This window comes from Urocitellus parryii, chromosome 8 (assembly GCF_045843805.1).
Source record: "Urocitellus parryii isolate mUroPar1 chromosome 8, mUroPar1.hap1, whole genome shotgun sequence".
Lineage (NCBI taxonomy): Eukaryota > Metazoa > Chordata > Mammalia > Rodentia > Sciuridae > Urocitellus > Urocitellus parryii.
Window position 1 is genome coordinate 31,276,364 of NC_135538.1, and position 72,089 is coordinate 31,348,452.

A 72,089-nucleotide genomic window follows, 5' to 3' on the forward strand; every position below is an offset into this window, starting at 1 on the left:
ACTGATTCTGAGTTATCATCTTTAACAGCCTTTGTCCCTGTACCTGCTTACGTGGTTTGATCTAGTTCAATAGATATTTAGGTTTTCTACTTTTTTTGTTGACTATAATTATTTTTTACTATTATTACCTATTATAAAGCTTCCTGGAGCAGAAGCATTCTGGTATGTGCCTCTTTCTGCATCTTAAGAAGTCAGTTGACTTTTGGGATGCCAACTTGAGCTCAGGCCCTGTGCCAAATGGTGATGGTAGACAAAAGTTCAGTTTCTTAAGGTCTCAGCCTAGAAGAGGAAACAGAGCATCTCTACCATCACATCATTAATAAACCTTTAAGAACATACCTCCCTCTGCACTAAGCATTTTGAAACATCTCAGTTAATGCATAAAATAAAAGTTTTAGAATGTGATAGTGCTGTGATCAGTACAAGAACCAGGAGTGGAGCAATTCCATTTTGGTAGACAGGAAACATATTGTAGACAGCCAGATAATTGAATCAGGAGATTTTTGGTGGACATGGAAGAGGAGCATGCTTCAAGCAGAGTCCAATATATTGAGGAGGGGGAGGATGCAAGAAGGCAGCCTAAGGAGGGACCAGAAACCAGAGAAACTAGAGAGATAGGCAGGGACCAGATCACTGAAGTACAGGTTAACTCTGGACTTTCTCCTGGAGCTAAGAGAAAGACCTGTTGAAGAGTTTTAGAATCAAGTAGACATGAAGGACTCAATAGTTAAGAATGCATAAGCTTGATGGTATTTTGAAGGATGGAGTGGAAGAGGAAATTTTAAAGGAAAATGGCCCAGGACTAAACAATTGTAATGGTCCCTGCAGGTAGTGGAAATAGAAGAGCACCTGGGAACGTACTTGAGGAACAACAAATAGGTCAACACAACTGGAGCAAAATGTACATGGGAAAAGCAGTAAGACCTGTTGGAAGTTATGGAATCAGTAGGCTCTATAAGCAATTGGCTTATTGATTTGAGTGGAATAAGAAGCCTCTGAAACATTTTGAGCATAGCAGTGACCAATGGGTCTTAGGTTTTAATGGGCTCAGTCACTGATGTTGTGTAAAAGTAAAAGTAAAAGTAAAAGTAAAATACAAAAACCAGGTGGGAGGGTAGTGGAGTAATCCAGGCCAGAGATCATGGTGACTTGCACCAGAGACACAGGAGGGACAGAACACCTGATTTAACATGTGTAGAGTGAGAGATAATGAGAGAGGCAAGGCTAACTCCAAGGACTTGGGTGCAAGCAACTCTGATATTACAGAAATCATTAAGTAAGATAGGGAAGGCTGCAGGTCCAAGGGCACCAGGAGGAGAATGTCAGGATTTCTGCTTTGTTCATGTTGTTTGATATGACTTTCTACTCCCAGCAGACTATTGTTGGACACAGGAGCCTAGAGCTCAGGGAGAACTCTGAACTGGAGATATAAATCTGTGAGTCACTAATGTAGAAACAAACAATATATAAAGTCATAGATAAAATCACCTAGGGGATAAGTGTAAATAGGAGCAAGATTTCCATAATTGGGCCCCACAGCACATACACTGATATGTGTAAAAAGTTAGGGTTGGTGATAAGAAATCAGAACCCCCTCCCCCCCAAAAATAGTAAAAAGCAGAACAAAATTCAAAACGAGGAAAGAGGAAAGTCAAGAGATTTTGGGGAAAAAAACTGCATCAAGAATGGGTTAGTAGCAGTTTGTCAAAAGCTGCCAGGATATCATGTAAGATGGGACTGGGAATCAATTACTGGATATAGTAATGTGGCAATCAGTGGTGACCTTAGCAAGGCAGTGAAGTTGTGGGGTAAATCCTGTTGAGAGGAAAGGAAGTGACACAGGGATCATATCAACTTCTGTAAAGGAGTTTTACTGTGAATTCAAAGTGAGAATTAGGACAGGAACTGGAAGATGATGTCAGATTCAGAGAGTTCTTTGTATTTTGTATATTTGTATTTTGTATTTATTTCAATACAGAAAGAAAAATTAATTATAAGCAAGCCTTAAGAACAGACTTCTAGAGCAATGTCTTTGGAATCCAGTGCACAAAAAAAGGAGATAGACTTATGTAGCACATGGGTAGTCATTTGTAATGTGACAATGAGAGGCAGGATTCAAACACGACAGGTGCTGGCAGCTGTGTTGAAGCTTGTGGGAGCTTATAGAAGGTCTCTATCCAGGTCTTTAGCTTAAGCTAAAGTCAGATAGTAGTTACATGTTTGTAGATATGAGGAAGAAAAGGATCTGCCAAGTGGGAAAGAAAATAGAGTAGGAATTTAAAGACAACAAAACAGCTGCAGACCATAAGTCCATTAAGAGCTCAGAGAAAGGAACAGAAGTGGCAAGGCCCTTGAGCCAGAGGGACAGGATTTGGTAAGGAATCATTCCATATCAGAGCAGTACATATCAGAGCAGAGAAAGAAGCATCATCAATGGCGCTAGAATCAGTCATTTTGTTAGTCAACTGTTACTGTACCAAAATATCTGAGATAATTAACTCAAAAGGAGAAAAAGGTGAATTTTGACTCACAGTTTTTAAGATTTTAGTCCATGGTCAGTTGCCCCATTCATTGCTTTGGAGCCTGTAGGGATGGGGCATATCATGGTGAGAGTACAAGGTGGTGCAAGCTGCTCACCACATAGCAGATGGGAAGCCAGAGAGGAATAGTAGGGGCACTGGTAGCTGTGTTGAAACTGCCATGATCCCATGATCTCCTAAGGGGACATGCTCCAAATGGCTGAAGGCCACCAACTGGGCTCCATCTTTAAGAGATTTCACACCTCCCAGCATCTCCACTGTGGGGACCAAGCCTTGTAACATGGGCCTTGGGGAAACATCCAAGATTCATATCACAAGTCTGCTCATGTTAAAATACAGTAAGAAAAGTGGTTTTAGTTAAAAATAGGGAACATAAAACACAGTAAAAGAAGGTTTTAATTGTCAGCCTTGGCTCTGCATGCACAGTGGAAGTATCTTAATTAATGGAAGCAAAGACTAAGGCAACTTAAATGGTTTACAGTCTCGATTGAATGCTATTGAATGCTAGGACGAGAGAACTGGGTTCCAGAAACTGTAGGAGCAATTCTTGCTCACAGAGTCAAGATCCTGATAATGGGAATGGAGAGGAGGTTTTACAATAAATAATAGAAACAAAGATGAGGGGGACTATTAGAGATTTTATTCCAAGATTTCTTATCTCCTTTAAAAATTTCCTCTACATATTTAAAAGAAAAAAAAAGTTATATCAGTTTTAATACAAAACATCAGACTCTCAACCTTCTAATCCTGCAATGATTCCAAACTGTCATTTAGATTACATACAAATACCTTGTTTCAAATAATTTTATCTGCAATTCTGCTTCCTGATAGGTATATGAAGCAAAGGTACTAACCACACCTGATAACAAAATGTTTAATTTCTATTGGTTTCAACATAATGAAAGGTTGATAGATACCTTTCCTGGAATTAGGGACTGGGAAAATGAAGGGGAATTCCCAAATGCTTCCTTTTGATTCTATTCCGAAAGTTAGGTGAACCAATAAAAATTAGAGTGACAAAGAGAAATAAGTTTCCTTATTCTCTTTGTAAAAGAAGACTGTTTTATCCAGTCTTCTTATTGTCTTCAGATAACTTTTTTTTCCTGAAATAAATTCATATCTGAAAGATGTCCTTTCAGTCCATAAGAATGTGAAAACACATACATACCAGAGGCCCTGGGAGAAGGCATATTCAGACAGTAGAAATGTTTATTGGAACCAAGGGACTTTGAATTGTAGAAGCAATCCAAACAACAAAATGACCCAAATCTCCATAATCTGTCCCTAGATCAGACAAAGATTTGGAAGTATTCCAAGAGAAAGAAGTATCATCAATGGCGCTAGAATCAGTCATTCATTCAACTCATGAATATGAGTTGAAAGTTAAATTTCTCTCAAGGTTTAGAATCAATTAACAAATGTCCTTCAGGCTCATTCATATTGGTATAAATGACAAGATTTTGTTACTTTTATGGGTGAATAATTTTCCATGTTGTATATTTATAACATTTTCTCTATCCATTAATTTATTGATAGTCACCTAGATTGATTCCACATCTTACCAGTTGTGACTAGTGGATGTAATAAACATGGAATGGAATGAAGAAGACTTTTTTTTTTTTACATACTTTTGGATATATACCAATAGTGGAGTTTCTGGATTATATGGTGGTTCTACTTTTGAGAGAAACACCATGTTGTGTTTCTATAATAGCTCTACTATTACATTCCCACCAAGAGCATATAAGAGTTACTCTTTCTCCACATTCTTGCCAACATTTTTATTATTATTTTCCTTGTCCTTTTGATAATAGACATTCTAACTTGGGTGAAATGATATTTCAGTATGGTTCTGATTTGCATTTCTCTGATAAAACATTCTTTCATTTATTGGTCATTTGTATATCTTCTTTTGAGAAGTGACTATTCAGTTCATCTGCCCATTTTAAAAATCTGATTGTTTTCTTTTTTATTGTTAAAGCTTTTGAGATCCTTATATATTTTGAATGTTATGTTCATGTCAGATGAATAGTTTACAAATATTTTTTTCCATTCTATAGGTCATCTCTTCAATCTGTTGTTATCTTTACTATGCAGAAGTTTCTTAGTTTAATATAATACCATTTACCTATTTTTGTTGTTGCCTGAGCTTTTGAGGTTCTTACTCCATACCACCAAATCTTTTCCCATACCAATGTTTTAGAGTATTTCTCACAGTTTTTTTTTAAGTTTCATGTCTTACACTTAGGTCTTTGATCTATTTTGAATTGGTATAGTGGTTGTCATTTATGATGAAAAATGGAGGTCTACTTTCATTCCTCTGTATGTGGATATTCAGATTTCCTAGCACCTTAATCTCTTTAAGAAGACAAGACATAAATATACAAAATTATGTATTAGTTTAAGATATAAATTAAAGATCAAAAAATAGCAAGCAGTGAGAGACATTAAATAGCACTGAAAAAAATGCTATAAAAATTCAGAAATATTGGGGCTGAGGTTGTGGCTCAGTGGTTGAGGGCTTGCCTACCACATGTGAGGCACTGGGTTTGATCCTCAGCACCACATAAAAAAATAAACAAATAAAATAAAGGTTAAAAAATAAGTAATTCAGAAATATCACCTGGTCTAGAGTGCGTTTGTGAGAATTACAGGAGGAGCTGAAACTTAGATAAAGAGCAATGACTTTCCAGAGAGAAATGGGCCTATAATTGTCTAAGCAGATGAGTGCATAGAATACTGATTGAACAGGGAAAGATTTTCCATCACTGAACAGAGTGTATATAGAAAAATTGAAGAAGTAAATCCAGAGCATTTCCCAAATTTCAGCCAATCATGTCAGGTCATTTTCATGATTTTTGCATTAACTATGCACCAGTTTTTATTTACTTGATTTTTTTCCTCCTCTTTTCTTTCTTTTTCTTCCTACAGTGCAGGGGATTGAACTCAGGGCCCTTCACATATTTGGCTAGTGCTTTAACCCTGAGTCATGCCCCTAGCTCTACTTATTTTTAAGTTTTTAAAAGATGTTTGATAAACATCTTTTATATTTCTTCATCCCAAACTCTACTATCTGCGAGTTTGATGAAAGATTTATACATTTTTCCCCAATAAAAATATTCAGCCTCTGACATTTTGTTATAGTAGCCAAAACAGAGAATATATCTGGGAAATCAGCATTTTTAACTAATAGAGAATCATTGATTGTTTTGGAATATAAAGGATGTAATATGAATTGTAATTCAGAAGGAAATTTTCTGGTAGTTATGTGTGAAATGGGCACCTTCATTGTGGAGACAAGAAAATAAGTAAAAAAAAAAAATCTAACAGCTAGCTTAGTATAATAAATTAAACTAGACAAGTTTAAAGGAAACATTATGAGGAATTGGATGTGGGAGTAGAGGGAAAGGAAGATATTAGAGACTCTGGTTAAATAACCAGACAACATTAAAGTAGGACCGATCTACATCTACTGTCTTAAAATTGTTTGGCTTACTCAAAGACACAGAAATAACCTCCTGAAAATGGACTTTTGAGTTATATAATAGTGCACATATTTAGGGAAGAGGGCTTTATTAAAAAATATAAACATATTTTATAAATAAAAAGATAATGTATACCGCTGAAATCTTGTCTCCTCAGTTTTCTACACATAAATTTCAGATCTCTCCAGGTTCAGGAGAGACCCAGAGACTCAGCCTTATTCATGTCACAAACCATCCAGGTTTTCACAAAGTACTCAGCTTAAGTTTTTCATATTTCAGACTATTAGGCAGTCTTCTTGAGCAACTATTGATTTTTAAGATGTGCTAATAGCACAAAAACTATGCCCAACCTTGATTTTCTGCAATTTCCTTAACAATTGGTGTAGACACATTTTTAATATAACAAACATGGTTAATTGTGTTTTAGCAAGCAAGAAAGTTGCACTATCTAGGACTTATGTTGTCAGATATAAATGAGTTGATCATCTGTGAACAACTTTGCCCTTCATAGGAATGGTAAAAAGGAGAATGGGTTTATATTTCCAAAGGGTGCTGCTGTCACTGTGATTTACAGCATAACTAACAAGGTGAATGGAAATTGCATGAGACTTGAAGCAGGAAGCACTCTTTCTCTTTTTTTTTAGTGTGGGGCGGGGGCTACCAGGGATTGAACTCAGGGCACTTGACCACTGAGTCACATCCCCAGCTTTATTTTGTATTTTATTTAAAGACAGGGTTTCACTGAGTTGCTTCATGCATTGCTTTTGCTGAGGTTGGCTTTGAACTTGGGCTCCTCCTGCCTCAGCTTCCTGAGCCACTGGGATTATAGGTGTGTGCCATGGCACCCCACAGGAAGCACTGTTTCTGATTCCACATTTTACTGCCTCCTATGCTGAGTGATGTGAGGTGTATAACCTAAATGCTTGGCATTTCTGTTCTTTTCTTTATTTGTAAAAAGTACACACAAAAAATTGTAAAAACCACACAAAAAATTGGGTAATAAAATTTTTTCTCTACTTCTTTTACAGAATAGACAAGAGTTTCAAATGAAGTGACACACAGGGGACCTGTGCACTACAGTGCTCTCTTCAATGTCAGCTATACCATAGCGTTTTTTTTTTCCTAAACAAAAGGAACTGAATGCAAACTTTTGTAGTTTGTCCTGATTAATAGTTGTGGTTTAGGCGTAATTTTCTTAAAAGAAAATGTGTACATTGAATAAGAAATATTTATGGAAAAGTATATATTAGGTGTAGTTGTTTACTTCTAAAATAGTTCCTATGTAATTTCTTTGAATGGTAAAATTTCAAAAGTAATTTCATTTGATAATTGTAAATTTACATGCACTGTTCACATATATGCATAAAAAGAGGAATTTAATAATTTTGACCACATGGAATCAATGGGAGGGCAAATCCCTCCCATTGCTATGATGCCCAATCTCCCATGTGGGTCAAGCCTCAGGATTTCCACCACTGAGAAGATATTCTGTAAACATTACATAGTTTGTGTTTATAAAAACTATGTAACTATGATTCACATCTACTTGCCTATGAGACTTTCAAAGCAGAAAGCAGTTGCTATTTGTCATAATTCAAAAGGCTTCTATTTGACTAGTCTAGACTGGTAAAACTAACTATCCTAAGAGAAAGATGGCCATTAGACTGGGAGTGTTAGACGATTATTTTAACTTGAGAAGGTAAATGACCAATGACACTTTAGCAAGTCCAGTGGACAAGCTCATAGTCTGTGTTTTAAATAAGGAGAAACCCAGTGTTTAATATAATGATAACACTGGAAAAGAAAGGCACAGTTTTTTCCCTGGTAATGTTTATCCCTGATAAAGGGCAACGTGATCATGCTTATTAATTTAAATACTACTACTTAAAATGGTGCATGTCCAACGTTTTCTTGGGTATTTTTGCCAACAAAAGAAAAATTAAACAAAGTATGGACTTATTAAAGATTTTAATGAACATAAATATTTATAATATTTCCTGATTTTTCCCAAAAGAAGAAAAGATCTAAATCAATAAGTGATTAATCTGTCCCTTTCAGAGGGGCTGAGAAATCCTGGAGAGATTGTGCACAGCCTCAGAAGGCATAAAGCCATCACTTTGCTAGATCTCCTTCTTATAATTAGTTTATTACTGTAATTTATGTAGTGAGCACTTCCAGATGCTGTCTCTGTTGTACTGTGCATCTTCAATTTATCACTAGTGATATGAGGTATCACTCTGCATTTTAAAGAAAAAAAAGAGCCTTTAGGCCTTGTATATGATAATTATATCAGTGGGAATTCAAATATCCACTTGGATTAAGCCATACTGGGTGCCTGATTGCACCTTGTTATGCTGAAATTTTGAGTGACTAGTGGAATCCATTGTTCACCCACAGTGGTCTGGTTTCCAAACATTTATTATCTTATTTTCTACTGAAATCTATCCCCCTTATAACTTCCTTTGATCTTTGTATATTGTATATTACATTCATATACATGACCCATATCCCTGAATGAGAGCCCTTTAAATATTTAAAGCTAGGTGTCACCTCACCACATTCCCTTCTTATTTCTAGGATAAATATCTCCAAATATGGATGAATTTAGCATTACTCTGAAAAGCCATTTCATGGTCTATATTTTTCTCATGAGTGCTAAGATAGGTCTCGTTTGTCATATTTGACAAATGAGAAAACTGAGCCAGCACTGTGAAGTGTTGTTTGTTTACATTTCCCCCACATAATGCTGCATTGGTTCTCTATAGAAGATGGCCCGCACAGGACCAACTATTTCCTGTCATCTGGTACTTGTGTCTCTTGCCCCACTTCCTATCAGCAAATGAGTAGGGTTAGGGTTTATACATGAAGTCATTCACACAGAAGAATCTGCTAAATTTCTTTTTTTTTCTTCTTTAATTTTATTTTTTTATTGGTGTTCACAACATTACAAAGCTCTTGACATATCATATTTCATACATTAGATTGAAGTGGGTTATGAACTCCCAATTTTACCCCAAATGCAGATTGCAGGATCACGTCGGTTACACATCCACAATATTACATAATGCCCAATTAGTAATTGTTGTATTCTGCTACCTTTCCTATCCCCTACTATCCCCCCTCCCCTCCCATCTTCTCTCTCTACCCCATCTACTGTAATTCATTTCTCTCCTTGTTTATTTTCCCATTCCCCTCACAACCTCTTATATGTAATTTTGTATAGCAATGAGGGTCTCCCTTCATTTCCATAAAATTTCCCTTTTCTCTCCCTTTCCCTCCCATCTCATGTCTCTGTTTAATGTTAATCTTTTCTTCCTGCTCTTCCTCCCTGCTCTGTTCATAGTTGCTCTCATTATATCAAAGAAGACATTTGGTATTTGTATTTTAGGGATTGACTAGCTTCACTAAGCATAATCTGCTCTAGTGCCATCCATTTCCCTGCAAATTCTATGATTTTGTCATTTTTATTGCTGCATAGTACTCCATTGTGTATAGATGCCACATTTTTTTTATCCATTCATCTATTGAAGGGCATCTGGGTTGGTTCCACAGTCTAGCTATTGTGAATTGTGCTGCTATGAACATCGATGTGGCAGCATCCCTGTAGCATGCTCTTTTAAGGTCTTCAGGGAATAGTCCGAGAAGGGCAATAGCAGGGTCAAATGGTGGTTTCATTCCCAGCTTTCCCAGGAATCTCCAAACTGCTTTCCAAATTGGCCGCACCAATTTGCAGTCCCACCAGCAATGTACAAGAGTACTCTTTTCTCCACATCCTCGCCAGCACTTGTTGTTGTTTGACTTCATAGTGGCTGCCAATCTTACTGGAGTGAGATGGTATCTTAGGGTGGTTTTGATTTGCATTTCTCTGACTGCTAGAGATGGTGAGCATTTTTTCATGTACTTATTGATTGATTGTATATCCTCCTCTGAGAAGTGTCTGTTCAGGTCCTTGGCCCATTTGTTGATTGGGTTATTTGTTATCTTATTGTCTAATTTTTTGAGTTCTTTGTATACTCTGGATATTAGGGCTCTATCTGAAGTGTGAGGAGTAAAAATTTGTTCCCAGGATGTAGGCTCCCTATTTACCTCTCTTACTGTTTCTCTTGCTGAGAAAAAAACTTTTTAGTTTAAGTAAGTCCCATTTGTTGATTCTTGTTATTAACTCTTGTGCTATGGGTGTCCTATTAAGGAATTTGGAGCCTGACCCCACAATATGAAGATCGGAGCCAACTTTTTCTTCTATCAGACGCAGAGTCTCTGATTTGATATCAAGCTCCTTGATCCATTTTGAGTTAACTTTTGTGCATGGCGAGAGAAAGGGATTCAGTTTCATTTTGTTGCATATGGATTTCCAGTTTTCCCAACACCATTTGTTGAAGATGCTATCCTTCCTCCATTGCATGCTTTTAGCCCCTTTATCAAATATAAGATAGTTGTAACTTTGTGGATTAGTCTCTGTGTCCTCTATTCTATACCATTGGTCCACCTGCCTGTTTTGGTACCAGTACCATGCTGTTTTTGTCACTATTGCTCTGTAATATAGTTTGAAATCTGGTATCGCTATACTGCCTGATTCACACTTCCTGCTTAGAATTGCTTTTGCTATTCTGGGTCTTTTATTTTTCCACATGAATTTCATGATTGCTTTATCTATTTCTACAAGAAATGCTGTTGGGATTTTGATTGGCATTGCATTAAACCTATAGAGAACTTTTGGTAATATCGCCATTTTGATAATGTTAGTTCTGCCTATCCATGAACAGGGTATATTTTTCCATCTTCTAAGATCTTCTTCTACTTCTCTCTTTAGGTTTCTGTAGTTTTCATTGTATAAATCTTTCACCTCTTTTGTTAGGTTGATTCCCAAGTATTTTATTTTTGGAGGATATTGTGAATGGAGTGTTTTTCCTCATTTCCGTTTCAGAAGTTTTGTCGCTGATATACAGAAATGCCTTTGATTTATGTGTGTTGATTTTATATCCTGCCACTTTGCTGAATTCATTTATTAGTTCTAGTAGTTTCTTTGTAGACCCTTTTGGGTCTTCTAGGTATAGAATCATGTCATCTGCAAATAGTGATAATTTAAGTTCTTCTTTTCCTATTTTTATGCCTTTAATTTCTTTCATCTGTCTAATTGCTCTGGCCAGTGTTTCCAGAACTATATTGAATAGAAGTGGTGATAGAGGGCATCCCTGTCTTGTTCCAGATTTTAGAGGGAATGCCTTCAACTTTTGTCCATTCAGAATGATGCTAGCCTGAGGCTTAGCATAGATAGCTTTTACAATGTCAAGGTAAGTTCCTGTTATCCCTAGTTTTTCAAGTGTTTTGAACATAAAGGGATGCTGTACTTTGTCGAATGCTTTCTCTGCGTCTATCAAGATGATCATATGGTTCTTATCTTTAAGTCTATTGATGTGGTGAATAACATTTATTGATTTCCGTATATTGAACCAGCCTTGCATCCCAGGGATGAATCCTACTTGATCATGGTGCACAATTTTTTTGATGTGCTTTTGTATTCGATTCGCCAGAATTTTATTGAGGATTTTTGCATCTATGTTCATTAGAGATATTGGTCTGTAGTTTTCTTTCTTTGAGGTGTCTTTGTCTGGTTTCGGAAGCAGGGTGATGTTGGCCTCATAGAATGAATTTGGAAGAGCTCCCTCTTTTTCTATTTCTTGAAATAACTTGAAAAGTATTGGTATTAATTCTTCTTTAAAGGTTTTGTAAAACTCCGCTGTATACCCATACAGTCCTGGGCTTTTCTTGGTTGGTAGTCTTTTGATGGCTTCTTCAATTTCATCCATTGATATTGGTCTGTTCAAATTTTGTGTATCCTCCTGACTCAGTCTGGGCAAATCATATGACTTAAGAAATTTATTGATGTCTTCACTATCTTCTATTTTATTGGAATATAAGTTTTCAAAATAATTTCTAATTGTCTTCTGTATTTCTGTAGCATCTGTTGTGATATTGCCTTTTTCATCCCGTATGTTAGTAATTTGAGTTCTCTCTCCTCTTCATTAGCATGGCTAAAGGTCTGTCGATCTTATTTATTTTTTCGAAGAACCAACTTTTAGTTTTGTTAATTTTTTCAATAGTATCTTTTGTTTCAATTTCATTGATTTCTGCTCTGATTTTAATTATTTCTTGCCTTCTGCTACATTTGCTGTTGTTTTGCTCTTCCTTTTCTAGGGCTTTGAGATGAAGTGTGAGCTCATTTATTTGTTGGTTTTTTCTTTTTTTGAGGAATGACCTCCAGGCAATGAATTTCTCTCTTAAAACTGCTTTCATTGTGTCCCATAGATTCCGATATGTTGTGTCTGTATTTTCATTTATCTCTAAGAATTTTTTGATTTCCTCCTTTATGTCTTCTGTAACCCATTGATCATTCAGTAACATATTGTTCATTTTCCATGTGATGTAGGATTTTTCTTCCTTCTTTTATCATTGATTTCCAGTTTCATTCCATTATGATCAGTTAAAATGCATGGTATTATCTCCACCCCTTTATATTTACTGAGGGTTGCCCTATGGCATAATATATGGTCTATTTTTGAGAAAGATCCATGTGCTGCTGAGAAAAAATTATATCCATTTGATGATGGTTGATATATTGTATATATGTCAGTTAAGTCTAGGTTATTGATTGTGGTATTGAGTTCTATAGTTTCTTTATTCAACTTTTGTTTGGAGGATCTGTCCAATGGTGAGAGAGGTATGTTGAAGTCACCCATAATTATTGTGTTGTGGTCTATTTGATTCTTGAACTTGAGGAGAATTTGTTTTATGATTGTCGCAGCACCATTATTTGGTGCATAAATATTGATAATTGTTATGTCTTGTTGGTGAATGGTTCCTTTTAACAGTATATAATGTCCTTCTTTATCCCTTTTGATTAACTTAGTCTTGAAGTCGATTTTATTCGATATGAGGATGGCCACCCCTGCTTGCTTACGAGGACCATGTGCGTGGTATATTTTTCCCATCCTTTCACCTTCAGCCTGTGTATGTCTTTTCCAATCAGATGTGTCTCCTGGAGGCAGCATATTGTTGGATTTGTTTTTTTAATCCATGATACCAGCTTATGTCTCTTTATTGGAGAGTTTAAGCCATTAACATTCAGAGTTACTATTGATATATGGTTTGTACTTCCATCCATGTTTGATTATTTATCCTTTTTTTAAAAAAAATTAGTTTGTTTCTCCATGATTATCTTTCCCCTCGCCCTCTGTCTTTACCGAGGCACTTCCCTCTGATGGTTTTGGTTATTGTTTTTCATCTCTTCCTCGTGTAGTGTTTTGCTCAAAATGCTTTGCAATGCTGGTTTTCTGGCTGCAAATTCTTTTAACTTTTGTTTATTATGAAAGATTTTTATTTTGTTGTCATACCTGAAGCTTAACTTTGCTGGATACAGAATTCTTGGTTGGCATCCATTGTCTTTCAGTGTTTGAAATACGTTGTTCCAGGATCTTCTTGCTTTCAGTGCGTGTGATGAAAAATCCGTTGTTAACCTTATTGGTTTACCCCTGAATGTAATCTGTCTCCTTTCTCTTGTAGCTTTTAATATTTCCTCTTTGTTCTGTATATTGGATATCTTCATAACAATGTGTCTTGGCGTTGGTCTACTGTGATTTTGTGTGCTCGGTGTCCTGTATGCATCTTCAATTTGTATATCTGTTTCCTTTTTTATTTCTGGAAATTGTTCTGTAATTATTTCATTCAGCAGGTTACTCATTCCCTTGGTTTGAATCTCTGTACCTTCTTCTATCCCGATCACTCGTAAGTTTGGTTTTTTTATGTTATCCCATAACTCTTGGATGTTTTTCTCGTGATTTTTTACCAGCCTTTCTGAGTTGGCTACACTTTTCAAGATGATATATTTTGTCTTCATTATCTGACGTTCTGGCTTCTACTTGCTCTACTCTGTTAGCGATACTCTCAATTGAGTTTTTAATTTGGTTTATCATTTCCTTCATTTCTAGAATTATTGTTTGATTATTTTTTATAATCTCTATCTCCTGATAAAGATGCTTAACTTCTTCTTTTATCTGTTTATGTAATTTATTCTCAATGTGTTCTTTCACTGCTTGAATTTGCTGTCTCGTATCCTCTTTAAGGTTCCATTCCATCTGTCTAAGGTGTTCCTTGAGTTCTTTATATGACAATTTTTCTGATGACTCTAGGTCCTCCTGACTATTTAGGCTGTCCTGCATTGTTTGTACTCCTTTTCTTCCTTGCTTTTTGAAGCTGCTCATGTTACTTCTTGCTCTGTTTGACTGCTGAGTTACTGTTTACTCTTATAAATTTATTTGATGCTTGGGAGGAAAGGTATTAGAAGGGAAGGGAAGAAGTCACTAAAGAGAATGAGAGTAAGCAGGTAGAATTCAAGGAAGGGGGGATAAGATAATTGAAAAGAAATGAAAAGATAAAAGAAGAAAAAAATAGGAAAAAAATAAAAAAGAACAAAAAAATTTTTTTATAAAAAATAATAAAAAAATTAAAATTAAAATTGGAAGAAAAAAATTTAAAAAAAAATTGTAAAAAAATTAAAAAACAAGAAAGAAAAATGAAAATGAAAGAAAAACCCAAATCAAAAAAAAGAGAAAAGAAAAAAAAGTTAATCAAACTCTAAGACTGCATTTATTGGTGTTTTTTTTTTCTTTTCTCTCTTTTTTTTTTTTTTTTTTGATTTGGGTTTTTCTTTCAGAATCTGCTAAATTTCAAACCCTTCCCTTGCCTTCCTGGGTGCACTTGTAAGAGACAGTGGTGTTTCTCCTCCTCCAGTGCCTCCTCCATCTCTTCTGTGCTTCAGTTTTTCACTGAAACCTGGAGTCCGGCACATTCAAAAAGTTAACTTTCATGAAGATGAGCACTATATTGCCTGTGAATTTTAAAATCTTTTCTGTTGATTCTTGACCTACAGCTCAAAAGAAAAGCAGGAAAATAAAGTATCATTTGGTATTCTGGAAATCACTAAAATATAGTCATAGGCAATGTTTTTTGAATTATTCCACACACCAATGCAAGAGAGACTCAGTTACCTCGCAAGGACAGCTCAATCTATGTTGTGGCAAATATTGGGGACAAGAAACCTTGCAATGCCAGTGACACTCAGTGTCCCCCTGATGGCAGTTACCAATACAATACTGATGTGATGTTTGATTCTGAGGGTAGTCTGGTAGCCCACTACCATTAAGTGAGAATTACTTTTGCCTTAGATAAACCTGACTGACTTTCTTTCTTGTCAGTCAAGATATGCATGCATGTTTGTTTGTTGAATGTTGGCAAGATAATGGTTATGGATGCATCTTATAATCATTACTCACTTTAGCTGGAAAGGGGATTTAATTTATTTCAATCCAAAAGAAGGATTCCACGTTTGATTTAGCCATAAAATAGAATATGACAGAATACGAAAGCACATGTGATAATAGCCTCATAAATATTTTAATATTCTCTGAGAAAGGAGAAATAGCCTTTTCATCCATGATTTAGTGTCAGAGTTAGTATTTTTTGGGCACATTTTGTTCATATTTTATACTAAGCTCCCATCTATTTCGTTAGGATTTATTTGATTGCAAAGAAATTGGCTTTTAAAAAAGAGGAGAATTTCTCTGCTTAGGTACCTGTGCTAACTAATTTTGTCACTGTGACAAAATACCTGAGAAAATCAACTTAAGGGATAAAAGATGTATTTTGGCTCATAGTTTCTGAGGTTTCAGTTTGTGGTCACTTGGCTCCCTTTCTTTGTGCCTTTGGAGAGGCAAAATATCTTGAAGAAGAGCTCATGGTGAAGCAGAGCTGCTCACCTCATGAGGGCAAGTAAACAAAGAGAAAGAGAGAGACCAGTGGGGATGTTGCTCAGTGGTGGAGTGCTTACCCAGCATGTGCAAAGTCCTAGGTTCAACCCCCAGGACTACAGCAAAGAGAGAGAGAGAGGGAGCAAGGAAGGGGCTAGAGACATGAGATACTCTTTCAGAGAATATCTTGATAACCTACTTCTTCCAACTAGTCCTCACCTCCCACATTTTCCACCCCCTACCAATGGTCCATTCAGCTATGAACCCACTGATTCAGTCAGAGCCCTCATGATAAAATCACTTTCCCAAATCCCCACATCTGAACATTGCTGCTTTGGAAACCAAGCCTTCAACACATGAACCTTTGGAGAACATTCCAGGTCCAAACCAAAACAGTACCTGAACAAATAGTGTCATGATAAGGGTAGATCTTTCAGGTGCAGTTTGCCACTCAATGAGTCAAACCATATCATCTGTCCCTCTAGCCCTTTTTGCTATTGTTAACAGCTGTTGTCAGGGTGACTTTCCTTTTAGAAGCCACAGAGTACAGCAACACCAAGTTCTTACCTATTATTATTATTATTAATTAAGGCAAATACACATAACACAAAATGTATCAGCTATTTTAAGTGGTATCAGTATTCATATTGTTGCACAACAATTACTATCATCATCTTTGTCGAGAATTCTTTTCATCTTGCGCATCTGAAACTTTATGCCCATTAAGCAATAACTCCTATTGCCCCACCACCCAGCCCCTGGCAACCACCATTCCACTTTTTGTCTCTATTTCAAATTCACTGAAGCAAGAAGGCTTGAAGACTGGCTGGCATGGGCCCACTAGGGATTATGCTCAATTCCTTGAACTTTTATTTCTAGAAAACCCCATTTATTGTCTCCAGATTGAAAACTCCTATTGCTCTTCCCCCACTTAAGCCTGCGACTTTTTTGGAGCACAGAGTTCACATCCTTGTGAATAAAATCCAAGGGGAGAATATCCATAGTCTCGTCATTCCTTGATTCCAATTAGGTCCCATCCTTTCCTGAGCTGTTCACCTAAGGAGGAAGAATGCACTACCACCTGGGGGTGAATGAAGGAACTAGATATGTCCAGTAGGAGTGGAGAAATAGCTCATGACAGAGCTCACCTATGCATACATCAGGCAAATAAAATCCCAAACCAAGCATATGCTGAACTCCTGAGCAGAGGTTAAGTGGACTTTTGGACCAATAATCAGGTGGAAAAATAATTACTAATGGCTTACTAATTAACAAGATTTAGTTATTGCATTGTCTAAATTAATTTTAAATCTATCTCACTTGTTAGCAGTATCACCGGGAGACATGACAAAGTTTATTTTATTAACATGCATTAGACTTCACATATAAAGTGATGTTGATATATAAAGAATACAGAAAACAACCTGAAAATGATAAGATTCAAGATTTCATCCTGTGATTTTTAAGACAGAAATATTCACATCTTAAATATCATTTGTAGATATAATTTCATTCATTGGTCAGAGAAAAGTGAAGTTTTTTGATTAATGTCACAGTGAAAAATCCTCATTGGTATAATGGTGGGCATGAGTCATGCAAATCCATGTGTAACAGTTTTAAATGAGCAATTCAACATACATAGGAGGAAAGATTTTTTTAAAATGGGTGTTGACCACATCTGTTGTCAGTTTGCTTTATACTTATTTCCCCTTCTCTGCTTTTTGATAACAGTACAATCTTCTTGCCCCCGAAATTCAATTTGACTTCCCTAAGGATGCAGAATTTGTGACTTTTGAAACTCCCTTTGGGAAGTTTGGCATCTTCACTTGTTTTGACATTTTTTTTTCTTACAACCAGGCTATGGTGGTGGTGAAGGAGTTTCAAGTCGACAGTGTTCTGTATCCCAGGACCTGGTACAACACACTGCCCCTCCTCTCTGCTGTCCTGTTCCATCCTGCAAGGGCTAGAGCCATGGGAGTCAATGTGCTTGCTGCGAATACCCACACACCAGCAGGCACATGACAGGTCACTCATGCCAGTCATGCACATAGTGGCAGTGACAGTCTTGGCAACTCTTTACTGATTTTCAAGCCCCACACTTTCCCCTCCCTTCCCCTTCCCTTACCTTCTCTTCCCTTCCCCTCCCTTCTATCTCCTCCCCTGTCCTCCCCTCTCTTCCCCTCTCCTCCCCTTCCCTTCCCTTTCCTAACAGTATTTATCATCCCCCAGTCGAACCCTGATCCAACCACTTTCCCCAGACTGTATGGAGAGAGTTAGGAAAAGGAAGATACAGGGCAGAGGAGTCATGAGAGACAGGAGCACCTACTGGTAGGGGAAGTAGTGCCTTCACTTGGCGAAGAGGATGAGAAAGAGCACCATCAGGCAAAAGAGCCCATGGCCTCCTAGGGTCAAACTCCAGAGTAGTGTAGAAGAGCTGTTTGTTCAGAGGAGGATCCTAGCATAACTAGTGGTGAGGCTCCCAAGCACAATCCTAATCCCAGCCCCAGAGCAGCCACCCCAAAGGCGGCAGCCCCAGCCCCAATGAGCTTGGCTGTTACATTGACATCCCTTGAAATGGCAATGATTTGGAAGCTAGTGACAACTGAGATCAGGGGACTCTGGACTGCCAAGCTGCTGAGGCTCTCATCTGGCACTGGTCCCCATCAAAGAGTGAGAGGAGATGGACTTGGAGCAGGCATACATTTTCAGGGGAAAGGAATGGCAACAGGAGAGCTACCCACTACACAGAGAAGACAGAGAGGCAAAGGGCAGGGACTGTAAGAAAGAAGCCACAACTTTCTTCAGTGATCAATGCATGTATTAATTCTGTCATCACAAAATTAATAACAATACTGGCTTCTACTTAAGAACATCATTCTTGTAAAGGAAAGAAGCAAACATTATCTCAATCTTATATGAGGGGAAGAGAGAAGTCAAAATAAGTAAAAAGTCAGAGCCAGTCTAAGAAATATCCCAGCCGCGGCTGGGGTTGTGGCTCTGAGGTAGAGCACTCGCTTAGTACGTGTGAGGCCCTGGGTTCGATCCTCAGCACCACGTAAAAATAATTAAATAAAATAAAGGTATTGTGTCCATCTACAGCTAAAAAATAAATATATTTTTTAAAAAGAAATATCCCAGCCAACATCTATTGTTATCATGAAATAAATCTTATTCAGATGATAAAATCATTTTCAACTTCTCAGGTTTTTAGAGTTTATCCTTTAAAGTATCCAACTTCAAGGTAATGCATGCTCCCCTCTTATCCTCCTGACTACTTGTTTGTTGATGAAAATAAGGAATCACAGACAAAAATAAATTGACTAGATCAGTGGAGAGCTGAAATTATCTTTCATATTTGGGAGAATGTTCTAGTTTTTTTGTTGGATTTGCTTAGAAAAGAGAAGAATAAGAAAAACAAATGAGAATCTCACAGCTCAATATAACACCCATCTCCCTAACTGTCTTGAAAATGCTTATGACTTAATAATTTTAATTTCACAAGGGATTAGTCTAGTAGCATGTCACCCTAAAAAATTTGAGGTGGTAGAGCATTTGGCTGACCCGTACAAGGCCCTGCCTGGGTTCCATCTCCAGCAACACACACACAGACACACACACACACACACACACAAAATAAATAAAATTGAAATTAATATTTGCATTTGTTGTTGTTGTTGTTGGCCATAGGGAGTAGGATCTATGCCCCAGAAGCACTCAGTGTGTATCATTATGACATGGAAGCAGAGAGTGGCCAATTGATGCTATCAGAACAGAAGTCTTGGCCTCTCAGCAATCCCACCTACCCTGCAGCCCTTGACTGGAGTGCTTATGCCAAAAGTGTCAAGTTCTTCCCTTCTGAGCAGCAGGATTTTCTGGGGATGGTTTATTTTGATGAGTTCACCTTCACTGAACTTAAGGAAATTACACAGTTTGCCAGAAGGATCTGTTTGTCATTTATCTTACAAGATGTCTGAGAAGCAAGTAGATGAGGTCTATGCTCTGGGAGCTTTTGATGGACTGCACACAGTAGAAGGCCAATATTCTTATAGGTATTATAATATTATAGGTAAACATGCATAAGTGTGTTTGTTGCATTACTAATAATTATTAGTTTTTCTTCCAGGTCATCATTACCTTTCTTTAAAAATTATGCTAGAGTCAGTCAAAATTGGTAAAATATTACATTAATCTTTTTTTTTTCACCAAGAACACTCAATTTGTTTCATCATAGCAAGAATGAGTTAATTTTCTTGGCAAGGTAAAAAAATAAAGTAGATTGATTAGTTCTTAGCAGGTCAAGTTTAAGTTTAAAAAGATGAAACTTCTGTGCATTCTTTTTCCACCAGATCAAATAGTGTTTTTCAGATCATCTTCAACTGAGGTCTCCTGTTTTCAATTGTGACCCAGTTTAGCCACATGGCCATATCTCTAAAAGAGATATTTAATTAAACAGTTTATGAAATAATCAAATTAGAATTTGAAATAGCTATGATTATGTGAAATACACTCTGATTTAAAAAATTTGTTTCTATTCCATTTGTATTCTCTAAAAACATAAAATCTGGATTCACTAAATTGGCATTAGAATTCACAAATAAGTTCTGATTGAAATTAAATAACGTTGCTTAAAAGGCAACTAAAACATTCCTCTACTCTGAAATAGAATAATTCAGCTGAGAGAATATTTTCAAATTTTTATGACTACTTTTATTTTCTGTATAGATATGCACATTACTGAAGTGCCAAACCACAGCCCTGAGAACTTGCCGGGAGCCCATGGGTTCAGCTTTTACCAAGTTTGAGGAGTTCTCTCTCAGCATCACATTTGCAACAAGCTCTGTTTTCCCACAGATTGTCCTAAGTAGGAGTCAGCTTGTCCCTGAAAGACATTACAAGGTAGGAGGTTTTCAAGATGATGACTTTCTTTGGGCAGATGTGGTAGAACAGCATAATGATAATCTTTAAAGTAAAGGGACAATATGGAAGCATTATCATTCACATTCTATGAGACACACCTTAAAGACATATGGAAGCCATGAGAGGAATGAAAGCTGTAGTTTTAGATTATCTTTGTGCTGTAATAGAGGAGTTGGGATTCTTTTTTTTTTTTCCAGAAGTGTGATGTTGAAATGCAAGGCAACAGTGAAGTCACAGAGAAATCAAAATTGATGCATTGATTGCTGATAATGGCAACTAATGTCCTGAACCTTTGCATGGTATAGAATGTTCAAGTTAAAAATGGTACATCTATGATTTATATCTTGAGTGTTTTAGTTTGAGAATTTGTTGTAATGATAGTAAGAGTTAATACTTTGTATAGTGTTTCATGAGCTTAGAGAGCACTTTTTAAAAAAATGCATTATTTTATTTGATCACCTGTGAAACGGATTTATTTGCCACACTTTCACCCAAAGTTCCTCTAGTATTGGATCCAAAACAGGAGGCTGAATCTTTGGGTACCAAATCCTGCCTGCTTTTTATAACCTTAAGTTGCATTAGGAGGAATGTTGTGAAACAAAGCCCCTGGGCTGGAAACCAAGCACTGCATTGGAATTAATCCTTTGCTTTCTTTGATTAGGTTTCAAGAGATGGACATCTAAGGAGCCAAACTGGAGTCTCTTTGTCTGTCTTAGTTATGGCTCTCTATGGAGGAGTGTTTGAAAAGACCCTTCTTAGCGCTCATGACAGGGACCTGGGAATTTGTAATGATCCCCTTCACCAGGATCTTGCAGGATTAGTCTGACAAAGAGACAGGAGAGAGAGAAGAGAGAGAGAGAGAGAGAGAGAGAGAGAGAGAGAGAGAGAGAGAGAGAGAGAGAGAGAGAGAGAGCCCTTGGTGTCCAGTCAGGATACATGCCATAAACTTATTGGAACAGCAAATAAACTAAAGAAGATTTAAAAAAGCAATGGGTATGCTATGATTTGATATGGCTTGCCCCTCCAAAACTCATGTTGAAATTTAATTGCCACTGTGAAGTACCTAGAAGGTGGAAAATCAGGCCTTTGAGAGGTAATAAGAATTAGATAAGATCATGAGAGCACAGCCTCCATGATAAACTCCTGGTGGCTTAATGAGAAGAGGAGACCAGAACACATAGGTACACATGTTCTCTGTCTCAAACCATGTGATGCCCTGCACCTCCTCAGTAAGAAGTCCATCACCAGATGTAGGTCCTTGGCTTTGCACCATGAGCCCAAATAAACTTCTCTTCTTTAAGATTTATCCAGGCTTTGGTGATGTAATTATTAGCAATAGAAAAAGACCATGACAGTGTGTGTGTGCTATTTGATGCAGCAAAAACTCATTTCATGTATGTGTTCCTGTAAGTCTGTGTATGAGTTGAACATATATTCAAGTGGGAGGAGGGCCTAGAAAAATTATTTTGTAGCAACCACTCTATGTGGGCAAATATTGCTTCCATCCAATAATGGTTAATTTTATGTATTAACTTTACTGGACATAGCTGGCTAGACATTATTTCTCTTGTATATGCCAGGGTGTCTTGAAAATAGATTAGCATTAGAATTGGTGGACTGAGTTAATCAGATGACCCTACCCAATGTGAGTGGGCATCAATGAATCCCTTGAAGGCCTGAGTAGAACAGAAAGGCAGATGAAGGTTTTGTTGATTTTCTGCCCGAATGCTTCAGTTAGAATGTAGATCTTCTGGCTTCTGGTGCTCAGGCCTTCAAATTGCATTGGAATGGCATCATCTATTCTCCATCTCTCAGGCCTTCAAACTATTGCCCCAGCCTTCTTGGGTCCCCAGCTTGCAGATAGATGTCAGCTCATGAGATGTCTCAGTCTCTATAATTGTGAAAAACAGTATCATATATGTCCTAATTATCCTAATTATCATAATCAATATAATAAATAATATAAGACATAGAATATCGGTCCTATCACTTATTGACATATATAAAATATAGGCTATCATTTTATCCTATCATTATATATCTCTTATCATCTTCATTGCTCCTAAGAATCCCAATTAACACATGTCACTATCATTACACCGGGTGAACTTTGAATATCAAATAAAAAATCAGGGCATCTCATCAAGTAATTATGAACAATTTTGTAGCTAATTAGAATTGTTCCACTATCTTTTTTATCATAGTTTACTTGATTCTTATGGTCTATTTTCAAGAAAATTAGACACTTGGAATTCAAATAAAAAATAAATTATCTCCTTCAGACTACATCTTGACTTTTTTCTACCTAGGATCTACCCAATTCTGATTAAGCCCTCTTGAAGTACTCAGAGATTTGTTGCAGCATGTTCGAGGCCAGGATTCTTGTCATCTCTTCCTCTAATAACTTTTGGCGCATTTCCCCGAGTTCTTTGAGTCCTTTACCTGGCTGGTCATTGATTACCTCTGGGAAGAGACTCACATGAGAGCACATGGATACTCTGGAATCCTTAGGGGTGGTTGAGAATCACTGAGTTAAGAGATACCTTTTACCCCTACAAAATGTATGATAATTGCATTTCTAGACTTCTTCTAGGTATTTATTCCCACCCAATATAATTTAATCCTGTACCAGGAAACCAGAGATGCTCTAAGCGGCAGAAAATGTTTTTGGTATTCCAATTTCCATCTTTCTTAGATTCTTGTTATAGGAACCATGACCCTTAGATCCTAGATGACACCGCATTGTGGCTGGATTTCTTCTGTCCATGTGGGATATGGGTACCTTTCCTCTTTATGGCCTTATACTGCTTCCTTCTTAGTATGTTTCTCATAAACCACCATTGGAAGGTGGTTATGCATAATGGCCCCAACTTCTTCACCACCCTTTATTTCATGCAGTCTTATCTAAGCAGACTTCTGCACTCTTTTTATCAAAGAAAGTTTCAAAAATCAGATCTCATGGTCATTTCTCAGCCCTTACTTTCCATGAGAGAACAACTGAACTACTCCTCCTAAAGATTGTTTACCCGATATCTTTTAATACCCACTCATGCTTTTTATTTTCTTTCACCTCTGGCTTTCCTCCCTTCCTCTCCTCACTTCCCATTTAATTTACCATGACTTATAAGTCATACTAAACTCAACATTCACAGACATGACTCCCTTCCTTTTCTCTCTTTCTTTGGAGAGTAAAGCCACTCATGGCTTCATCTAGTATTTCTGATACCGAAGAATATAACTCCTTGGTTAGCAAAACAAACAAGCAAACAAACAAATTCCTGAGAGCCAATTTAGGGTGTTAAATAGAAATTACAAGAAACCATTGTTTTGGACTAAATTCCTGCCCTGGACCCCAATAGAACAGGCAAAAAAAAAAAAAAATCAAAATGGAATCACTTATTACTAAAGTTCATTGTCACCAAATGGAATTATACTGTTTACCTGACCCTCTGAAAAATCAGAATCAGAGCAATAACAACCAAATTTCCCAATCAGACCAGTTTCAGTTGGTAGTATAATAAAGATCTCTCTGCTTTAATCTTTACACAAAAGAAGTGACCTGAAATAACTGGATCTTAACCAGTTAGTTATTTTTCCATTGTTCTGTCTCACTTTACAAGGAAAGTAAAGTGAAATGATAGGCGGATTTTTTGTCCTTTTGTTTCTTTCTTCAGCCTTCTGTGTCTATAAAACCAGCTTATTTTGCTCAGGTCACAGGAACACTTATTCAATTTTATGGAATAAAGTTTTGCCCAAATATGGAATTTAAATAAAATCCAATCAAGATCTTTAAGCTAAATTGTTGTAATTTTTTCCTGTGACAAGGCCACCGATAATGTTAAGGAGCTTCATTCAAAAATGCAAAAATAGTTTTATTAAGTCCTATGTCAAGAATATATATTCTGACCACATAAACAACTTATCAGGCAAATTAAGGTCAATCCGGAAATTGACGTGGAGTTCCAATGACTAATTATCTACAAATAAATACATAATTATATATTTTATAAATTGTTTGTATAATATATACTTATATATTTTATATATATTTTAGCAGCAACACAGAGGCAGACTTCTAATCTTTTACCACATATACAGGTGGACCAGTGTGTACATGGCTTTTCAGATGTCACCAGGCAAAGTGCAAGAGGCAGTGTTAATCCCCCTCAGTCTTTGTTCTCAGCTCCTTCTCTTGGTTCTGGTTCTCCCTGCTTGAGCTGGCAGGACTTGCTTCTGAGTTCCTTCTGGGACCTGCTGCTCTGTCAGCAAAGTTCAGGCAGAGTGGGTCTTCCCTCTGTCTAGGCAGTGAGCTGTCCATTTTCCGTTCAAGAGGCAGTTGATTTCATTGGCTCTTGGTGCGCTTCCTGTTTCCAGGTCCTGTGAGGGACATGGTGTTGCAAGAAGTGCAGTGTTTCATCTGGAGTCTCATATACGACAGGTAAGTCAGAAACGGATTGATAGCATGGTAATCCTCAGGGGCAGGGGAAGTGTCCTATGGTACTATGATTCGTCTCATTCTTCTAGTGAGCCTGTACCCAGCCAGGGCTGTAACCTTACTTCACAATTGCATCTAAGCTTTTTTCTTCTATTTTTAGGAGGATCGTGAACCAGGTAGAGGCAGCTGGGGCTGAGATTTTATCCTCCCTTGTGGAAGGGTAAAAGGAGATAGATTTGAAGTGTCCCTTCCCCCAGGTAGATTAGGCCCTGGTAATATGCTTTCCTTTAAGGGCAGGCTTTTGCTAAGGAGAAGAGAAGAGAGTGTTCTGGATATATTTCACAACCATCTAATTTCCCCTCTCCTTGCAGGAAGCACAGTGGGATTTTTACCCTAATATTTATCCATTTTCCCTGAGAATCTGGTAGGGTTTCTAGAGGTAAAACTCGAGAGAGAGAGAGAGAGAGAGAGAGAGAGAGAGAGAGAGAGAGAGAGAGAGAGAGAGATTGATTCCATAACCCCATTCAAGAGTTTTAACTGTCAATATTGTCCAATATTGCTGAGTTTCTAGCAATTCATCCCCTGCAGGTCAGAGTACTTGCTCCACATCAGACTCTGGTCCTTTAATTTTTTGTCTTCTGTATTTGCCTGTCTCTCCAATTATAAGGGCGACAGACAATTTATCCTATGACCTCAATTCTCTGATGCTTCTAAGAAAAGTTTGTTGATTTTCTAGTAGTTTGGCTTTTTTCTTGTGGTGAGGATGAGAGAGATGATTGCTAAGTTTTTTACATATTGGATTGGAAACTCATTGGGAGGTCTTCATTTAATATTTTTAATCGAAGAAGTTCAAAGCATTATTTTTTAACCTCTTATTGACTCATACAAAGATTCCTTTTATCCCTTGTTATGTAACCATTACATCTCCTTCCAAAGTATCTAGCTTTCCTTGCTCACCTGGATGGGTGGCAGGTCCAAAGGAGGCCAACAAGCAGAGGGAGCTGGTGTTTATTGTGTGACTCAGGAGGCCTGGAACTCAAGTGCTCACACAAAGAAAGTAATGTTGAAGTCCAGTGCCTCTGAATGTGATCTTATTTGGAAACAGTGTTGGGAGCCAATTTATTAAGATGGAGTCATTCTGGAATCAGGTAGACATTAAATTGAATGACTGATGCCAATATGAAAAAGGGGAAATTTACAGGGACAACACCATCTGAAGAGACACAGGGAAAAGATAGCCAGGGACAGGAGTCTGGAACACATCTTTCCCTCAGAACCTGAATAGGAACCAACCCTGCTGACACCTTCTCTGAACTTCTCACCTCAAGAATGATGAGACAAAACATTTTTGTTATCTATACCACCCAGATTGTGATATATTGTAGTCCTGGCAAACTAATATGAATACATTTCCTTATTTGTTCTTCCCTAATCATCCCTGCAAAAAGGATGAAAAGGTCTTTTGTTGCCTAAAGATAATATGAAGGCACAAAGTTTTCTTAAAATTAGTCTTTGCACTTAGTTTTTAAAGTACTAAGTTCCAGGAACCATGTGACCACTTGTGTTTTCGTCTATAAATAGTAAGACACACTCTGTTTTGCAGTACTCTTTGGACTTCAGCATGACTACTACTCAGTTTCTGGCTTATGCGGCAATTTCGGTTTTCTGTGTCTTAAAAGTCAACTCCTTGGATACTTTTATCGCAGCTGTTTATGAACATGCAGTGAGACTGCCTGATGACCCCCTAACCTTAGTGTCTCCTGAAGAAGCATTGGCATTCATGAACAGGAATATTGATGTTTTGGAAGGAGCGATCACGTTAGCTGCAAATCAGGTACCATCTCTGCCATCTCTCCAGTGTGCTAGATTCTATGAGAAAGATAGGGTCCCAGGGGAGAGATGTTGTCAGGGTCAGTTACAATTTTGGGTGATGTGTGTATCAGGATAGCCAAGATCCTTTGTTTTACAGTTAGAATCTCACTTTACTCTCAAAATCAACAGAGTAAGGACACTCTTACACTCCCAACAAAGAGAGGAAAGCTAAGAAAGGAATGGTTTGGTCATCATTAAGAAATAGCAGACCTTTGAGGAACTTGCTATAAATTCAACATATTCCTTTTTTCTGCTACAGATGGGGGTGGAGGATAGATGGGTCAGGGAACAGGTACTATCCTCAGAGTATTCATGGCCTCAGTGTCCTCTTGTATCCTTAAGAGTTTGCAGGTTTTCAGGTAAGTTTATAATCTGAAAACATGATTCAAGTTAACAAATGACTTGCAAGTGTGTATTATATACTACATGCTTCATTCTAATTATAGGATAAAAGTATATGTATTATTGAACAGTAAGTCCTGGAGTTAAATGAAGACGTAAGTTTGAAGCAAAGCCCATGCAGTTTAAATGTGTGGTTTGGACAAATAAGATTTAAATAAGATATTCATAGGTCAGGTATAGATCAGAAATAAGAGAGGATGTTTATAGGCACATACATATTATACAATCTGTTGATGTATATATATATTTTTAAAAATATATTTTTAGTTGTTGATAGACCTTTATTTATTTATATGTGGTGCTAAGAATCGAACCCAGTGCCTCCCATGTGCCAGGCAAGTGTGCTACTGCTGAGCCCCAGTATATTCTTATGTATATTAAAACATGAGGTTATCAGGAGATCTGATGCTCTTTCTCAATTAGTCCAATTATTTCTTTTAAGATCACAGCGACCTTCAAGGTGACCCTCCGATCCAAAAGTGCTCATGTTAGCGCAGGCAGTACTTCTAACCTTAGCACAATTCAGGTAACTGTTGTGTGACTCTCCTCCTTCATTGGAGCAGGAATCCGGTTTTCAGGGTGGCATGCAGGGGAAAGCTAGAGCAGAAGATAAAGTAAACAAAGAATTTGGGTTATAAATCAATCCTGGCACAGTAGTCACAATAATTGTCCAAAGTTCAGGGAGGAATTGATTTCAGGAGAGCTAGCTATATAATTCATGATTGCAGAGAATGGTCTGGAAAATTATTAACATCTTTGAGAGAATGAAAAAGCTATCTAGAACAGCAATGGCAGGATTAGAAGACTAAAGAATTTGGGAAAAGAAAACAAATTAGATCAATGTAGAAAACAAACAAATAAGATTGAAAGGGGGAAGAAAAGACTCAAATGGATGTTAGCCATTCAGTTTCTCTTGCATCTCTACCCCTTGCAATTTTTCCCTATTTGAGAAATGTTTTAATTAACTATATATTTTTTTAAACAGGGAGCACATATAATTGTGACTCCAGAAGATGGTATTTATGGTTACAATTTCAGCAGGGAATCTATCTACCCATACTTGGAGGATATCCCAGACCCTCAAGTGAACTGGATTCCCTGTAATAATCCTAACAGGTAAAAAAAGAGAATGTGAAAAAGTCGATCATGAACATCAACTTCTTTTGCCTGGGAAAACTTTGCATAGATGTCTTGTGAACTCTACGCTTCAAAATACTTTGTTTTTCATTATTATGGATGTATTGATCAGAAATGTGAATTGTGAAATCACAGAAATTAGTGTTAGAAAATGGCTTAGAAATCATCACATTTCAGCCAGATTTGGTGGCACACAATGCAATATCAGTGACTTGGGAGGCTGAGGAAGGAGGTATTTAGGGGGTGAAACAAGATCCAAATCTTAGTCTCTAAATTCTTGCCTGTGAAAAGAAAAATACTTTCCTGTGCACATTTGTAATTTGAAACTATATGAGCAGATCACAAAAGAGAGGCATGTGTCCATTTAGAATGAATGATTTTCCTATTTCATTGGTCAAATAGTTGATGAGGCTGAGGTATTAAAACCCTTAAAGCTTAGGCTGATTTTTAAAATTGATTTTTAATAAATAAATAAATAAATAAATAAATAATAACAGCTGAATGCATTACAATTCTTATTACACATATACAGCACAATTTTTCATATCTCTGGTTGTATATAAAGTATGTTGACAACCCAATTTTTGTCTTCATACATGTACTTTGGATAATGATGTCCATCACATTCCACCATCCTTGCTAATCCCTTGCCCCCTTCCTTTCCCTCCCACCCCTCTGCCCTATCTAGAATTCATCTATTCCTCCCATGCTCCCCCTCCCTACCCCACTATGAGTCAGCCTTCTTATATCACAGAAACATTTGGCATTTGTTTTTATGGGATTGGCTAACTTCACTTAACATTATCTTCTCCAACGCCCTCCATTTACCTGCAAATGCCATGATTTTATTCTCTTTTATTGCTGAGTAAAATTCCATTGTGTATATATGCCACATTTTAGTTATACATGACAATAGAATATATTTTGACAAATTACACATACGTGGAGTACAACTTCCCATTTTTCTGGTTGTATAGGCTGATTTTAACCTAGGAGGTGATCTAGCAGAATTGTGCATATTGCTTAAATCTGGAATAGACTAAAGAAACATTAAAATAGTACTTTTAATATTAAAAATATGTAGAAAGCCAATATTTTACATACCTGGGAGAATCACGTTAGTGAAAACACTTCTTTCCGAATGCACCATGGCTAACATTGTTTTAGGAATTCCTCTTTTGAATCAGCTCTGAAAACCACACAAACCAAATATTATAGCTACTGATAAAGTCACCTTGATTTTGACAAAGTTCAGTACTACTTATCTTAATCAATCACTTTATTCTCATTCCATTGTATCATAATTGTTTCTTATATAACCATCTCCCATGCCAGACCTTCAGTGTCTTAAAGACCAGAATTCTATTATTACTTTCATTATGAATTGAATTGATTTTGCTTCTGAATGGCATTTCCCTTCTCTATGAGTTTGACTACTCTAGGAATTTTACATAATGGAACCATATAGTATTTGTCTTTTTGTGATTGGCTGATTTTACTTAATGTTCTCAATCATCCTTGTTGAATTTCTTTTTTTTTTTAAAGGCTGAATGATGTCGGCATGCATGTGTGTGTGTGTGTGTGTGTGTGCGTGTGTGTGTGTGTGTGCACGCCATATTTTGCTTATTTATTCATCCATAGACCCTTTCTTGTTTTACTCTATGAACATGGGTATATGAACATCTCTTTGATATCTTTCTATTTTAACACTTTTGGGTTTATATTCCAAAATGAAATTGGAATAGTTTTTTTTAATTTTTTTTTTGAGAAACTAATAAACTGCTTTCTATAATGGCAGGTACTCCACCACCAGTATGCAAGGTTCCAATTTTTCCACATTCTCACAAACTCTTGTTATTATTATTAATTATTATTTACTGGTAGTAGCCATCCTGATGGGGTGTAAAGTTGGTATGTCATTGTGGTTTCGATTTGCATTTCATTAATGATTAGTCATGCTGAGCATCTTTTCATGTGTTTATTGTTCATTTGTGCATTTTCTTTGAAGAAATATCTATTCAACCCTTTTGCTCATTTTTGAATCATTGTTGTTACTGTTGACTTTTAGGAGAGCTATATGTATTCTGGATATTAATATTAGTACATATTTTTCTTTGTACCTTGTAACTTTTTTTGACTTAAAGTCTATTTTGTCTGATAATAAGAATGGTGCTCCTTGATTTTTGATGGGATTATGTCATGATTAAATAAAATGTTATACGTGAAAAATGCTTTTAGTGGGCCAGATTTACTGATCATTGTATCTTAGTCTAGACTACATAAATGTGCTCAAAACATTTGCATTAACCTATGGTTGGGCAAAATCATCTAATATAAAATCTATTTTGTAATATAGTGTTGAATATCCTGTGTAATTTACTAAATACTGTACTGACAACAAAAAACAGAATGGTTGTGTGAGTATGCATTTGCACCATTGTAAATTGAAAAATTGTATGACTACACATAATCGATAGTGGAGCATCTGTATAGTCATCCTCATAACCATTTGCATAAAATATCTTTTTCTATCCTTTCACTTTCAACCTATTTATTTCTTTGGAGTTAAAGGAACTTTGGGGACAGCATGGAGTTGAATTATATTTTTTTGAAGTTTCATTCTGTCAATCTCTGACATTTTATTGGAGAGTTTAATGCATTTACATATAATGTGATTAAAGACAAGGAGGGACTTACCTCTGTCAATTTGTTGTTTTCTGTGTCATTTTGTTTTCAATATCCCTTATAGCTTTTTGTTTCTCATTTCCTGCATTACTGTCTTATTTTGTATTCAGTTGATTTTTATGAGACATTTAAATTCCCTTCTCATTTTCTTTTGTGTCTATCTATATCTGTTTTCTTTGTAGTTGTCATAGGGATTATATTTAGCATCATAAGGTTATAATACTCTAATTTGAATTTATTTAACTTCAATAGCATAAAAATTGCTCTTATACATCTCTGTCTTTTTCTATTTCAGTTATTAACTTCACATATTTCTGTCATCATACATTGTGTGCCCCAAAACATACTCATATTTTTTAATTATTAATTTTTAATTTTAATGTATTTCTAACACTGAGCTACATTCTCTGGCCATGATGTTGTAATCCACCTGCCTCAGTCTCCTGAGCAGCTGGGATTATAGGTGTGCACCACCATGCCATCAAGACAATTGTTTTAAAGTCTTTTTCTAGTAGGTCTGACTCTGATCTTTTTCAGGGGTAGTTTCTCTTGGTTTATTTTGTTTGTTTTTGGTATTGTTATTTTCTTCTTCTTCATTATTTCAGACCTTTGTTGAGGATCAGCTTGAAGTATAAACATAAGATCTTCTCAGATCTCTTCTATACCTGTGCCTTTTCCTGAGTTTGGGTGGCAACTTTCTAAATTCCCATATATGTTGGTCTGATTCTGTATGTCTTAGTTATTAACTGTATGGCTCATAAAAAAAGGGAAAAATGAAAGGATACTTGTGTATGGCTCCTAAAAAAGGGAAAAATTAAAGGATATTTGAGAAGGCCCTTTGAACACCTTGGCAGTCACTTTGGTCCTAGAGGAAGCAGTTGCATCCGTGAGTTGAATGCATGTGTATGTGTGCAACAATGCTGCTTGCCTCTGTGTCTGTAACTCCATACTCTGAAGCAACCAGTACTGATCAGAAAACATATCCCTGATATCTAGAGGACTGAGTTTTAATGCTCACCCTGATCCTGCAAGCTGCCTGCAGACTTCTCCAGGAACACACATGCAGCATCCTATCACAGGTCTTGGGGTGGGATGGGAAACCACTGCTGAGCTTAGGGGGGAAATTAACTAAAATTAAGCACCATTTACCTTCCAAACTTCCACTGGAAGTTGCAGTCTTTGAATGGAGTTCAGAGTTTCAAACTACTGTATCAGATGGTTTCTACCAGTGTAGTTGTTATCTAGTTGGGTAGTTAGATCCCTGGTGCTTTCTACTTTCTACTCCACCATCTTTCCAGGATCCTCCTTATTACAAGTTTTGATTCACTCATTCAAAATATTTTGTAATGCTTCTTTGCTGCTGTCAGGCATGGGTTAAATATTCAGGGTATGCAGGTCTTTGCCTCAATTATCTATAGGATACTACAGACATTGAGAGATGAACACATAAATGGACATGTGATTATAGGTTATAATCCATGCTGTGAAAAAAAAAATACATGGCTTGGAGTTTTACACTGGAGTAGTTTTCTACAGCCAAATTTTCTCTAAACCTTTTTCTCGTCTAAATATGTCTCTTCTACCTATTGATATTAAGAACATTTTTGTATATATCAAATGATAGGTTCAGACAACTATCATTCTGAATTTTTTTTCAAAGCAAAATTAAGTTGAAAATATCATAAAAAACTAAACTTGATTAATTTTTTTTTTCTTTCAATGAACATATACCAGATTTGGCTACAACCCAGTACAAGAAAGACTCAGCTGCCTGGCCAAGAATAACTCTATCTATGTGGTGGCAAATATAGGGGACAAGAAGTCATGCAAAGCCAGTGAGCCTCAGTGTCCTCCTGATGGCCGTTACCAATACAATACTAACGTGGTGTTTGATTCTCAGGGAAAACTGGTGGCGCGCTACCATAAGGTAAATTTAATTTGCAAATAATTGAGTTATTGAATGCTTAATGAATTACAGTGAACAAGACAAAAACCCTCTTAGTATTGATAATAAGTGTACATGGAAAGTAATGATTAGGTTTGGTAAGTTCTTATAATTTGCTGTACATTTGGGAGCACATGAGTTTGTTGTAGGTGTATGTGAGAGTCAGCAGGAGTTACCTACATTGAAATATAAGGTTAATTTTTAGGCTTTGTTCTTTTAAAAATCTGCCCTCTTGATGAGTCAAAGAATGAAAAACTCCTTATCAGATAAACTCAGTCTTGACAATGGACAAAATAAAGCTTTTGGCTCACAGGCAATAGTTAAGTGTTCTTGGCAAACAGAGATGATCTATTTTACTTCTTTACCTTGTGAAATTCAAGATGGTCTTTGCAGATGAGAATACACATACAAATAGCTGTAATGGGAAGATGGAGCCAAAGGCTCTATTTCACTGGAGTGGCCTCAGGTTCTCCAAAGCACTGCTCTTCCCATGAAGGCAGCCATGATAGGTGAAACTGGCAATGTTAAATTGATGTGAGCTTGCATTTTTTCAGGTACACTGATGTCCAGGCCCACATCTTGAAAGAATTTCATTTCCCTTCATCTTCTGTTTTTCTCAGCAAAACCTTTTCATGGGTGAAGACCAATTCAATGCACCCAAAGAACCTGAGATGGTGACATTTAACACAACCTTTGGAAAGTTTGGCATTTTCACTTGCTTTGATATTCTCTTCCATGATCCTGCTGTTGCCCTGGTGAAAGATCTCCATGTGGACACCGTACTCTTCCCAACAGCTTGGATGAATGTCCTGCCACATTTGTCAGCGGTTGAGTTCCACTCAGCTTGGGCTATGGGCATGGGAGTCAATTTCCTTGCATCTAATTTACATAACCCCTCAAATAGAATGACAGGTAACATGTGGTCTTTAAGATATATAGGCTTTGAATTCTACCAATAAGTATGCAAATTATAATACAACAATAAAACATATCGAAAAGATTTTTAAACTTGATATAATCAGAAAAACGAAAATTGTTTTTTGAACACTAACATGACTAACATGTACTCCTTAATACAATTGTTTTCCAATTTTTAGCTTTTGAACATTTAGCTGGTGACACACTTCAGGATCACTCCCAATCTAAACTGTTTTATAGATTTATTTTATTTTATTTATTTAATCGATCTTATTTCCTGAATGCATGCATACTTTCTCTTTTTTTTCAAAATCCATCACTTCTACATCCTTCTTGATTTCCCATTTTCACATTTTATTGGATCCTCTCATCTCTGCCCCCTTATCAGCGCATTTTACTGAAATTAATGAAATACGTAGGTTGGCTTGAACTGATGAGTTTAAAATGAGCATTATGAAACCTTTCTCCACTTTCCTAATTTAAATGGCATCTCCAACTGATTACTTTCAGGAAGTGGTATTTATGCACCTGATTTTCCAAGAGCATTTCATTATGATATGAAGACACCAGAGGGAAAACTTATCATCTCAACACTGGATTCTCACCCATCCCATTCCATAGTGAATTGGTCTTCTTACGCCAGCAGGATACATGCATTCCCAACAGGAAACCAAGAATTCAAGGGCACTGTCTTTTTTGATGAATTCACCTTTGTGGAGCTCACAGAAATCGCAGGAAATCACACAGTTTGTCAGAAAGAGCTCTGCTGTCATTTAAGCTACGAAATGTCTGAAAAGAGATCAGATGAAGTTTATGCCTTAGGAGCATTTGATGGATTGCACGTTGTTGAAGGGCGCTATTACCTACAGGTAATTTTTGGTGTCAGAAATTGCAAGGTCAAATACAAACACTCGGGTAAATTTAAGTGTGAGATAAACAGTGAATGATTTCTTAGTATTGTTTAAGTATGTTTCATTTTTTTTGAACAAATATTTCCTAAAAATAATTCTTTATTGGAAATTCAAATTTGGTTGGGCAGTCTGCACTTTTATTTTCTAAATCTTAAAATCTTAGTTGTCAGTACAATTTTAAATAGATCGGATCAAAGTAGAACATTATTTGGAGTGCCAACATTAATAAAAATTATTCAGATTGCAGATAATTTTAACAGATAATTAAATACATATGATATATTCTACCTGAACAAATTTAGACATTTTCCCTATATGTTCACTTATTCCTATCCTGTTTATAACAAAGTTGACTTTTAAGTAGTATGTACTGAGAACAGACGAAGCTGTTGTCTGAGATTTTTCAGTAGAATGGTTTATTCCTTCAAACATCAGATATCTCACAATCCTCAACATTTAAAAAAGAGGGGCTATTATAATTTGGTAAGATGGAATCCCAAAGAACAAGTGACCTCTATGTTCCTCTCATTCTGCTCTTTTCTTTCTTGGTCTGGCCCCCATCCTATCTCACTCAAATTATTGCAATAGTCTTCTAACACAGCTTTCTGTAGACAGTCTCAGATCCATTCACTCCATTTTCAGTGCTACAATCACAAAAATTATAAAATGCCATTTCTGATTTTATTACTCTCCTGCTTAAAATTCCTCAGTGACTACAAACTGACAACTAAGTTCCCAAGCAGAACAGACTGTCAGTCTTGATGTTCGGTCCTTTCTGTTTCTCTATCCTCTTCTTTCACCTGTACCCACATGTGCCTTGAGCTTCTGTAATATGAAGACATTTTCCCATCTCCAATTTGAAAAGTGTGTGGGGCCTTTGTGCATTTGCAGTTTATTTCCTTTGTCTGTGGTGACCCACATCTAATAATTTCTCATAGAACATTCCTATTGTTATCTCCACTAAGAAATTTTACCTGACACTTCTGTAGTACCACAGCCATGCCCCAGCTGGGTTGGGTACCTCTTTCATGTCCTCCCAGAACACCCTATGCTTAGCTTATCAAAGTCACATCATGTCATATTATTCACATACTTGTTTGAGACTGAGCCCCTGAATGCTGGGACTACGCCTATTGCAAACATTTTATGTACTCTGCCATTGGTGCTATACCAGTGATTATTCATTTTCATAAACATTTATTGAGTTCCTACCATATACTGGGTACCTATTCATTGCTAATTATAGGAAGATGAATAATATTGAGGAATTTAGTCTCTTGGTAGAGGAGAAACACATGTGTCTTTTGTAGTTTTTTATTTTAAAAAATATTATTTTAAAACGAGCATTCTTTTGATCATTTTGTGCCCCAAACACTGGAGCTTCAGAAAGCTCCATTTTTAGTTTAGTATTTTTTTCTACTTCTCTGTATAGTCTCCTTTGCAATGTCATTCTCTCTTGCACAGCTTATCCTCCAGTTTCTCAAAAACAGTGTTTCTAAATCTAATATTTCTTAAGCATCAGACCCATACAGTCAATAAATATTTAGAGAACTGAACTCAGTGGTTAATTTAATGTGGAACAGGAATGTACTTCATACATTCAATAGCCTCTCTGGTAGTTACAGTTGAGTGGCCCATAATAACTTCATGACCAACAGATCCCTAACTGCATATTATGGATTACATTATAGTAATACAATACATGTACACAATATGCATTAATCATATTAGGTAATAAGCATTTCCACCTCTTCAATCATTAATCATTTTTATATATTGGAAATTTCATAGTCTTCTTTCCTAGTTATTTTGAAATATATTATAGGATGTTCTGCCCAATGGTTACCCTACTTTGCTAAAGAAAAACCAGGAGTGATCCCTTTAATTAGTGTTTTAAGTACCTCTCATTGAATTTCAGGATATACATTTGGATAGATAACTGCAGTGCAGGTTTACAGGTGAGAGAACATAGAAGGCACACCTTGCTGTAGAAGTGCTAAGGAGCTGAACTTAGTCTAATTAGGGATCCAGGGAAGTTTCTAGAGATGATGCTAGTATCCAGGTGAAGAAGAGTGGGAGGAAATTCTCAGTGGAGTGAAGAGCATGAATAAGGAATTGGATGTGTGAAAAAGCAGGGTGTGTAGAAAGAGCAAGGTATTTGCTGTTACCAAGGAATAATAGGAGAAGCAAGAATCGGTGAGGGAAATCCTGGAAGGAACTGAAAGATTGAACCTGACACATTTAATAGCAATTCATCTCTTCTTTTGTTTACTTTCTGTGGTGTTGGAGAACAAAAAAACTGAACCTCAGCACTGGGTAGGGCAAGTGCTCTATCATTGAGCTACATATCCAGCCCCTCCATGGCACACTTTTATTCTCTGGGTGTTGGTCAGCTCTTGGAAGGTTTTCAGCAAAGAAATAAAATGGTCATATCTACTTGTAGTAGTTTTTTTTCTTTGGCATACTCTGCACAATGAAACTAAGATTTAAAAAAAAGATGAGATAGATTATTAAAATAGTTTTTAAAAAAATTTCTGAACCAAGGTTATGCTAGTAGGAATAAGGAAAAAGTATACAGTCAATAAATATTTAGAAAACTGAACTCAGTGGTTAATTTAATGTGAAACAGGAAAGTGGAATAATGGGTCTAGAAAACTGCTGGTTTCTGGAAATAGTGGCTGGGTGGTTGTGATGCTTCTGACAGATCAGGATGCAAGAGGAGCAGATTGGATGGAAATGGGAAGATGCTGAGTTCAGTTAGCGATCTGCTGGTCTTGAAGTTATTATGGGCCACTCAATTGTAACCACCAGAGAGGCTATTGAATGTATGGGTCTGATGCTTAGGAAATATTAGATTTAGAAACACTGTTTTTGAGAAACAGGAGGAGAAGCCCTGAAAGAGAGAATGACATTGCAAAGGAGACTATATAGAGAAGTACTCAAACATACTAAACAAATGGAGCTTTCTGAAGCTCCAGTGCTTGGGACATGGAATGAACAAAAGAATAGGAACTTGCAGATAAGATTGAGCAATGAAAGAGAATTTAAAAAAAACCCAAACTCTAATGGACACCAAGGATGTAGAAACTCTTCGAAGGGGGAAACTGTGAGGCATATTTGTGTTCTGTTTTTACAGATGGGCATTAATAGGTACAATTTTGATGGAATTTTATCTGTTCATATTGAGAGAGTGAAGGACAGATTATAGTGGTTGAGAAGTTAAAGGGTAGTAAAAGAAACCTTGTCTGAGACAGGAAAAAGAGAAACTAGTCAAGGGCTGAACAGGGACTTATGGTCAGGGAAAAAAAATTTTTTTTCTTCTAGTAGATGAGAAAGCCTTGATTATCTGTATAGGTCTAAGGCAGAGAACAGCAAAGAAGAAAATGATGAAAATACAGGAGGAACCATACTCCTAATCAGTTCTTTAAGGTTCTAGAGGAAAGGGAAAAAATAGTATTGTGAATATAAGTATAATATGTCCAATAATTGAAAATCCGATGAATAAACTGTATTATAGAAGAATATTTATTGCCATGTATTATATAGTATATTAACATATTAAGTTAGATATGAAGCATATATTTGGTACTATATAATCATATAAAAATTTTAAGTTAAATAAAAGTGGGTTTTTTGTGTGTGTGATGTATTTTTAAAGTAAAAAGCCAGCTACCTTGCAAGACAGCAGTCTCTGAACTCTTTGTCTTCCCTTTCAGTCTTGTTCTACCTTTCTGCTTTTCTCAGTCTCAGGTTCACTCAAGGAGAGAATCAGGAAGTCCCATCTTTTTTCAAATTTTTAAAATTTTACTTTGCCATATATGACAGCAGGATGCATTACAATTCATATTACACATGTAGAATATAATTTTTCATATCTCTGGTTGTATACAAAGTATATTCACACCATTCATATCTTCATACATGTATTTAGGGAAATGATGTTCATCTCATTTCACTGTCTTTTCTACTCCCATGTCCCCTCCTTTCTTGTCCTTGCCCTTTGCCCAATCTAGAGTTCATTTAATCCTCTCATGCTCCTCCTCCCAACTCCACTATGAATGCCATGATTTTATTCTCTTTTATTGCTAAGTAATATTCCAGTGTGTATATGTACCAAATTTTCATTATCTATTCATCTACTGAAGGGCATATAGGTTGGTTCCACAGTTTAGCTACTGTGCATTGTGCTGCTATAAACATTGATATGGCTGTGTTCCTGTAGTATGGTGTTTTTAAGTCCTTTGGGTATAGACTGAGGAGTGGAATAGCTGGGTCAAATGGTGGTTCCATTTTTAATTTTCCAAGGAATCTCCATACTGCTTTCCATATTGGCTGCACCAATTTGCAGTCCGACCAGCAATGTATGAGTGTGCCTTTTCCCCCACATTCTCGCCAACACTTATTGTTGTTTGTATTCTTAATAGCTGCCATTCTGACTGGAGTAAGATGAAATCTTAGAGTAGTTTGATTTGTATTTCTCTAATTTCTGGAGATGTTGAACATTTTTTCACATATTTATTGATTGTATATCATCTTATGAGAAGTGTCTCTTTAGTTCCTTGGCAAATTTATTAATTGGGTTATTTGGTTTTTTTTTGTGTGTGTGTGTGTGTGTGTTTAGCTTTTTGAATTCTTTATATACCCTAGAAATAAGTGCTCTATCTGATGTATGAGTGGTAAAAATTTGTTCCCAAGATGTAGGCTCTCTATTTACCTTATAGATTGTTTCTTTTGCTGAGAAGAAACTTTTTAGTTTGAGTCCATCCCATTTATTGATTTTTAAAATTTTAATTCTTGCACTAAAGGAGTCTTATTAAGGAAGTAGGGCCCTAATCTGACATGATGGAGATTTGGGCCTACTTTTTCTTCTATTAGGCGCAGGGTCTCGGGTTTAATTCCTAGGTCCTTGATTTACTTTGAGTTGAGATTTGTGCATGGTGAGAGATAGGGGTTTAAATTCATTTTGTTGCATATTGATTTCCAGCACCATTTATTGAAGAGGCTATCTTTTCTCCAATGTATGTTTTTGGAGCCTTTTTCTAATATAACTGTAATTATGTGAGTTAGTCTGTGTGTATTCTTTTCTGTACCATTGGTCTACCCATATATTTTGCTGCCAATACCATGCTGTTTTTGTTACTGATGCTCTGTAGTATCGTTTAAGGTCTGGTATTGTGATGCCACTTGCTTCACTCTTCTTGCTAAAGATTGCTTTGGCTATTCTGAGTCTCTTATTTTTCCAGATGAATTTCATGACTGCCTTTTCTATTCCTATGAGGAATGTCATTGGGATTTTGATTGGATTTGCATTGAATCTCTGTAATGATTTTGATAGTATGGTCATTTTGACAATATTAATTCTGCCTATCCAAGAACAAGGGAGATATTTCCATCTTCTAAGGTCTTCTTTCATTTCTTTCTTTAGTGTTCTGTAGTTTTTGTTGTAGAGGCCTTTCACCTCTTTTGTTAGGTTGATTCCCAAGTATTTTATTTTATTGAGGCTACTACAAATGGGGTAGTTTTCCTCATTTGCCTTTCAGAGGATTTGTCACTGATAAACAGAAAATGTTTATCAGTGTTGATTATATATACTGCTACTTTTCTCAATTCATTTTCTAGTTCTGAAAGCTTTGTGGTAGAATGTTTTGGGTCTTCTAGGTATAGCATCATATTGTCAACAAATAGTGGTAATTTGAGACCTTCTTTTCCTATCTGAATCCCTTTAATTTCTTTCATCTGTTTAATTGCTCTGGCCAGTGTTTCAAAAACTATGTTAAATAGAAGTGGTGAAAGAGGGCATCCCTGTCTTGTTCCAGTTTTTAGAGGGAATGCTTCCAATTTTTCTCCATTTAGAATGATGTAGGCCTATGGCTTAGCATAGATAGCTTTTACGATGTTCAGATATTCTCCTGTAATCCCTAGTTTTTTTAGTGTTTTGAACATGAAAGGGTGATGTATTTTGTCAAATGCTTTTTCTGCATCTATTGAGATGATCATATGAATCTTATCTTTTAGTCAATTGATGTGATGAATTACATTTATTGATTTCCATGTGTTGAACAGACATTGCATCCCTGGGATGAATCTCACTTGATCATGGTGCACTATCTTTTTGATATGTTTTTGTATTTGATTTGCCAGAATTTTTTGAGAATTGTTGCATCTGTGTTCATTAGAGATATTAGTCTGAAGTTTTCTTTCTTTGATGTGTCTTTGCCTGGTTTTGGAATCAGGGTGATATTGGCCTCATAGAATGAGTTTGGAAGTGCTCCCTCTTTTTCTATTTCCTAAAATAAATTAAAGAGTATTCATATTAGTTCAGCTTTAAATGTCTTGTAGAAATTGGCTGTGTATCCATCATGTCCTGGGCTTTTCTTGGTTATTAGGCTTCTGATGACATCTTCTATTTCATTGCTTGAAATTGATCTTTTTGAATTATGTATATCATCCTGATTCAATTTGGGCAAATCATATGACTCTAGAAATTTGTCAATGCCTTCAGTATTTTCTATTTTATTGGAGTACAAGTTTTCAAAATAATTTCTAATTATCTTCTGTATTTATGTAATGTCTGTTGGGATATTTCCTTTTTCATCACATATGTTAGTAATTTCAGTTTTCTCTCTCCTTTTCTTCTTTAGCATGGGTAAGTTTTGTCAATTCTATTTATTTTTTTGAAGAACCAACTTTTTGTTTTTTCAATTTATTTTGGTTTTATTGATTTTATCTCTGATTTTAATTATTTCCTGTCTTCTGCTTTTGGTGTTGATTTGTTTTTCTTTTTCTAGGGCTTTAAGATGTTATGTTAAGTCATTTATCTGTCGGCTTTTTTTTTTTCTTTTAAGGAATGAACTCCATGCAATGAACTTTACTCTTAGTGCTGCCTTCATAGTGTCTCAGAGATTTCAATATGTTGTATCAGTGTTTTCATTTACCTCGAAGAATTTTTAAATCTTGTCCTCAATGTCTTTTGCAACCCATTGTTCATTCAGTAGCATATTATTTAGTTTCCAGGTGTTGGAGTAGCTTTTATGTTTTATTTTGTTATTGATTTCTAATTTCATTCCATTATGATCTGATAAAATTCAGGGTATTATCTCTACTTTTTTGTATTTGCTAAGAGTTGCTTTGTGGCATTATATATGGTCTATTTTAGAGAAGGATCCAGGGGCTGTTGAGAAGAAAGTGTATTCGCTCGTTGAAGGATGAAATATTCTATACATGTCAGTTAAGTCTAAGTTATTGGTTTTATTATTGAGTTCTATAGTTTCTTTTTTCAGCTTTTGTTTGAAGATCTATACAGTGGTGAAAGAGATGTGTTAAAGCCACCCAAAATTATTGTGTTGTGTTCAATTTGACTCTTGAACTTAAGAAGAATTTGTTTCATGAACATAGATGCTCCCTTATTTGGGGCATATATATTTATAATTGTCATGTTTTGTTGGTGTCTGGTTCTGTTGAGCAGTATGAAATGTCCTTCTTTATCCCTTTTGGGTAACTTTAACTTGAAGTCTACTTTATTTGATATGAGGATGGAAACCCCTACTTGCTTCTGCAGTCCATGTGAGTGGTATGATTTTTCCCAACCTTTCACCTTCAGTCTGTGGATGTCTTTTCCTATGAGTCTCCTGAAGGCAGCATATTTTTGGGTCTTCTTTAAAATCCAATCTGCCAGTCTATGTCTTTTGATTAGTGAGTTTAGGCCATTAACATTAAGGGTTATTATTGAGACATGATTTGTATTTCCTAGCCTTTTTTGTTATTTAACTTGACTTGGTTTCTTATTTGATTACTTTTTCCTTTTGTGTAGTACCACCCTCTGTTGATTGTCATTGTTGTTTTTCATTTCCTTTTCATGGAATATTTTGCTAAGGATGTTCTGTAGTGCAGGTTTTCTAGCTGTAAATTCTTTTAACTTTTGTTTATCATTGAAGGTTCTTATTTCATTATCAAATCTAAAGCATAATTTTGCTGGATATAAGATTCTTGGTTGGCATCCATTTTCTTTCAGAGCTTGATATATGTTTTACCAGGATCATATAGCTTTCAGGGTCTGGTTTGAAAAACCTGTACATGACCTAATTGTTCTCCCACTATATGTAATCAGATTCCTTTCTCTCATGGCTTTTAATATTCTCTCCTCATTCTGTATGTTAGGCATTTTCATTATAATGCGTCTTGGTGTGGATCTGTTGTGATTTTATGCATTTGGTGTCCTTTAAGCCTCTTGAATTTGGTTTTCCAATTCATTCTTCATGTTTGGAAAATTATCTGATATTATTTTATTGAATAGATTGTTCATTTCTTTATTTTGGAACTCTATGCTTTCTTCTATCCCAATAACTCTTAAATTTGGTATTTTTATGCTATCCCATATTTCTTGAATGTTCTGCTCATGATTTCTTACCATTTTCACTGTGTGGTCTACATTCTTTTAAAGATTATAGATTTTGTCTTCATTGTTTGAGATCCTATCTTCCAAGTGATCTAATCTAATCTAATTGGTAATGCTTTTAATTTGAACTATTAATTTGGTTATTTTCTTTCATTTCAAGGATTTCTCTTTGTTTGTATTTAGAACCTCATTGAAGTAATATTTTGTTTCCTGTATTTATTTATGTAGCTCTTTGTCAAGATCATCCTTTGCTCTCTTATGTCATCCTTTAATTCACAGAACTTTTTAATTATGTACATCCTAAACTCCTTCTTTGTAATTTCTTCTGTTGTTATGGCCATGGATTCTAATAATGTGGTATTTTGATTTGTTTGGGGCACTTTCTTACCTTGTCTTTTCATATTTATTTTATGTCTTCCCTTCTAGTTCTGTGAATCTGAGGCATTACCATTTTTACCCTACAGGGTTATAGTGTTTCAGTGGGGCTCCAATACTTATCCTTTGAGGTGAAGGACAATGTTAACAGATTCCAATATAATCAATATACAGCCTTAGAAACAATTAGTTGCTATAAATATGTTTACAGTTGGGTCACAATGTACAGAAATGGTGAATTCAATTATTACCTACAATATAATCAGTAGGTTTGTAAAAGGGTTTACAGTTTCTGATGGTGGACAAAGAATGGGGGGCGATATGTAGGATGATATGCTGAGGAGGTAGGAGGTGAGGTTATAGAGTTATTGTATCTTAGGAAGTGTGGAAGAGAAATGTAAAGAAGAAGGTTAGTAATTATCATGGATAACTAGGAAGCACTAATAAAAACATTTTTTAAAGTGAAAAAAAAAGGTGAGTAGAAGAGACTAGAGAGGAAGTAATTTTGGGTAGACAAGAAAGAAGGAAGACAGTATAGTACATAAAACAAACACAGATATATATTAAGAAAAAAAGTTAAAATAGTAAAAATTGGTGGGGGAAAAACAAGAATATACAACACAACTATAATATACTATTCAGAAGTCCAAGACCTCAAAATCCTAATTCATGCAAAGTACTTGGTTTCATATGTGTAGGGGGTATGAATGTGGGATAATAGGAAAGGAGAAGAAAAAAAGAAAAAAAATCTCAAAGAAACAAGGCTTGATATGGTTGAAGATCAGTATCTTTCCTGCTTCCCCTTTTATCCAATAGGTGGGGTCATCTGTTGTTAGCTGGTATCTCTGCCCTCAGGGTGGTGAAGGTAACCAAGGTGTCACTGTGCCAGGTTAGCAGCTGCTGGGGAGTGGGGGGAGTTAGAAACTGGGTACCTGCCAAGGCAGAGTTACAAACTGGGAGTTGCTCTCACTAAAGATGGTGCTGATGGTGCTCCAAGATGGAGGCATCTGCTTTCAGTGATGGGGTGTCAGGTGGGATGGGGGTATCCAACTGATAGCGTTGGACATGGGCGATGTGTTCAGAGAAAGCTCTGTGGCATGCAGTGTGTGGTTTCAGCTGTGTGAAAACCCTATGTGAAGTTCTTTGGTGCAGGCAGGCCAAGGCACCGCTTGCAGGGGACTGTCTCTGTTGCTGCAGAGTCCCAAGATGAAGGCCACTGGGGGAGCCCCACATTGGTAAATGAGGGTCCACACAGGAGTGGCGGCCAGAGTTCTTGCACGTGGGTAGCTGCTGGGTGTCCTGCGTAGAAGTGGCATCCAGGATTTCTGTTCAGGTGTGTGGCCAAAAGTTCTGCATGGATGTTGATGCCTATGGTCCTGCTTGGGCACTTGGTAGTCCAGCATGGGCAAGTAGTTGGGAGACCTACTCTGACGTTGAGGCCTGGAGCCCTGCATGGGAATGGTGACCGTGATTCCTGAGAGGTAGCAGGAATATCACTCAGAGAGAAATAGTATTCTCACTGCTTGAGTCCCAGGTCACTGAGTGGCACAGAATGCTGCCTCCCTCTGGTCTATCATCATGGATCAAGAAATCCCTTCTTAATGTTGGGTGGTGGGTTGGCTCTGTCAAGTAAAACTGAGCTCTCTGTTGTTATTGCTGGGTAGCTACCTCTGTTGGTACCACACATTTTGGAATTTGGAAATTTCTAATTTCACAAAGACCATGTCTTATGAACATATAGCCAACGGAGTCTGGGACAATACCCAGCATCAAGCATATAAGTTTAGCTATTGGAAAACATGGTAATATTCACCTTAAATAGCCTAAATAACTAGATTATAGAGTTACATTAATTACACTTTGGTTTTAATGCCAAATGGTTTATAAAAAATTCTTATTTTCAAAAAATTTTGGATATTGGTGTTGAAGATAAGGAACTTTGGTATTATGTGATATTGATAATCTTTCATAGTCTGCGATGTTATATTATGCTAGAAAAAAATCTCTGGTATTACTAAAAACTACTTCCTAACTAAGAAGAAAAAGACAAAGAGGTAAGCATGAAATAAACCCCCATATTGCCTCACAAATTTTCTATGTATTCTTTGGTAAAGAAACACACAATTTCGTAAGACTTAAGGATGTGGGCAAAAAAAGGAAGTGGTGGCATTCTAAAGAAGAATTCTAAAGTGGTAAAAGGTTGGATAAACAACTTGAAGAAGTCTTTGAAGGAAGAAAAGATTTGGAGCAGTTGCTAGAAAAGAGTGGGAGAGGGAGCAGCCTACATATTTTAAAGAATTATTGAGCAATTCAATGAAAAAGGAATAGGCAAATGAAAGAAATTAATTACCTTTACCAAGGGCATCTAGGAGTTTTTCCTCTTTAAATTATTATCTGTACCCTCCCTCTATAACCTCCCTCCACTGTGACAGTCCTCCAAACCACCAACTTCTGGGGCTTTCGACTCTCCAACAGTGTAAGGAATTAGGGACCAAGAACTCTGCTAAAAACCAAAAATAAAATGCAAAAGTTTGATTAGCAAATTGAGAATATAGTCTTTGGTATCAGAATCCTGGGTGAGTGAGGTGTGGTGGTACACGTGTAATCCCAGTGGCTTGGGAGCCTGAGGCAGGAGAAAGTTCAAAGTCAGCCTCAGTAGTTTAGCAAGGCCCTAAGCAACTTAGTGAGACCTTGTCTTAAAAATAAAAATAAAGAGGACTGGTAATATGGTTCAGTGATTAAGGACCCCTGGGTTTAATCCTCAGTACTTAAAAATTTAAAAAAGAAGGAGAAGGAAGAATGGAAAAGAAAAAAATGAAATAAAATCCTGGGTGATCTCTGACTTACTACATTGTAGCCACCTGGCTTCGAGCCAACCCTTCAACTTCCTTAAGTCTCTAGCTATTCACCTATAATATGTGGACTCACTGTCTTCAACCAAATTCTTATGCAATGCCTGCTATATTTAGGCACTTGCTAGAGGATGGGGATGTTAAGATGAGTAAGAGGGCTGTAATCCTCTTAAGCCTAAGAGGGGGGAGCCAGTCATTGCACAGAAAATAAAGAAAATTACTAGTTAGTTTTAGTTGTGACAAATGCTGCAAAGGAAAAGTACCTGCAAACTTAGAGTAAACTACTGTGGAACCTCTCCTAGTCCTGCAGAAAGGATGACAAAACAGCATATTCTCTGGATCTTTCTTGGGTCTCTCAGCACCTTCTGCCTTTAGTCCTCATATGGTGTTTTTTTTTTTTTTTTCTGAGACAATTCTTTATAGGGTTTTGAGGAAGTTTGATTTAATAAATTCATGTTATGCATTAAGATCAGCATGTAAAAAGTCCTTAAAAAATGTTTATTTTATTAGTAGTATTGCCAATAAAAATAATCGCAACTTATCCTTTCCATCACCAGAGCAACACCACCAGGTTTCAACACCAACCACATTGCAAGTAGCTGCCTATTCAATTTCTTTCCTCCCTTAGTCCTTTTCATATGCCGGATGTCCTGTCCCTTTTTATTTCCTGGATTGGTTCCAGCCCTCCCTATCTCACTAATTTTAATCAAAGTAATTCATGGGCATAATTAAAAAGACAAATAGCACTGGAGGTTTATGAAACTCTAGTTCACTTTTGAGTCTGCCTCCTCCCCCTTTCAGGGGGCAAATACTTGTCAATATTTTAGCTGTGTTTTTTTTCTGGAATTTACTCTTCTCTCTATTTGTATACACCACTGCTATGTTTTATTCATAAATTTTAGTCCTAATTAAATGAAGGGATAAATTCTGTTATCCCTTCATTTCTTCCCATATCCAAGTCTTTCTATGTCTTACTTCCAAAATGATTATTTTTTGTTGTTGTTGTTTTGGTACTGGTGATTGAACCTGGGGCATTTAACCACTCAGTCACATCCCCAGCCCTTTTTGTAAAATTTTGAGACAGTATCTTACTAAGTTGCTTAGGGCCTTGCTAAGTTGTGGAGGTTGGTCATGAACTTGTGATCCTCCTGCCTCAGCCTCCCAAGTTGCTGGGATTATAGGCGTCTGCTACTGCACCTGGCCACGTGGATTCATTCTCTTTTCTTTTTTCATTTATCTTGAAGAAAGTACTGCATGCACATAGTTAAGAAGATGAAGAGCACTAAAAAATGCGATAAAACAGTTGTGTCATCCATAATACACCTAGCTCCCTTTTTCAGAGAGAAGTTAACTCATTTTTTTTTATTACAATCCAATTCATGTTTCCTAATGGTACTTATGTTCTTTAAAGTTCACCATTTTTAGCTATTATCTTTTATATTCTGCTCTGGTAGATGAACACTTAGCTTTGCTACATCATTCTACCTGCATCCCATTTGCCATCCTTCCACTATACTTTTATTTGCATTACTATGACTATGCAAATATTCAGAGGGAAGTGTTGGCTGCATGTTATTTTCCTCTTTGTTTCTCCTGAAATTAATAATTGCATTGGAGCCATCTCAGGGAAATGACTTTGCAAGGTGTTTGTGGGGAATGGCTGAGGGAGATGTTTCAAATATTCACTGTGATTCATTCATATAATCCCCTTTAACCACATCTTTCATGCCTCCCTGTAAAAACCAACTGCTTTATCTCTCTGAAAATAATTTCCCAAACTTTTACCAGAGTAGGGGAGGGACTGTGGCCTCTCTTAGTATCTAAGGCATTCTTCACAACTTGCTACTAATTTTCCTTAATTTGGCCCCCACAACTTTATGCACACTTGAGGTACCTAGTACCTAGGTTCCAGTGATACAATCCATTGGGCATTCTGAAGTGAAGATGGTTGATTCTTGCCTTTCTCCACTGGCCAGTTTAGGATGTGGCTTTCAGAGGTCTGTTGAGTCAGTAACCACTTTTTGCATCAAATGCAGATTCTAAAGCTGTACTATGGTCCATCCTCCTGTTTTCTATCCTTCCTTCCTTTTGTTTCTTTCTAAAAAATTAATGTTGGTTTTATAGGATTTCAAGGGATTTTCTTGTTTTTTAAAAATTAGTGTTGTTTTTTTATAGGATTTTAAGGGAACAAAATAGAAGTGTGTTTTTATTCTCTCATACTTGAAAATTATTTGTCTCTCATCTTAACATGAAAGACACTTAACACTTGCTCTGAAGTGCTTGCCTTCTATCTGCCAAAATGGAAATTAGGGAGACCAGTTAGAGACTAATGCTTCAGTCAGGCAAGAAATGATATTGGTTTGGAAGATGCTGCAGATAGAGTTAAGTGACTGTGAATCCCCCTAGAGGGAATGTTCCCTCTGCATGGTGAAATGAGTTATATACTTAGATTTTCACATTGAAATGACCATGTCATATAGTGGGAGAAGAACTTAACTGACTTTTTCAGTCTGTGTTCGGAAATAAAAGACATGACATTTCTGGATTATGGAGGTTGTCTCTAGATCAACTTTGCAGCTCATTACAACCCTATTTTTTTCATCATGTGAAATAAGCAATAAGAAGTTTCACTAGTGTTGAGATTAAATATTTTTAAAATATGGAACATTCTTGATAATTAAAAACATTGCTAACTTGAAGAATAAAGATATAGTTGTTCATGGTCAATGATTCGATTTTCTTATTATGTGGTTATCTGTTCAACAGCAAATTTCAGGAAGCACTGGAACCTAAAGTCCTTATCTTATTGATGGGTACATTAGTTATTCATTATTCAGAAATAAACATGACAACTCTATGAGGAAACAGCATTATTTTTACCAACTAAGGGGGCACAGTTATTTTTGAAGTACAGAGTATTTCAAATGACTTTCTTATGACTTTTTATTTTTAGTGCAGCTAGCATTAAACTAACCAAATCATTTAAAATTTTTTTCTGCTTCTATATTAAAATGTGACTAACAGGTAAGCATTGTGTGGTGTATAACATGATGTTTCAGCATTGTGCAATGATTAGAGAAAGCTAATTACATGTGCATCATGACTTCCTATAACCTCTTGATTTGCATTACTTCTCTAGATTTGTACTCTGCTGAAATGTGAAACCACTGACTTGCACACCTGTGGTGGTTCAGTTGACACAGCTTCCACTAGGTTTGAATCGTTCTCCCTCAGTGGCACTTTCGGAACCCAGTATGTCTTCCCTGAGGTACTGCTGAGTGACGTTCAGCTTGCACCTAAAGAATTTCAGGTAACAATCTTTGCTTGATATTGCCAATTAATTTCATGTAAGAAGTACTTTTTGACCTCAAAACCCCCAAGTGCCTCCAAAAACCATAAAAGTCTCCATTTGAAAAAGGTATGGTTATTTGGGGGATCACGAAGGATACTGAGCGGGCTGAATTTCTTACCTGGAAGTTCTTAATGTAATAATGGGTGTCCTTGAAAATAAAGAAAGAAATCTCACTTGAGGAGTTCTAAGGTAAAAGAAACTGGACTATTTAAACTCTGTTGATTAGGAAGAATATTCAACAAGAAGAGTGCAGGACCAGTCCTACCACAGGTCCCTTTGGATCTCTGGGGACTGATGGCCTAGGGAAGTTTAAGGGAATCTTTCCAGTTGTATGGGTCAAGATCTGGTGTGATAATAGGCAGAAAGGAAAGAAAAAAGCTGAAGAAGAGAGAATTCATCAGTGGCTGATGTTGGCAAGGAAGCAAAAATTTTAAAATTTATAAAAAATTGCTTGCTTTGCCAGTGTCCTTCTCAGCCACATTATTCCACTGATGCTTCCTATAGGTTCCCGTCTCACTCCCCTTTCTAGGCAGAAACAACTTCTAGGGTGAGGGAGGACCATACAGAGGCTGGGAGACTGTGATAAGTGGCAGGGGATGATTGATGTTCATTTCAAACCTCCCATGGGTCAATCACTACTGACCATTTGCGACAACCTTTATTTTGTTGGAGAGGACTAGATCTGTCTCTTACATACTACCAAATCCGTTGTTTTATGTTTATTAACTCACGAATACTTCCTCGGGTAAGTTAATTTTAACAAATTGAAATAGACATTTCAATAACAAGTGAATGAGTGCCAGTTTCATAGCTTCCATTTATTTATGTTTAACAAACAACATTTCAAATATTTCTAAGGTTTCTTCTTATTTATTTATTTATTTTTGTGGTGCTTGAGATTGAACCCAGGGCCTCACACATGCGGCACAGGCACTCTACCAGGGAGCTACACCCCAGGCCTTCAAATATTTCTAATGAAACAAAATTCAGCCAGTATTTTTAAAAATTATTTCTTCATTCAGTTGTACTGTATTTGAGAAGTGTTGTGGAATTATATGACTTAAAGGTTGACCTTGTGTACTATTCTGTTTTCATTAGGTGTCAAGTGATGGACGTTTGTTTAGCCTGAAGCCAACATCTGGACCTCTGTTAACGGTCACTCTCTTTGGGAGGGTATACGAGAAGGATTTGGCATCAAATGGGTCACCTGACCTCTCAACAAATTCAGTAAAAATAATGTTAGTAGTTATAATACCTATTGTGTTCTCATTATGTTGGTAGAATATTTACATTTTCTCTTTTATTTGGGATAATTTTAAAAATAGCTTTTGCTAACAGTGGCCTCTGGTATAAGTAAGTGACTAATATTTCTCTTTATTTAGACAAACACACACAGCCGATTATGTAAGATTAATATAATATCTATTAATATCTACCTATAAAATTTGTCTGTATTTAAATTTTGGTCTTTCTAGGAACTGGATTGTTTGTGCCAAATGAATATCATGAATGTTTTATGCAAAAGAAATAAAAATTACGGGTTAAAAAACACAACAAGGGCTGGGGTTATAGCTCAGTGATAGAGCACTTGCCTAGCATGTGTGCAGCCCAGGGTTCGATTCTCAGTACCACATATAAATAAAGGTCCACTGGCAACTAAAAAAGTATTTAAAAAAACAAACCCACAATAAAGCCATTACAAAATACACTTACAAGAAGTTTGAATCTCTTGCCACTTCTATTATAACATATCTCTTACTCAGTTCTTTCTTTCTTTCTTTCTTTCTTTCTTTCTTTCTTTCTTTCTTTCTTTATTTATTTAATGTTGGTTGTTCAAAACATTACATAGTTCTTGATATATCATATTTCACATTTTGATTCAAGCGGGTTATGAACTCCCATTTTACCCCGTATACAGCTTGCAGAATCACATCAGTTACACTTTATTGCTTTACATATTGATAAACTCATGTCTGTTGTATTCTGCTGCCTTTCCTATCCTCTACTATCCCCCCTCCCCTCCCCTCCCCTCCCCTCTTCTCTCTCTACCCCCACTACTGTAATTCATTCCTCCCCCTTGTACTGTTTTTCCCTTTCCCCTCACTTCCTCTTGTATGTAATTTTGTATAACCCTGAGGGTCTCCTTCCATTTCCATGCAATTTTCCTTCTCTCTCCCTTTCCCTCCCACCTCTCATCCTTGTTTAATGTTGGTCTTCTTCTCGTGCTCTTCTTCCCTAGTCTGTTCTTAGTTACTCTCCTTATATCAAAGGAGACATTTGGCATTTGTTTTTTAGGGCTTGGCTAGCTTCGCTTAGCATAATCTGCTCTAATGCCATCCATTTCCCACCAAATTCTAGGATTTTGTCATTTTTTACTGCAGAGTAATACTCCATTGTGTATAAATGCCACATTTTTTTTATCCATTCGTCTATTGAAGGGCATCTAGGTTGATTCCACAGTCTTGCTATTGTGAATTGTGCTGCTATGAACATCGATGTAGCAGTGTCCCTGTAGCATGCTCTTTTTAGGTCTTTAGGGAATAGACCGAGAAGGGGAATGGCTGGGTCAAATGGTGGTTCCATTCCCAGCTTTCCAAGAAATCTCCATACCGCTTTCCAAATTGGCTGCACCAATTTGCAGTCCCACCAACAATGTACAAGTGTACCCTTTTCCCCACAACCTCGCCAGCACTTATTGTTGTTCGACTTCATAATGGCTGCCAATCTTACTGGAGTGAGATGGTATCTTAGGGTGGTTTTGATTTGCATTTCTCTGACTGCTAGAGATGGTGAGCATTTTTTCATGTACTTATTGATTGATTGTATGTCCTCCTCTGAGAAGTGTCTATTCAAGTCCTTGGCCCATTTGTTGATTGGGTTATTTGTTATCTTATTGTCTAATTTTCTGAGTTCTTTATATATTCTGGATATTAGGGCTCTATCTGAAGTGTGAGGAGTAAAGATTTGTTCCCATGATGTAGGCTCCCTATTTACCTCTCTTATTGTTTCTTTTGCTGAGAAAAAACTTTTTAGTTTAAGTAAGTCCCATTTGTTGATTCTTGATGTTAACTCTTGTGCTATGGGTGTCCTATTGAGGAATTTGGAGCCCGACCCCACAGCATGTAGGTCGTAGCCAACTTTTTCTTCTATCAGATGCCGTGTCTCTGATTTGATATCAAGCTCCTTGATCCATTTTGAGTTAACTTTTGTGCTTGGTGAGAGAAAGGGATTCAGATTCATTTTGTTGCATATGGATTTCCAGTTTTCCTAGCACCATTTGTTGAAGATGCTATCCTTCCTCCATTGCATGCTTTTAGCCCCTTTATCAAATATAAGAAAGTTGTAGTTTTGTGGGTTGGTTTCTGTGTCCTCTATTCTGTACCATTGGTCCACCCGCCTGTTTTGGTACCAGTACCATGCTGTTTTTGTTACTATTGCTCTGTAGTATAGTTTGAGATCTGGAATCGCTATACCACCTGATTCACACTTCCTGCTTAGTATTGTTTTTGCTATTCTGGGTCTTTTATTCTTCCATATGAATTTCATGATTGCTTTCTCCATTTCTACAAGAAATGCCGTTGGGATTTTGATTGGCATTGCATTAAACCTATAGAGAACTTTTGGTAATATCGCCATTTTGATGATGTTAGTTCTGCCTATCCATGAACAGGGTATGTTTTTCCATCTTCTAAGGTCTTCTTCAATTTCTCTTTTTAGGGTTCTGTAGTTTTCATTGTATAAGTCTTTCACCTCTTTTGTTAGGTTGATTCCCAAGTATTTTATTCTTTTTGAGGATATTGTGAACGGCGTGGTTGTCCTCGTTTCCATTTCAGAGGATTTGTCGCTGATATACAGGAATGCCTTTGATTTATGCGTGTTGATTTTATAACCTGCCACTTTGCTGAATTCATTTATTATCTATAATAGTTTCTTTGTAGACCCTTTTGGGTCTGCTAGGTATAGAATCATGTCATCTGCAAATAGTGATAATTTAAGTTCTTCTTTTCCTGTTTTTATGCCTTTAATTTCTTTCGTCTGTCTAATTGCTCTGGCCAGTGTTTCGAGAACTATGTTGAACAGAAGTGGTGAAAGAGGGCATCCCTGTCTTGTTCCAGATCTTAGAGGTAATGCCTTCAATTTTTCTCCATTCAGAATGATGCTAGCCTGAGGCTTAGCATAAATTGCTTTTACAATGTTGAGGTATGTTCCTGTTATTCCTAGTTTTTCAAGAGTTTTGAACATAAAGGGATGCTGTACTTTGTCGAATGCTTTTTCCGCATCTATCGAGATGATCATATGGTTCTTATTTTTAAGTCTATTGATGTGGTGAATAACATTTATTGATTTCCGTATATTGAACCAACCTTGCATACCAGGGATGAATCCTACTTGATCATGGTGCACAATTTTTTTGATATGTTTTTGTATCCGATTCACCAGAATTTTATTGAGGATTTTTGCATCTAGGTTCATTAGAGATATTGGTCTGTAGTTTTCTTTCTTTGAGGTGTCTTTGTCTGGTTTCGGAATCAGGGTGATGTTGGCCTCATAGAATGAATTTGGCAGAGCTCCCTCTTTTTCTATTTCCTGAAATAGCTTGAAAAGTATTGGTATTAGTTCCTCTTTAAAGGTTTTGTAAAACTCTGCTGTATACCCTTCCGGTCCTGGGCTTTTCTTAGGTGGTAATCTTTTGATGGTTTCTTCTATTTCCTCAATTGATATTGGTCTGTTTAGGTTGTCTATATCCTCCTGACTCAATCTGGGCAGATTATATGACTTAAGAAATTTATCGATGCCTTCACTATCTTCTATTTTATTGGAGTATAAGGATTCAAAATAATTTCCGATTATCTTCTGTATTTCTGAAGTGTCTGTTGTGATATTGCCTCTTTCATCCCGTATGCTGGTAATTTGAGTTCTCTCTATTCTTCTCTTCATTAGCATGGCTAAGGGTCTGTCAATTTTATTTATTTTTTCAAAGAACCAACTTTTAGTTTTGTCAATTTTTTCAATTGTTTCTTTTGTTTCGATTTCATTAATTTCAGCTCTGATTTTAATTATTTCTTGCCTTCTACTTCTTTTGCTGTTGTTTTGCTCTTCTTTTTCTAGGATTTTGAGATGAAGTATGAGATCATTTATTTGTTGGTTTTTTCTTTTTTTAAGGAATGCACTCCAAGCAATGAATTTTCCTCTTAGAACTGCTTTCAATGTGTCCCATAGATTCCGATATGTTGTGTCTGTGTTTTCATTTAACTCTAAGAATTTTTTAATTTCCTCCTTGATGTCTTCTAAAACCCATTGATCATTCAGTAACCTATTGTTCATTCTCCAAGTGATGCATGATTTTTCCTTCCTTCTTTTATCGTTGATTTTCAGTTTCATTCCATTGTGATCAGATAAGATGCATGGTATTATCTCTACTCCTTTATATTGACTAAGAGTTTCCCTGTGACATAATATATGATCTATTTTTGAGAAGGATCCATGTGCTGCTGAGAAAAAAGTGTAGCTGCTTGATGTTGGGTGGTATATTCTATATGTGTCAATTAAGTCTAGGTTGTTAATTGCATTATTGAGTTCTATAGTTTCCTTATTCAGCTTTTGTTTGGAAGATCTGTCCAGTGGTGAGAGAGGTGTGTTAAAGTCTCCCATGATTATTGTATGGTGGTCTATTAGATTCTTGAACTTGAGAAGAGTTTGCTTGATGAACATAGCAGCCCCGTTGTTTGGGGCATATATATTTATGATTGTTATGTCTTGTTGGTTCCCTTGAGCAGTATGTAGTGTCCCTCTTTATCCCTTTTGATTAACTTTGGCTTGAAATCTATTTTATTTGATATGAGTATGGACACTCCTGCTTGTTTCCGCAGTCCATATGAGTGATATGATTTTTCCCAACCTTTCACCTTCAGTCTATGTATATCTTTTCCTATCAAATGCGTCTCCTGCAGGCAGCATATTGTTGGGTCTTGTTTTGTGATCCATTCAACTAGCCTGTGTCTCTTAATTGGTGAGTTTAAGCCATTAACATTTAGGGTTATTACTGAGATATGGTTTGTTCTTCCAGCCATAGTTTGTTTATTAATGCTATTAAACCTGATTTGTTTTCCTCTTTGATTATTTTCCCCCCTTTACTGTCCTACCTCCCACTGTTGGTTTTTGTTGTTGTTTTCCATTTCCTCTTCCTGTAGTGTTTTGCCAAGGATTTTTTGAAGAGATGGTTTTCTAGCTGCAAATTCTTTTAACTTTTGTTTGTCGTGGAATGTTTTAATTTCATCTTCCATCCTGAAGCTTAATTTCGAGGGATACCCGATTCTTGGTTGGAACCCATTTTCTTTTAGCGTTTGAAATATGTTATTCCAGGATCTTCTAGCTTTCAGAGTCTGTGTTGAGAGATCAGCTGTTATCCTGATTGGTTTACCCCTAAATGTAATCTGCTTCCTTTCTCTTGTAGCTTTTAAAATTCTCTCCTTATTCTGTATGTTGGACATCTTCATTATAATGTGTCTAGGTGTGGATCTCTTATGATTTTGCACATTCGGGGTCCTGTAGGCTTCTAGGATTTGGGATTCTGTCTCATTCTTCAAGTCTGGGAAGTTTTCTTGTATTATTTCACTGAATAGATTGCTTAATCCTTTGGTTTGGAGCTCTGTGCCTTCCTGCATCCCAATGACTCTTAAGTTTGGTCTTTTGATATTATCCCATAGTTCTTGAATGTTCTGCTCATGGTTTCTTAGTAGACTTGCTGAGCTATCTATGTTCTTTTCAAATTGAAATACTCTGTCTTCATTGTTTGATGTTCTATCTTCTAAGTGATCCACTCTGCTGGTAGTATTCTCAATTGAGTTTTTAAGTTGGTTTATTGTTTCCTGCATTTCTAGGATTTCTATTTATTTGTTTTTTATTACCTCTATCTCCCTGTGAAATTGATCTTTTACTTCCTGGATTTGTTTGTCAATGTGATCTTTCATTGTCTGATTTTGCTGTCTCATGTCTTCCTTGAGACTCCAGATCATCTGAAGCATGTATGTCCTGAGCTCTCTATCTGACATTCCATCTGTTGCAGCTATTACCTCTTCTAAAGTTGAGTTGACCTGCATTGCCTGTGGTCCTTTCTTTCCTTGTCGTTTCATACTACTGGCGTTTCTTTCTGCTTGGTGAAATTGTTGTGTCTTTGATATTTTCCCTCTATTTATTTATATTGCTCTTGTATAGTTGAAAAATCACCCTTGCAGGGCAGGTAGTGGCTGTGATTCTCCTCCAATTAGTGTGATCCGTCTACCATGCTGGCAGGCCCTAGGTCTGCTCTGCTGGTCGGTCAAAGGTCCGCCTACCCAGCAGGCGCCAGGGGCACCTGTGTCACTCCGTAGGTTGCTGGGCCTAACCTCCCGATGGGTCGCAGGTTTCCCTAGCTTGCAGGCACTGAGGGAGGGGCCGGTTCCATCCCTCAGAAGGCCGCTGGGCCCAATCTGCCGGTGTTCACAATCCCGCCTACCTTGCAGACACTGGGGGAGGGGACGGGCCTGGCCCTCAGCCAGCCGCCGCCGGACCTATCCTAGTGGGTCCGGTCCACGTTCTCCACAGGAGCGTGTAGCTGCTCTGTCACTTGGCTGATTGCTGGGCCTGACCCGCCCGCCCGTGGGTTGCAGGTTCGCCTAGCTTGCAGGCACTGGGGGAGGGGCCGGTTCCGCCCCTCAACAGGCTTTGGGCCCTATCTGCTGGTGTTCACAGCCCCGCCTACCTTGCAGACACTGGGGGAGGGGACGGGCCTGGCCCTCAGCCAGCCGCCGGACCTGTCCTAGTGGGTCCGGTCCGCGCTCCCCGCAGGAGCGTGTAGCTGCTCTGTCACTTGGCTGGTTGCTGGGCCTGACCCGCCCGCCCGTGGGTTGCAGGTTCGCCTAGCTTGCAGGCACTGGGGGAGCTCTCTTACTCAGTTCTGCTTAAGATTTTCAATGGTTTTATTTGTTTGCTGTATTTATTATTTACATAAACATCAAATTTCAATTCTCTTATGGGCTAAATATGTCACCAAAAACTCATAAATTGAAGTCATTAACACCTCATATCTGAGAATGTGATTGTATTTGTAAATATGGTCTTAAAAGAGGTAAAATGAGATCATTAAGGTGGACCCCAATCCAATGTGACTCGTTTTCATATTAGAAGAGTCAATAAGGACACAGACATGCACAGGTGAAGACTGTGAACACCTGAAAGCCAAGGAGAGCGTTAGGAGAAACCAAACCTAACAACACATTGATCTTCAACTTCTAAGCCACAGAATCATAAGAAAATAAATTTCTGTTGCTTAAATCACCCAGTCTGTGGTAGTTTGTTGTGGCAGTCCTACCACAATAATACGTCCCATCCTCCCTCTCTGCCTGTCCCCCACCATATGGTGCAAAATGGTGGGACGTAGGGACAGAAAGGAAAGGCAGATAGGGCTTTGCATTACTTTGCTTGGGACACTGATCAAGGGACCTGCCTCCTCTCCAAACAGAGGGGGGATGTGAGCTTTATTGATTTGATTTGCCTTAGAGGGCTAAAGCCTGGGCATTTTTCCATTAGTCAGAGGCATGGTTCCAAGAGATGTTTCTTCTTTTGTGAGACTCAGACCACTGGGTGTGACAGGATTCAGATGTGAGCAGTGGAAACATGAAGGTAACGGGATATTTCTATAAACTGGCCACTGTGCCTACCCCGACATGCTTTCTTTTAAAAAACAACTTACCTGCAGCCCTGTCTGGCTTATATCAATAGAATGTTCTGTTCCTTTAATAACAACCTATTATCTGCTGAAGAAATGCAGGCCAGAAATGGCAATAAGAACAACAGAAATGATCTTTGGGAGGTGTTTGTGACCCTTACAAAGACCAGGTTCCAGAATGCCAGGAGACAAGGATAATTCCTCTAATCATAAAATCTGTCAGAACAGGTTTCAATTAGAACTGGTCAGCATGGGACAAAATGACCTAGAGTTCCATCAGACATTTACTGTGTACAGCAGAGACTTGGAAGTCTAATGCAATCCTGTTGTCAGTCAAAAGTCAAGAGATGGACCTGGGCAGGATTCCCTGGAAACTTCCCTGGGACGCCCAATTAAACTAGAGGGCAGAAGGGGCATGCTTTCATTATGGTTTAGATATTAGGTGCTCCCCTAAAGTTCATATGTGAGACAATGCAGAAAGTTTAGATCTGAAATGATTGGGTTATGAGAGTCTTCACTTAATCAGTGTGTTAATCCCTTGGTAGGAATTAACTGGGTGGTTACTGTAGGCAGTTAGGCAGTGGCTAAAGGAGGGGGGTGGTCCATTAGGGCATGCCTCTGTGGTTTATATATTTTTTTCATGGTGAGGGGAGCTCACTCTCTCTCTTTCTTCTTCCTAGTGTGACATTCTGAAACAGTTTTCTCTGCCACACTGTTCTGCCATGATGTTCTACTTCACCTCAGGCCCAGAGCAATGGAGTTGGCCTTCTATGAACTGAGACCTCTTCTGTGTGCTCCCAAATAAGCTTTTTTTTTTTCTCTTCTAAAACTATTCTTTTAGTCACAGTAGGAAAAAAACCCACACAAACAAACAAACCAAAAAGCTGACTAAAACATCATACTTCTCGTCTCTGAGAGGACCGACAATGTCCCTTGAGTGTGTCCCCATTTTCCCATTTCCTATCCCTTCTAATAAACTTTGCTCCTCTTTTACTCAGACTTGTGTCTTTCCTGTAATCCTCTCAAGCAAGAACATAAGAATCCAGGGTAGGAATCACCATGGCTGCCTCACTCTGACTCCTTGGGTTCCTTCAGCTCCTCAGGTTCCTCTGTGGGTCCACTCACAGCAGGCGGTCAGTCAACTTGTCCTGAGAATTTCTCACTTTGTCAGCTGGTGCCATCATCCCGGGCAAACATCCTGGCATTGTGGCTGGATATGGGTCTTATAATGGGGCTGAAAAACTTTGGGTGCTTGGGCTGATATATCTACCAAAAAATCCCACAAAGCTGGGGTATTAAAACCAGACCAGCCCCCATGAGCAATCAACATATCCACATGACAAGCCAAGTAGAATCTGACCAAAAAGTTATGGCACCAAAGGGAACAAACTTCACATGAAGACAGGCCAAAGGTTTTCATCCCGTTTGAGTTGCCCATCAAACATCTGCAGGCCCAAAGGAAGAGTCCGTGTGTTTCAGCAAAAGTGGCCTTCAATTCCTTGAGACATAACCTCCACAACCATTATTATGAAAACACACACATCACAGGTGCTATCTGTAGCAAAGAACGAGGGAAATTAATAATAATGTATTTCCCAGCTGTCTGTGTGACCTCCCAAATTAGTGATTTTGGTCGGGGAGTGGCATAGGAGATTGAATCCAGGGTCATTTTTCCACTGAACGACATCCCCAGTTCTTTTTGTTTTTCATTTTGAGACAGGGTCTCCCAAATTTGCTTGGGGCCTTGCTAAATTGTGGAAACTCAGAATTCAAACTTGCAATCCTCTTGCCTCAGCCTCCTGAGTCTCTGGTTTATAGGCATGAGCTACTGCACCCAGCCCAAATGAGGGATTTTAAGTTGACTAAAAAATAAGTAAAGCTGGACAGTTTATCCCTGGGAACGATTTCATCTTGTGTAAATATTCTGCTTCAGTGGTTTTATCAGAGTTTCATGACAGGTCAGGGAAAAGAGCACAAAGGCAGAGAAACAGCAAGCCTTGTGACAAAGGGGCAATTGTTTATCACATCCTGAGGTTCATTTCATTGTCCCAGGTTTTGTCCCATTGTGGTGGCCCCTGTGACTCAGGGTCACTCTTGGAGATGCCGTTAATGTGTGGTTGGGGTTGCAGATTCATCTCAAGGCTTTGGTGGTGCTGAAGAACTTTAATAATCTCTACTTTTGGTCTAAGTAAGGTTGAATTTCCAGAATTATTAATTCATCAAATGGAACTGCTATGGAAGAGTCTTAAATACATTATCATATGTGTTTAATTAAATGATTTTTTAAAAAGCAGCAAGATTTTTTTCTAATAATCTATGAAAATATATACGTAAAAAATGAAAAAAACGGACTCAAATAATTTTAGTTCTCTAAATAGCAAGACGAATATTGAAAAAGTCAGTTAGATATCAAAAGTTATCCTGAAACACCTGATTTGGTTCTCATACTGATAACTGACATCTGGTTTTCCACATTTCCTTTGCTTCTCTATCCTGTAGAGGTTCTGGGGCTAATGTTCTGTCCATGCATTACTCTAATTATGGCTTTTGTAAAGACAATAAAAGTTTTAAACAAGGACAATATCCTGCATCCAGTAGGAATACTTAGGCAGCAGGTTTTAGTTGTACAATAGAATTTTTGCTTTAAGGACAGACTGTGAAAAATATATCTGTGCTCTAATAATAATCATACCTATCCAGAGATGACATAATTAATATGAAACCCAGTAGATAAAATAGTAAGAGACTAGAGCGGTGGGGCACGCCTGTAATCCCAGTGGCTTGGGAGGCTGAGGCAGAAGGATGCAGTTCAATGCCAACCTCAGCAAAAGTGAGGTGCTAAGCTACTCAGTGAGACCCTGTCTCTAAATAAAATACAAAATAGGGCTGGAGATGTGACTTAGTGGCCGAGTGCTCCTGAGTTCAATCTCTGCTACCCACCTCCTCTGACCCCAAAATGTAATAAGTAAGACTAGGACCTAGTAAATGTAAATAGCACTTTACATTTGAAGACAGTTATCATCAAAACTTAAAATTTGAACAAAGTAAACCCCAAAATTAATAGTGTTGCAGAATAGTGCAGTTACTCTATACATCATTTTTATCAGAAATCTTGGTGAAACTAAAAGTAAAAAAGGGCTAATTTCTACAATGTAGAAAGGGAAGAGGTAAAGAAAAAGGAAGGGGAAGAAAACCCATGAGAGTGCTCCAAAATCCAATAAAAACATAGCATTTTTTTTTAAAATCTAAAAGACAGAGCTTCTTAAAATGGCAATGCAAAAGACCACCTGCTTACTGATACATGTACACGTAAGTATGTCCACACCCTGATGACCATACACCTGCCAAAGCACAAGTGGGGACTGTTGTGATTTAGATCTGAAATGTCCCACAAAGGCACATGTGTTGAAGCTTTGCTCCCCAATGCAGTAGTGCTCATAGGTAGACTTTGGGGGACTGATTGTATCTCGAGGAGTCTGGTTTCATCTGTGGATTAGTCCTTTAACAGCTGAATGGATCACTGGGAGAGGGCAAAAGCTGCAGGCAGTGGGGCATGGTTGGAGAAAGTAGGTCACTGTGAATGTGCCTTTGAGAGCTATATCATGTAAGAGGTCCTCCCTCTCACACCCCTGCCCGCTTCCTGGCTGCTATGAATTAAGCAGCTTTGCTCTGCCACACCTTTTCACTGTGATATTTTGCCTCACCACAAGACCAAAGCCAGCCAACCATGGACTAAGTCTCAGAAACTGTGAGCCAAAATAAATCTTTCCTCCTTTAAGTCATTCTTGGTATTTTGATCACAACAATAAAAAGCTAACCAACATAGGAACCCAAACTTGGACACGGATGGAGATTAAGATAGGCCAGCTGTGTTTATACTTCTAGAAAAATGCTTATGACAAAAAGGTTTGTTTGGGTGTGGTGCTGATAGGAAACAAACTGTGGATCACTTCAAAGGCCAACCCTCAGAAATGCCATCTGACTGGGAGATGTGCCTGTCGTGTGTACACAGAAGGCTGAGTTCTCTTGCTCAACAAGTGAGGTAATCTCACTTCCTCCAGCCTCCTGCAACTTGGGAGCACCTGACCATTGTATTGTCTCTTCATCACTAGGGACAAGTAAAATTTTAAACATTAAAGTTAAACATTTCCTGAGCATGAGTGCTGGAGAGCAAGATCTCTCTGGTCTGACTCTTACCCCACAGGGACATGAATGCCCTCGGGATCAATGGAATCCTGCAACTGGTGGTTTGCTAACAACACTGACCTAGACTGATGAAGTTCTGATTGCAGTTTTGAGACAGGACACTGGGGTGGATGGAAGTCAGGAGGTGGGACCAGTACAGAAAGGCCAGCTGAGCAGTTGAATGCCTCTTGGAAATGTGGGGGCCATGATCACAATGACACCATTTACACATTCTGGAATTTTGTGCCATAAGGTGGGGTGCAAGAATGCTGACTGGAGAGTCATTGGCTGTGGCTCTTCATCCAGCCTTTTGTCATTTTCTTTATTATTTACAAATGTACTTCCCTGATGATGGAAGAGCTTCAGAGATTCTGCAACAGAGACTTAGGGAGGCAGTGGAGAGTAGGAGAGGGATGAATGTGGACTCCAGGCTGGGACATTTTCTTCATTTCAATTCACTCTGGGTTTCTGGAAAAAAAACTTTTTGTATCTCTATAAATACACTGGTATAAAAATTAAGAGTAAAATCACAGAAGTTTCAGATCGTAAGAACAGCCTGCCCTTGGAGAAGGTTCCAAAGTGCCTGTGTCTACTGGCTGGAGTGAAGGGTGCTCCTTCTTGCCTTGAACCCATGATTCTGCAAAATACTCAAAATTACAAAAAAAAAAAAGGAGAAAAACAAACAATTATAAACTAAAAAATACCCCTGCAGGATTCTATAGCCTATTCATCCTAATATCCTGAAGCCAGAGCATATTTAACTCCTCATATCCTCAAAGTATAGTCACTATTTCCTGTGCTTGATAGACCCCAGCATTCTGCTCAGTGCATGTCTTAGGTGTGTCGTGGCCCTGGCAAGAATTACTGCATTTTAAAAATAATATTTCAAGTGCATTCTATTATTTTTGAGGTATAAAAATAATAAAAAGCATTTTCAAGTACATTCTAAAGTCATGCACTTCCTCAAACAAAACAACCTGCCCTTAAGCAAGCACTATTTTATTTATTTTAAAGCAATAACACTGAAGCATAGGGAAGTTGAGTAATATATTCAAGGTTAACAAATAATAAATAGTTGAACTTGGATAAAATGCCAAGCTTCTTCTACTTCATATGTATATACTCTTTCACTGGGCCATACTTTCTCTTCAGAATGTGTATTGTTTAGCATAAAGTAGGTTATGGTGCTATAACAAATAATAACAAAACTCTCATAGCTTAATACAACAAAAGTGTTTTCCTTATGTGAAGTTATTTCCAGGGCAATTTGCCACTGGGTCATAGCTCAGGATCACAGGCTTTTTTCATATTATATGACCTCCTTATCAACATTTGCTTCCAAAGTGAGGATATATATAGCACAGTGGTAGAGTGCATGTTCAGCATGTAGAAGATTCTGGGTTTAATCCCCAGCAACACAAAAACAAAAACAGACAAAAAACAAACAAACAAACAAACAAACAAACTGTGCTTTCACAATTTCTTGAGCATGAGAAAAGAATATGGTGAAATTGTACATTCCCTCCTGAATCCTATCAGACAGAATGATACATATCTTTTCCAGTCATATTTCTTTGGCTAATGCAGGACATATGATCGTGCCAAATTCAACTGGGGTAGGAAGTATAATTCCATTGTAGGTCTAGGAAAGGGAAGAGATTAATAAATGCTGTTGAGTGCTAGAAATATCTATCACTGAATCTGACTTTCTCAAAGATATATATCTTGCATTCTTCTTCAAATCCAGCTTGCAGAAATTACTTTACAAATGTTAAATGTCTTCCGTGAGTTGCCCTTATTTTCCACCTGTAATAACATTGTACTTCTTACCTTCTGATTCATTATTTTGTTGTCAGCCTCAAGTACACGTCAATTGTAATCTCCTTTTTCTTCAAAGAGAAGGTTAAGGCCAGGGTTTTCCATCCCCTTCCCTTTCCATGGACCTGAAGGTTATTTTACTTATATCTGCTTGTTGAGAGGATATAAAGGTATCATTGACATTTTTCTGTAAATACTTCATAGTTTACTAGACATTTGTACATACTTTTATTTTAATTTCACAAAGTAGCACATTTTTATCTACTTTGCATTAGAAAGCAAAATGTTCAGTTCAGATCTTATAAAATGTGTATAAATCCTCAAACCAGAATCTATTAACTTCATGTTCAATGCTTTATCTACCATTGTACATTGCTATTATTATTGTTATTCTTTTTTTTCTTTCATAGAGCCATGGGAAGCTGGTTTTTGTTATTTGAAGGATGCAATGTTAGTCCTGAGTTAAGTATTGGACACTGATTTCTTGCTCAATGATTATTAATGTCAGATTTCAATTATATTTTTCCTTTCATATGAGAGACATGTCACATTCCTCATAGTTAATTTTTATCTTTAATTGCTTCAGACTTTGAGAGAATAGAGAGTAAGGGCTAAAGTGAAAGTACAGGATTAATATGAAAGTATATATATATATATATATATATATATATATATCCCGAAATAAAAATAAAAGTTGATCTTATCTGTCAACGTGGCACAGAGAATAAAAATTTTCCTTGAGAATATTGTAACATAAAGAATGGGAGTTTTTCAGACTTGAAAGGTAAATTTAGGAGCATCTGTGAACGGAAGAGTGAGTTTTTTAATCCTGTTTTGAAATCACTCTCCATAGTGATCGAGCTATAGAAACACATCAAAAGCTCTTATCAGCTTGAACCCCCTGTTTAGCCATCAATACTTTCTAGAAACTGTGACTACATGACAAAGTAAACAGGACCCACCTGTCACCATGGTGGTACATTATTTGATAATGTTTGGGCACTGTGTATTGTAGACATGTTAATTGGATAGGCTTTGAATTGAATTATGAAGATGTTAGGATCACAAATGTGCTATTTTGACAGACTGTGATGTTGACTTAATGAAATTAGTTGTGAACCAACTGACTTTTCCCTTTCTGTCTATGATAAAATCTCACCTTGCCCTATCAAAGATAATTAACTAAAGGCTTATTTGTTATCATAATATGAGTAAAAATTAATCGAAAAGACTGCAGTTGTGTGTACTTATACCAGGAAACTAGGTGTTATAGACCTTGTTTATAAAAGCACTGTACAAAAAAATAAATTCAGTGGCCTGAAAATAGCTCCCTAAGTATGTATATATGTATGTGTATGTGTGTGTATATATATCTATGTATCTACAAATATCTTAATTTTAACAAAGAGATATGCTAAAATTATCTTCAGATATTTCTGCTAAAAATGGAATACTTTTGGTGATTAAGACAGTTATGAATACTATTTTGAAAATGTTTGGAAATTACAATTAGTATGTTATCTCATTTGACTAGTATATAGTTAATAAGATTACCCAGCCCAACTATTGACAGATAGATAAGTAAAGTTCTCACTAATGTAGTAATCTCAGTTTTCCCTACCCAGATATTTGGAGGATCTGTGGGAGGAATTAGACTCTAGGACTTTTTTTTTTCCCTTTCCAAATTCTTGGTGGTAGTTAGGAGGTAGAACTCTGAAGTCAGACAAATCAGGAATCAAATTCCAATGCTGCCCTTAATAGTAAGTTATTTTATCTAGTTCTTAGTTCATCCCTTTGTAAAAAAAAATGTTTATAAAATAGTTTCTATCCTTTGAATTTGTTGTGGAAATAAACTTGGGATTTCATGTAATGCCCGTAGCCCAGTGACTGGTACAGGGTCATTAAAACTCCTTGTCATCCTCTTCTTCCCTTCTCTTTTTCCCCTCTATTTTTCTCCTTTCCTGTTTGCCTTCACTTCTCCTCTCTTTTGTACCCTCCTATTTTTGCTTATTAATCCTCTATTATTGCAGACACTGCACACAGGATGTCCAGGTTCTCCAGGAGTTCCTAAAACCAGAGAAGGACCTGACAGACCCTGTGGGGAATCCACTCTTATCAATGTGGCTGTTTTCCTCACTTTTCCATCTCACAGGAGAAAATAAAAAGTGAGAAAGATAAAGTCATTTCATAAGAGGCCACTCCATTCTTTGCCTTTGGAGGAGGAACCAACTTAAAAAAAAAAAAAAAATTCTAGAAAAATTTGTAGAACACTGCCCTCTGTAGGTAGGTGTCCATATATCACAGCTGAGTCAGAGATTCAAGTTCACTAAGAAATTAACATTCCAGCTATAGTTTCTTAGGAATGGTTCAGAAAGAGAAAAAAACAAACAAACAAACAAAAAACCCCTGAAATGTATAAGCTGCCTTGTTAACATGACATGCTATGATTTGTGGTGACCAAAGAATTGATAAAAAGACAGTCCCCTAAAGATCTACCCTGTGATAGTCATGGAGAGGTTCAAAAGAGGAGATGTTGGGATGAGTTTATTCAACCTGTTTCCCCAAAAGCACTTTACATATATAAGAATTGATGACATTCGGTCTTTCCTCGTGACTCTGAACTAAACACAACCTTTGATATGCCACCTTGTTTTCTAGCCTTCATATTATTATTAGCTTCCATAACTATTATTTCTACTAAGTGCTAGGCCCTGTACATGTAAAGATTCCAAATATGCTAAGATATTTAAATACAACTCTTCTAGATACAATAAGATATTTACATATATAGGACCATGGCATACATCTTTGTTTGTATGTGGTGCTGAGGATCGAACCCGGGCCGCACACATGCCAGGCGAGTGCGCTACCACTTGAACCACATCCCCAGCCCCTAGGTGTGGAATCTTACAGCCCCTGTGTTGATTCACTGTGTAGAAAATTTCATGTACATCCCTCAGTGAAATCAATGTCTTTGGGCATAGTCATACTCATTTTTATGTTGAGCACTTGGTCCTTGGACAGCCATTCATGCTGTGTCCCTATAAAGAAGAGCTCTCAAATGGAAAGACATGGGAAAAGTTTTGAGGAAAGAGAGAGGTGGGCAGGTATCAGGCCAAAACTTCACTAGCTTTACTGTAAAAATTGAGGCATGAAAAGCAATCCTTAGTGACAAAAGTGAAGCAGGAAGCATTGTACTACAGAGCTGTAGTAATAGAACAGCATGATAGTGTCAAAAAAAAAAAAACAATCCAGATATGAAGACCAATCAAACAGAATAGAAGACACAGAGACAAACCCACATATACACAGTTAGCTCATAAGACAAAGATGCTATAAACATACAGTGGAGAAAAGATAGCCTACTCAACAAGTGGTGTTGGGAAAACTGGAACTCTTTATTTAGTAGAATGACATTAAACCCCATCACTCAACTGAAATCAATAAAGAACCTAGACATCAAATCAGAGACTCTGAGCCTACTAGAAGAAAATGTAGGCCCAACTCTCCATCATGTCAGCCTAGGAACTGACTTCCTCAATAAGACTCCTACAGTGCAAGAAGTAAAATCAAGAAATGGTAGTAAACTAAATAGCTTCTTCACAGCAAAGGAAATAATCAAGAATGTGAAGAGAGAACTTGCAGAATAGGAGAAAATCTTTGCCAGCTGTATCTCAGAAAGAGCATTAATTTCTAGGGTATTCAAAGAACTCAAAAAACTCAACATCAAAAAATGCAAATAGCCCAATTAATAGATGGACAATGTGCCTGAACAGGCACATCACAAAAGATGAAATATGAATGGTCAACAAATATATGAAAAAATGTTCAACTACGTATAGTATCTATACACAATAGAATATTACTCAGCCTGAAAGAAGAATGAAATTATGGCATTTGCTGGTAAATGGATGGAATGGAGACTATTACGCTAAGTGAAACAAGCTAGTCTCCAAAAACAAAAGGCCAAATGTTCTCTCTGTATGTGGCTGGTAACACACAATAAGGGGATTCGAGAATAGAAGTTCATTGGATTAGACAAGGAATAGATGGGGATGGGATTAGGAATGACAGCAGAATGAATTGGACATAACTTTCCTATGTTTATCTTTGAAACTATGACCAGTGAGGATCAATTAGGATCCCATTCATGTATAGGCACAAGAATGGGATCCTAATTGGAAAAGTTATAATTCATGTGTGTTCAGTATGTCAAAATATGCTCTACTGTCATGTCCATCTAAAAAGAGCAAATAAAAATGTTTTAAAAATTGAGGAGTGAGGGGCTGGAGTTGTGGCTCAGTGGCAGAGCACTTGCCTCACATGTGTGAGGCACTGGGTTTCATTCCCAGCATCTCATATAAACAAATGAATAAAATAAAGATCCATCAACAACTAAAAAAATATTTTAAAAAATTGAGGGGTGAATAGGAAAGGGGAAGATCCTCATATTAGTTATTCTCCTGAAGCCTGAGACACTTCCAGAACATTTTCAGAGAAATAACACATGTCCATGACAAAGTTGTTTATATGCAGTTTTGTGTTGAGATAAAAATCATTTTATTTTTATGTTAACAGAAAATTACCAACCCCATATGTAAATGTTTAATGCAATTATAAAAATTGACATCTGCTTCTTCAGTTTTGTTCAATCAGCCATTTTTGTGTGTGTGCAATATGTTCTTCCTATACTACTTGCTTACTGTAGTTTTAGAATGGAGAAAAGGATATCAGCAAAATGGCTTAAAATTTCCATCTTCTTGCTTTGTTTGGTGGTAGAAAATCTTATAGTATTTCTTTTGTAGTCTCCAGGAGCAAAACCCTATTTGCTGTTAAAAAAAGTTTTATTAGAACACAACCACATTCATTCATATACTATTGACTGTGGTTTTTTTATAATGGCAAAGTTGAATAGTTGTCACAGAACTATGGCTCACAAAGCTTAAGATATTTATTTCACAAAAACAATCTTATACATTCTTTGTATGATAAGGAAAACCTTCTATTTATTTTTTTATCTTTATTTTTATTTGCTTATTTTTATGTGGTACTGAGGATCGAACCAGGGCCTCACACATTCGAGGCAAGCACTCTACCACTGAGCTACAACCCCAGCCCCTGACAACCTTCTTGAATATAAAGGCACACTCTAATTCTTTATTATGCATTTCACCATCTGTCACCATCTGTAAGGATTTGGTTTGTGTAGTACAGGTTGTTTATGGTACTTTTCTTCATTACACTGGAAAATAGTCAATATTTGTGCCAGGTGCATTCTGGTCTGTGCATCTGCTTTCACTAGATGCTTTTTTAACAGTTCAAAGCATTTTAAGTGTTTGTGTTGACATCCTAATCCTCCAATGGAACCAACACCTTCAATTAGAGTGCAACAAGCTCTAAATTTATCCTGAATTTCTCCCCTGATAATATTCTGTTATCCAAAAATTCTCTTTTTATAAGGTAACTTGTGCTAAATTGCCTGTTAATGTCAATGGATATAATCCTCAAAGAATTTCTACTTATATATAATAATATATACTTCTTATATATATTGGATGATGTTTCTCTCTCTCTCTCTCTCTCTCTCTCTCTCTCTCTCTATATATATATATATATATATATATATATATATATATATATATATATATTTCTAATCTCTTGAATCTGCTTTACTAGCATTTGGGGCCAGATAAAGGTAGTGAGCATTCTGCTTATGTGTCTGACAGCATCCCTAGCCTCTGCATATTATATAGTCATTGCACTCACCTTTTTCTGGTTGTGGTAACAAAAAACATCTTCAGACATTGCCTGATGCTACAGCCTACCCACCCTATCTCTGCCAATGCAAACTGCTGCACTGTAGCCTGTGCAGGGGAGAGACCTATTCTCACCTTTCTTAAAGATCTTTATCTCATATTGAAGAAATGTATATAGAAAGCAATAACACTACTGAGAATAATTGCCTTTATTAATTCCATCTTCTCTTTACTTAGTTCATTTTACAAAATTTTTCTTCCCTTTCTTAAGTGGGTATGTGCCATCACAATCTTTTTCAATAATCAGCTGCTTAAAAATGTTTAAAAACTGGTCTCTAGAGGCAGCAAAAAAAATCATCTTTAGTGGTGTAAGTTTGGGCATTAGGCAATCATTAGCTTGATTTTTGGCTTGCCCTTCACCAGTGTTATGATGTTGGAAAAGCCATTTAAAATTCTCTCAAGCATCATAATTTGTAAAGCACAAATAATAGTATCTATTTCTTTTGATTTTTGCAAGGATATTTAGGCTCTTAGGATAATATATTTCATAGCAAGGAATCAATTTGATTATTATTCACATAGAAATAATTTCTAAAGATAAGTATTGATAATGCCATTAACATACCTACATAATTATATCATTTATGAAAATGATATTAAGTTGTTACAAGTAGAAACCAAGATACTTTGATTTTATTCTTTGCAAATGAGATTGTAGGGATAAAGAAAATCATTAACTTGGATAGTGAGGAGGAAGACATTTTCTAGCTTTTATTATATTTGAGGGTAAGTGTTTGTGTGTGTTTAATTGGAAGGAGAGAAAAGTTTTATTTTGAATCTACTGAATATACTTCTATTGATAAAAATAATGCTGGAATGAGAATATATTTTAAAAAGGTGATTGTTGTTAACTGAAGAAATAGTCCACTATGAAATAGTCTTATTAAGAAGAAGTATATTGGGCTGGGGATGTGGCTCAAGTGGTAACACGCTTGCCTGGCATGCGAGGGGCGCTGGGTTCGATCTTCAGCATCACATAAAAATAAAATACAGATGTTGTGTCTACTGAAAACTAAAAAATAAATATTAAAAAATTCTCTCTCACTTTAAAAAAAAAGAAGAAGTATAAAGTTTTTGCTCATATTTCTCTGTTCTAAATGTAGCAGTGTTGTGAAGTCTGAGACACTCTGCAGAGTTAGCTCCATGTGACTTCATGTGTGAAGCCTTTTCCTGGCTGCCATGTGTGGTTCCCCACTCTTCTTCTGTGCTCCCATAACATCCTTCATTTTCCTTTCAGCAATCTCCCTCCTACACTTTAAGATCTGCTTCTGTGTTTATATATTTCTGGGAGAAAGAGCCATCATTATTCAATAAAATAAACTTTGCAGTTAAAAGAAAAAAAACAGTACACAAAATGAAAAATCTACTTCTAGTACAGTTTTGATATTAACCCAAAGAAAACTATAAGAATTCCATATCAGTGCAATCATTTGACTTAAAAACTTTTAAAAATGAAAAATGAATTCATTCAATAACTCAATCTCTTTCAATCTTTATTGAGCATCTATGTTTTCCCAGAAGCTCTTTTAGACTACAAAA

The 72,089-nt window shown here is 36.9% G+C and overlaps 2 protein-coding genes across 3 annotated transcripts; both read left to right on the forward strand.

Moving 5' to 3' along the window:
- Positions 1–15,021: 15,021 nt before the first annotated feature.
- On the forward strand, positions 15,022–25,376 carry Vnn3 (vascular non-inflammatory molecule 3). The gene is given in 13 exon segments (XM_026380925.2): positions 15,022–15,070; positions 15,073–15,224; positions 17,560–17,830; positions 17,833–17,853; positions 19,516–19,740; positions 19,743–19,772; positions 19,775–19,894; positions 20,175–20,209; positions 20,551–20,724; positions 21,407–21,488; positions 21,491–21,530; positions 25,120–25,183; positions 25,341–25,376. Coding segments are annotated over 13 exon segments (1,299 nt in total).
- Positions 25,377–26,801: 1,425 nt separating this feature from the next.
- On the forward strand, positions 26,802–59,703 carry Vnn1 (vanin 1). 2 transcript variants are annotated; one of them, XM_026381299.2, is made up of 8 exons: positions 26,802–27,014; positions 28,440–28,570; positions 33,011–33,203; positions 33,842–34,133; positions 34,650–35,008; positions 49,812–49,982; positions 51,123–51,262; positions 59,412–59,703. In XM_026381299.2, the coding sequence occupies exons 1-8, from the start codon at positions 26,802–26,804 to the stop codon at positions 59,422–59,424; spliced, it is 1,512 nt and encodes a 503-aa protein (XP_026237084.2). In that variant the 3' UTR covers positions 59,425–59,703. The 2 variants fall into 2 exon arrangements, with proteins under 2 accessions (XP_026237084.2, XP_026237077.2); XM_026381292.2 differs by lacking the exon at positions 59,412–59,703 and having other exon boundaries at positions 51,123–51,558.
- The last annotated feature ends 12,386 nt before the right edge of the window (positions 59,704–72,089 follow it).

What these genes read in the sequence shown, in the direction of transcription:
- Vnn1 (XM_026381292.2), top strand. Translation starts at nt 26,802, where the DNA reads ATGACTACTACTCAGTTTCTGGCTTATGCGGCAATTTCGGTTTTCTGT. An exon ending in AAGGGCGCTATTACCTACAG is followed by an intron (nt 35,009 to 49,811) that starts GTAATTTTTGGT and finishes TTACTTCTCTAG; the next exon opens with ATTTGTACTCTGCTGAAATG. An exon ending in TTGCACCTAAAGAATTTCAG is followed by an intron (nt 49,983 to 51,122) that starts GTAACAATCTTT and finishes TGTTTTCATTAG; the next exon opens with GTGTCAAGTGATGGACGTTT.